General features: G+C 38.4%; 3 protein-coding genes across 20 annotated transcripts; 1 reads left to right on the plus strand and 2 right to left on the minus strand.

Annotated features, from left to right (window-relative positions):
• The first annotated feature begins 7,681 nt into the window (after positions 1 to 7,681).
• Positions 7,682 to 9,662, plus strand: LOC145163931 (uncharacterized). The gene is made up of 3 exons (XM_079082670.1): positions 7,682 to 7,836; positions 8,559 to 8,843; positions 9,439 to 9,662. The coding sequence occupies exons 1-3, from the start codon at positions 7,706 to 7,708 to the stop codon at positions 9,524 to 9,526; spliced, it is 504 nt and encodes a 167-aa protein (XP_078938796.1). The 5' UTR covers positions 7,682 to 7,705; the 3' UTR covers positions 9,527 to 9,662.
• A 514-nt stretch (positions 9,663 to 10,176) lies between these two features.
• LOC145163935 (uncharacterized) lies at positions 10,177 to 15,037 on the minus strand. 18 transcript variants are annotated; one of them, XR_013739770.1, is made up of 11 exons: positions 14,718 to 15,037; positions 14,331 to 14,578; positions 14,187 to 14,237; positions 13,903 to 14,118; positions 13,742 to 13,799; positions 13,447 to 13,512; positions 12,879 to 13,233; positions 11,661 to 11,881; positions 11,130 to 11,179; positions 10,786 to 11,025; positions 10,522 to 10,693 (listed from the first exon to the last, which is right to left on the minus strand). XR_013739770.1 is itself a non-coding variant. In XM_079082693.1 (8 exons), the coding sequence occupies exons 4-8, from the start codon at positions 12,942 to 12,944 to the stop codon at positions 10,593 to 10,595; spliced, it is 354 nt and encodes a 117-aa protein (XP_078938819.1). In that variant the 5' UTR covers positions 12,945 to 13,512; positions 13,716 to 13,857; positions 14,208 to 14,237; positions 14,331 to 15,037; the 3' UTR covers positions 10,522 to 10,592. The 18 variants fall into 18 exon arrangements, 4 of the variants coding, with proteins under 4 accessions (XP_078938830.1, XP_078938826.1, XP_078938819.1 ...); XR_013739767.1 differs by having other exon boundaries at positions 12,879 to 13,512; XR_013739769.1 differs by having other exon boundaries at positions 12,879 to 13,512; positions 13,716 to 13,799.
• Positions 15,038 to 15,826: 789 nt separating this feature from the next.
• Positions 15,827 to 23,375, minus strand: LOC145163973 (putative calcium-transporting ATPase 11, plasma membrane-type). Its single transcript, XM_079082708.1, has 6 exons — positions 23,048 to 23,375; positions 21,457 to 21,511; positions 17,468 to 19,557; positions 17,098 to 17,269; positions 16,640 to 16,938; positions 15,827 to 16,350 (listed from the first exon to the last, which is right to left on the minus strand). The coding sequence occupies exons 1-6, from the start codon at positions 23,219 to 23,221 to the stop codon at positions 16,039 to 16,041; spliced, it is 3,102 nt and encodes a 1,033-aa protein (XP_078938834.1). The 5' UTR covers positions 23,222 to 23,375; the 3' UTR covers positions 15,827 to 16,038.
• Positions 23,376 to 72,089: the final 48,714 nt, after the last annotated feature.

Genomic DNA, 72,089 nt, shown 5'->3' on the forward strand with positions numbered 1-72,089 from the left:
GCTGTTGTCCCTTGGTGTTTCAGCCACCATTTCACCCATCTACACCTTCCTTTCGCTTGATATTTTTACCACCAAATACCCATGGAAGTTAGTTGTTATGCTACTCAAAATTAGAGATTTAAAACAATGAGTAAACTACCTTTTTCTTACCCTTTTACTATGAAGTTTTCGTGACATCAACATAGCCAAAACAGTGACTATTTTGGAGCATCAAACAAACACCCAAAAGTTCTTCACCTTCCTGCCCATTTTCTAGATTTAAAGTATACCATATGTATCTACTTTAAAACACTTAAAACCCCTGAGAAAGTTACCATTTACCTCTAAAAAATCTTGTGTTATTCCACCACCTTTTGGCAATATACTTAGATCCAAGTTAAAGCTAGGTATATTCTTGATTTATACTCTTTCTTTTTATCATCAATTCTACTGATTTTAAATGATTTAAGACATGATAAAAGTATAACATACATGTAAATATATGTCTTTATGTGTTAAGACATCCAAAAGAATACTCAAATCGCAAACGTGAGTGGAACCAGAAACCGCACAAATCATTCTCAAACCGAATAACTCTACGCGACAAATGTGAGTTTTCTACGGCCCCTATTTTATGTTTTACAAGTTTTGGGGGAGAATACACACTAAAAAAATTATAGTTCAAAGATTTAAAGGCTTTGCTAACTAAAAATGCAAGTTATGTCACTAAACCTATCTAAGCTTAAATTTCAGCTTTTCACAGTAAAGTTATGGTCTGTTCACGGACTGTTTTGCCCCTCTTAAACTTAATGGATTTCAAAACTGTACAATATGGAAATAGTTCAGGTTTATAACTTTTCAAGGACTACTCGCACGCATTCATACGATTTTTCTACAATTTATAATGATTTTTACAAAACTGCCTATCATTTCAGAATATTTTCGGACCAGTATGTAAAAAGGAACATTTTCACTCTAGTTAGGAACCACTTAAGGTCAGGGTAAAAATTATGGACAAAGTAGACTCATTTTCTAAACTTTGAGAGTTTACGGATCCAAATTTCGACTTACGATGATTTTTCTATGATTTTATAAAAACATGGATATAATTGCCCTTTTGATAAACCTTGTTGTTTGGTTTTTCATATAAATATAAAGTTTTGTGGTAAATGAGAAATACACAAATTATGACATTGTTTAATTCATACATACTTTAAGAGTTACAAAAGTGTAAATTATAACAAGTATTACTAATATAATCATGTTGACAACCTTATAACATAAGATGATTTGAACTATGTCGATGTCACTCACAGCCGGGGTGCTGTATAAACTTTGTTGGTCACTTACAGTCGGAGTACCGTCTAAACAATTGATATGGTCACTTACAGTCGGAGTACTGTCTAAACATGTATATGGTCACTTACAGTCGACGTACTGTTTAAACTCGTATTGGGACACATACGACCGTTGTCCCGATCGTATAGGGACACATACGACCGTTGTCCCAATAGAATTTTCGTAGCTTTACATTATTAAGCATTACAACCAAAAGTCTTTAAAATCAAACAATTGGGAATTATAACAACATCCCGGATACAAATATACTAATAAAAACTATGATGAGTTTGTATGTAGTATAAATATTGTTTGTAGATTATTAAACCGAATGTTAGTGTCTATTTATACAAACACTAAATATTTTTCTTCACAAAAATATGTTAATATTTACTTTTATCATAAGTATTTTAACATGGATACTCGTATTGGATTTCAAGTATTGGGTCTTACACGAAGCATATCGGAAACATTGTTGACCATGTTTTGTCCAACTTATTTTGTTAAACATTCCATGTTTTATAAAGAGAGTATGTAGTATAAATATTGTTTGTAGATTGTTAAACATATTGTTAGTGTCTATTTATATAAACACTAAATATTTTGCTTCACAAAAATATGTTAATATTTACTTTTATCATAAGTATTTTAACATGGATACTTGTATTGGATTTCAAGTATCGGTTCTCACACCATGCATATCGGTAACATTGTTGACCATGTTTTGCACACCTTATCTTGTTAAATATTCCACGTTTTATAAAGATTTCTTTTTATAAAACTCACGAAGTCAAAATCTGTGGAACTCACCAACAATTTTCGTTGACGTATTTTAAAAATGTGTATTCGCAGGTAACTAAGAAGCCGGAGGTAGGACATCGATTCTAAGGATATTATAGTTCCTTTCTTTTGGGAATAGACTTAACTTGTTTACCGTTGTGTGTTTAATATGAAGATGTAATTTCAATTCTAAAACTTAAAGGTTTGTAAAATATTGATTCAAATATATTAAGTATTCGATATATGTGGTTGACTTATGATCCAATTGTATAACGTCGCAACCCCGACGATTTCAGTCGTCGGTCCGGGTGTGACAATTCTCCAAAAGAATCTTGTGTCTTGATCCCTTTCAAGATATTGCCAATATATGTATAAGGACATGAAACTTTTAACATTCTTTTTAACTATCCCTTATAGATTTTACATTCCAAGAATGTATCTTCTTCTTCCTAAGTCTTTCATTTTATAAACACTTTCCGAGTCAAGATGAAAACGACCTTGCTTAGTCAGAATGTGATTTCAAATGATTAAGTATGTCTCAATCATACAAGATTAGGAAATTTCACTATGCTCCCACTAGTTCTTAGTAAACACACATGTTCTATTCATTTTGATATAAAAACACACCTTGTGGTTTTACATAAAATGATGATTATAACATTTAGATGTTTGCTTTATATCCATAAGTGGATCTCAAGCTCTACACATTTTGTTAGGATAACTTGAATTAAGAAAACCTCCAGGCTAATCTATATAGATATCTTCCAGTAGATTTCTATTAAGAAAAACGGTCTTTCTTGAAATCTATTTACTATATCTCATACTAAGAATATGAATTTATAGCAAATAATATCCTTGTTGATCTAATCATAGCTACCTGTGAAAAAGGTTTGATCACAGTCAATGTCATGAGTATGATGAGGACCATAGTCAATGACATGAGTATGAGAAAATCATTTTACTACAAGTCTTGCTTTAAATGTGTACGGTTATCCATGTAATTTATTTTTTCTAGAAGAATCATTTACTCCTTCTAGCCTTGCTATTAGGATAAATTTTAATCAAGCTCATTCTTGATTATCATACATGGATTGCATCTCATGTTCATGACTGTAAGTCATTTATCAGATTCGAGATCTGACATAGCATCTTGGTATTTGATGGATTTTCCAGAAACCATCAATAAAATCACATCAATGAGAGATTCCACATTTCTCAAGTCATAGATGAATTCTACCATTAATGCAAACAATTTTTGTTTGTGAATAACTATTATTCAATTTTAACAACCCTTGTTAAAACTAGTGCCAACTATTACTACATAAGGTTATGGTTCTTGAGCTGCTTCAAGTTCCATGTACCTCCTACTTGCTTTATCATTAGAAGCTTGCTTTCTACTAACTTAGCTTTCACAAGAATAAAAGAATTTATTCTTGGTAGGTTTGCATATGATAATCTAAGCCACATTTAGAGTATTACATACATATGTATTTTTTAGATTTTGGGTTTAGAAGCTTTACTCTAACATCGGCTTCAAATCCATAAAACATTAAGTAAGATGAGGATGGAGTCCTTCCATACTAAATCTTATAAAGTGTTTAATCTACTTATTAGTTGGTATTTGTATTCAAGATACAATTAATAGTGATTGAAGTATTATCCCAAAAAGATTAAATGAGGATATCTCTACTGATTAGAAAGTAAATCATACCAAGTAAAATTTAATTCATCCTTTATTATCATTAACGCCTTAGATGGTTCTTACCGGTTTGTATTTCAACTTTTGAAATCTTCAACAAAGATTTCATAATTATGCTTTACTACGTAAAATATAATTACAACTACTATAGTTGTTAATAAAGTTGATTTGATATCTTGTGCTTAATCTCAGACATTCATTAGAAAGGAAGTTATACACCAAAGTGTATAGTTCCTTAATTATTTTTCTCTACACCTTAGTGAAAATATCATTAGGAATCCTTTACATATAAATAAGGTTCACATATGTCAAATAAACTACATTATTTTCCTTCAAAGATCCCTTTTTTCTTATAAACCTTTTTGGAAAACTTATTTTCTTTTAAAAGATTTTATTAACTCCCTAGTTTGAGTTCAAACACACCCGAGAGTGTGCGTGAATCCCTCAAAATAAGGCTCTGGTACCAACTTGTAACGTCCCAAAAATTTCAAGTAAAATTTTTCATTTTAATTAAGTCAAAACCATTCATTCATTATACCAAAAGAAGATCAGAGTAAAAGTAATCTCAAAACATTAGAGTAAATCATTGCGAAATAAATCTTCATGAGATGTAGTGCGATCAAGCAGGGCCCTTCCTTTTGAAACTGGAAGTACTTGAAAATGTTTAAACCACAAAACCATAAGCACAAAGCTTAGTAAGTTCCCCAAAATACTACATACAACATATATGTGTATAACAACACGTAGCTATGTCGGGTCCGTAACAACCCCCAGGTCCATATCAACCATGAGTCCATAATGACTCTAAATAACAACACGTAGCTGTGTCGGGTCCGTATTAACCCCCATGGCCATATCAACCCCGAGTCCATAATGAATCTATATAACAACACGTAGCTGTGACGGGTCCATATCAACCCTACATATATAAAACATACAGTCATATTAGAAAGAGTTATAAAGACAACAAGAGCATACAGACATATCAACAAGTATAACAAAGGAAAATATCATCCTACAAACATAATCCAATGGGCCGACATTAGTGCCTTTAACCCACGAGTACAGTGAAAAGACTCACTTGAACTACTCAACAAAAGCCAAATAGCTACCTCAACATCAGAAAAGCCAACCTAAGCTTCCTAAAGCCAAACCGAAACTAATCCCTTAGTCAAATACTCAATTCTACCCAAGTTTGACCAAAAGTCAAACTGGTCAAAGAAGTCAAACGGTCAAAGCTAAGGTCAAAATTGCCAATAGCATCCCTCCACGTCGTAACATTCCTTGGCCACGTCGTGGGCACTAAATGCCAAAATAGTCGCTGATTCCCCAGTCGTCACACCATGGCAGCCAAAGGCCATGCTGTGGGAACTGGTCTGAACAACTCAAACGAGCTTAATCCATTTTCTTTCGATTTCTAGAGCTCCAAAGCTCAGATATGATTCTTTCCAAGGTCTTAATGGATAAAGTTTCTAACTTTATCCATTAGGAAGGTCCAAACCACCAAGATCTAGACTTTAAGTCTCAAAGGGGCATAAAAATGCATCTTTCTCTACTTAATCCATTAGTCTAAGTCTCCAACTTCCAGATCTGAATCAACAAGATGTCTAAATAGATAAAGTTCCCAACTTTATCTATAATAATGCCACAATCTTTCAAGATTTAAAATTTAATACACCAAAATAGCCTAAAGGACCAAGATAACTTACATGGCTAAAAAAGAACGAAAAATATCATAACTTTCCTAGTCCATGGGGTCCAAGAAACATTACAAACTTATCAAAATATGTTGGAGTCCACTCAACTCCAAGATCACTTACAAAATGGACCAAAATTGCCAAAACCCCCCCAAATGATAAGATCTAATGAACTAGATAGCAAGACTGGAACTTTATACTTACAATAGTCCAGAAATGTGGTGCCTTCTGTGGATCCCAACTTGAAGTATCATTACTTGCAACCAAAAGAACCTTCTTGATCTTTAAGCTCCATCAAAATAACATAAAAAACATCCAAAAGAGGAGGGAGGAGAGAGAAGAAACTCAAATTTTGAAGGTGGATGCTAGGGTTTCTCCCAAAGGGTTTTAGAGGTGATGGAGGCTGATAAAGTACCAAAAAAAATGTGGAACATTAAGCTTAAATACGTTGAAAACCCTAAAAATTATGGACTTGGGCCTGACTGATCACCACGCCGTGGGCTATGACCCTCACGCCGTGGCCACAACTTTTCACCCAATTCCATTCCAGCTTCAAACCACCATAACTTGTTCGTTTCAACTCCGTGAATGTCCTTCCCCAAACTAGGTCAACATATGAGAAAAATGGACCTAAAGCTCATACATGATTATCAAAACTACAACGAATCCTAGATCTCGAAGATATATTGTCCAACGGAGTATGTAAATCCATAAAGTTGTAAGATTTATCTCTTCTAACAATTCAAAATCCACTTATGAGGATAATCATGACACTAAACCTTGATCTAAGAAGAGAACCTCAAAAAGTTGAAAGCTTCAGGACTACAATGAGTCTAAAAGATGCACAATGATGAAGATGGATTATTTGATGGATCAATGGACCAAACTCTTTTCTTCTTCTTCCTTCAAGAACACCAAAACTAGCAAAATGAGCTCCAAAAGATTCAAGGAGGCTAGGATTTGCTCAATGGTATATTTAGGAGGTGATGAAGGCTCAGGGTGGAGGAAACCCTATCCATCACTTCCTTTAAATAGGACCTAAGCTCAGAAAATTAGGGTTTGCCTATGCTTAGATGCCACGTCATGACCAATATAGTGTCACGTCGTGACATCTAAATGAGATGCGCGACTCATGCGGGCCATGCCACGTCGTGGCCACCAAAAACTCAAAGATTACTTTTAAAAAATTCATAACTCAAAGATTCAGATGTTACACATATGTGGGTCAGTTTCTCGGTTATGATGGGTCGATTTTTAAGTAAAAATCAAAACCGAAACAAATGTTTTGGTTTTTAAAAATTTCAAACCCTAACCGTCAATTTTGGTTCGGTTTTGATTTTTTCGGTTTCGGTTTCATTGGTTGTGGTCGGTTTCTTGGTTTGATTTTGCTCATCCCTAATTTTTATATCCATGTGTTTGTATTTGAGTCTACTACAACTTTCGTTGATATTACTCCCATTAAAAAGCAATATATTTTTACTTATGGTCTTTATATACATACGTTCTTTATAAATGTATGTATAAACATTTTTTTTTTATAAAATTGTAAGTAAAAATATATTACTTTTTAACGGAAGTAATCTAAACGAAAATTTTAGTACTCAAATACGAACGTGTAGATATAAAGATTGTTAAAATTCGAGATCATATGAAGAAGTTATGACGTTCAGAACACAAGACCTAAGCAAATCCACAAGACCTAAGCAACCAAACAGCCAAGACCACAGTGACCATAAACATCAACAGCCCTGAACACATCATTAATGATTGTCTCACATAGGATAACGTGAGAAAAACTTAAAAAACTGGTCAATAGTACTGAATATGTACTTGACTAAATGTATAAAAAGTGAAAAATATATATTACCCTATTAAGTAATTTTTTCGGCTTATCTGGGGTAGCAGGTAATAAGAACTGAATATGTACAATTAAAAAAGTTGAAGGACCAAATATATACAAATCAAAAAATATATTATTATTTTAAATCATTATTCATTTATAGTATTTACAGAAAGTGTATATTTTTTGTTATTATCTTTTAAAATAACGGTCTAACCATATAATTTAAAGATTTCCGTTGGTAAATTGACAAACTCCACAAGTATCGACTATGTATTACGAACATCTAGAAGTTTAAGGACTAAAACTAAAGTTTATCAAAACATATATTATATATACAAGCGGGAGAGAAATTTTCTTTTCGAGGGAGAGATGTCGCTGGTGGATTACGCTTCTTCGGATGAAGAAGATGAAGCAGTTGGTAGAGAAGAAGGGCGCAACAATGATAATCTTGTAATTTCACACGCCAACCCGTCCCATGAGAAAAGTCATCCTCCCAATGAGTAAGTTCTTTATTCTCTTTCCAATTTGATCGAAAAAGGGTATAAATTTAGGGTTCTAAGTTTCGCGATGGTGAATTAAGTTCTTTATTTTGATTTGAAAAAATCTTTTATGAATTTAACTTTATGAATAATGAAACCCCCTGTTCAGTTTAAGTATCATTGTTTTTTCTTGTAAAGTCTCCCAATGTATTGCCAGCTGATTTCAGTTTATTGAGATATCATAGTTAGTTATCGTCTGAAATTTGCTACTTGTCCGATAAATAGTAGATATACATGTTTTCTTTTTCTTAGTCACCAATAGCATCTTTCCATTTATATGTCATTGTGTTCATTTTCATTAGACCTATAAGGAAACTCAAAAAATTCTCAATCCACAAACAAAAGTTCTAGGGTTTCAAAATAACCCCTTTTCACAATCGAGGTGTAGGCTCTTATTTGGGGCAGATGTATATTTTCTTGATTTAATCCTCACTCTTTAGTGCTAGTGATGCATCTTCAGGTTGTGTTCACGAAGATTATTGCTATAATTCGTGTCAGGATTTAAAATTTTTTTGTTTGTTTTGACTGAAGAGGATGTATTTGTTAGAAATTGCAGAATTCGTTGTGTTTTTGTGTGCATTAAGTATGTTTTTGAACAAATAAGTTAAGAACTCAATAAAATTAAATAGAACATTTGTAAAATGTATTTAATAAAAGTACGTTGCTATTTTTGACATGTGTAGGAAATCTACAAAGTTACCTGTTCAACAACAACCAGAGCCTTTTAAACTACCTGATGCATCATTTCTTTTGAATTCGCCTTCATTGCCTTCAAATATGAGTGGAAATTATGATCATAGTTCACGAGTTGCAGCTGCCATTGCTCAAAATGCATCACGAAAAAGGGATACTCAAGAACCCACAACTTCTAATCCTCGTGGAAAAATTCCAAGAGGGAATTTGCCACATTCCAAAAATGTCCCTGAGACAGCACGTGGTCTTCTTCATCCACCTCAGCTTAGCGGAAGGTGAGTTTCTATGCTTTTTTATTTATTTAAAATAGATATTTCTTGTTAAATATTGTTTATTAGATTGTATTTGTTTACATTCTGTGTTTGGCATGCATTGGACTGTGATTGATGTCAATAGGACAAAAATTGCAACCTTTTGTCCCGCCCAAAAAGGTGGAACCAGGTGGGGCATTGACTCACTCTTGATCTCTCGTCTGTTCAAAAAGACGAAAATGCCCTCCTCATCATTGTCATCGAAAATAGCCCTAAAAAGCTTGTTCAGTCCAGTCCAGTCCCGTGTAAAGAACGCAGCCTTAAGGCTGCGTTTACTACACGAGACGGGAATGGACTGGACAAGCTTTTTAGGACTATTTTCGATGACGACGATGAGGAGGGCATTTTCGTCTTTTTGAACAGACGAGAGATCAAGAGCGAGTCCCTGCCTCACCCAGTTCCACTTTTTCGGGCGGTACAAAAAGTTGCAATTTTTGTCCTATTGACATCTGTATCAGTCTAATGCATATGACAAAAGCAGTTGTTTTCTCTTTCATCTTTTATTTTTTACTTTTAAGCTACATATTTTGGTTTGATGATTAAAATGGGGATTTTGTAGGAGCAATGTGGTCACAGAAGATATAAACAAGTTATTTACAAGAAGAAATGGTTCCGAACCCTCGTCTAGCACACCTACAACTGAATGATGGCTATTTATTTTCTTGTAACTTGTAAAATATGCAAGGATTTTATAAAATGTTGGTAGAGATTTCAAGTAGACAGTTGTATTTTGCAATTTGGAATGCTTAGAAATTAGCAAATGATTTTTTTACGATTATGATAGAGATTGGCAGAAGGTTTTATGAATTATACTTTGTGTTCATAAAAATATAACCTGACAAATTAACAAACACAAACATAGACTTTTGTGTCCGTGTTAGATTCTTATGCAAATAAGTTTATTCATGAACAAGTACACGAGCAATGTTTGTGATCGGATAAGTGAGTCATGAAGAGAAGTAATGAGCTGAGTATTAGGTCAATCAAAACATTTTTAATTACCATTCATAGTCACAAATTTCAATTTTAAACAAGTTCAATGATATGATAAAAATAAATAATTCAACAACTAATGTTACATCATTTTTTATCTTGACATTTTATTCTGGGGTTTGCCACTATCCTCAATTTGGTGATTTTGGAACCTTTTTACATCTCGTCTAATTATTTGTTAGATTAGTGCCATTTTGTTTGTTTGGATTGTTTTAGACATTGTTATGTTCGTATTTCCATATTCTATTTACTATTTACACCGTTTAAGTGGTTGTGTTAACCCTAAATATGGACCAAGGGTGTGGGCCAAAACCAAACCATTAAAAGTTGTGGAAAAACATCTAAAATACGTAACATTATTTAAATCATTGTTTTAATATAGATATAGATAATCTCTATACGAACTAGAAAAGTGTCCCCTGCAAAGTCGGAAGCCTTCAATGTCGTTTTTCCGGGATCAATGTTTACAATTTGTTATAAAGTACCTAAAGAAAAAGTATGACAACAGCCCATCAGTGTTGCTGGATTATGTAATTTCATGAAACAATCAGTAAAAATCAGAAGACTTCCTAATGTCTATGTTCTCTCCTTTCAAGAAAACTCATAATATGACATTTTTGTGCCAACTTTTGAAGCTCCTGCATCCAAATTAAGGCCAACTCAAATGTGTTTAATCGTGTTAGAATGAAATATCAAATTTTCAAGTGAAATGTTTACTATTTAACCGAGTGAGACATTATTTACAGATAATCCCAAAATGTTAATTGATTTTTTAATCATATCAACTCCAAGCCAAATCTCCAAGATTACTCTAAAAGTACCTATAAATACAAAGCGGAAACATAGAAGATCGTTAATCACAAAACCAAATGAAAACTCAAAAACCTGATGTACTAAAAACATTGGAACACACCTCTAAGATTTTGAGCTTCCTTGATTACATTAAGAGCAAGTGTTCTCTTGCTTGATCCCTGTTGCCCATAAACCTCAGGAATTTTTCCTTGTAATGTAGACTTTGGTTGTTATCTAGGGTCCATAATGATTAAGTATATGTGTAATTTGCTAATACCATATAAGAAGGTAGTAATTTCGTTTGGTAATACCTTGTACATGAGTTCCAAGAAACATCTTCTCTCCTCTCCCCCAAACCCATCTTCATGATCAAACTTTGTAAATTTAGAACAAACTTCCGACCACCATATAATCAAAGAATCAAGAAACACGAACATACAGAATAATTGTGATTGAATTTAATACCTTTTGTTCAATGATGGTGTTCTTGTTCCTGATGTAGATGCTTCATTTTTCTGTGTAAAAAAATAAATAAAAGATAATAATGTCATTTAGGAAAATAATGAAAATCCTTGCTTTTTTTTTTTTTGTGTCAAGCATATTTAGTTGGGTTTCTTTTTTACCTCTGACCTACAAAAAAAAAATTCATTTTCTACAAAAAAAGTGTTCATTATCACTTTGTAAAAAAAAGGTGGGTCCGAATTTGTAAAAAAAAAAAAACTTGGGCCAAAACTGTAAAAATGAAAACTTGGGTAATAACGTGTTTAAAATTTTGTATGAACTGAAATTTGTTTGTTGGCCATAAGTAATGGTAACCCTAAACATAAAAGCAGAAGAAGTGCTTTTAACATTTTACAGATTTAGCCATTGACTAGTTATTTCTTTATAATTATTATAAGAATAGTGTAGTGGCTAAATCAATTAAAAATAATAGTTTTAGAGCTAAAATCGGTATAATAGCAAAACCACATTAAATTTGGAGATCATAATATATACCTTGGAGCTAAAGAGGGTTTCATAAGATATAAATATGCAGATTAAGTATGCTTCAAGACATAGTACTTTCCATTATATTCGGATGATCTTGATAAGTACATAACAGCCATAACCAAAGGAATAATAATGCAAATCCCAACAATTCCAAGTAAATTCACCGCCCCTGATGTCCCATCAATATTCAATAGAAACTTAAGTGTTGTTTGGTTCGCAGAATGTTGCTGAAAGAATTTGAATTGGAATTGGAAAAAAAATATGTCAGAAATTTGAATCCAATTCCATATGCTGTTTGGTTGGCAGGAAATTGAATTGGAATTAATTCTAGATTCCGTTTGGTTTAGAGGAAATGGAATTGGAATTTAGTTAAAATGACAAAATTGTCCTTTTTTATTACCCTGTTAAAAATTATGTTTTTTTTGTGTTTATACTTTTTTTTGTCATTACTTGCCAATTAACATTTCATATATACATATCTAGATATCTAAAAATCCTTGTTCTTTTACACATGTAAGTCTAGTTTCGAGACTTCACAAATTTTTTTTGTCTTTAGCATAAAACAATCAAGCAGCTTCAACGAATTAATCCATGAAATTGCAATCCAAATAGCATTAAACAAACCATCATGAGTATTATGTCTCCAATAACATTAAAGTAACACAATTTTCCATTTTAACATCTATCTTTCTATCATTATATCTAATCTCCATGAAAATATTATGAAGTAATTGTCTTTCAATTTAATACAAATAAACCATTGAACTCCCATCCTTTGAATGTTCATAACAACCCATAACACCAATGTTTTCTTCCACAATGTTGAAATATTGATGATACATAGGATCTAGGCAATACTTAAGCTATAACTGCAAATCATAAATGATGATGAGGATCGACATATTGACTTACCAGAAGATATAAAATAGATTCAATCAAAAAACATATATGTCAAAAAAAAAAAGTTCAAAAGAAAAAACATGTTGTGTGTGTTATGGTACGTCTCTTTCCAGCAAGTAAATCTAAAACATCACAATCAATTTTGACAGATGTTGCTGTGAATACAAAATAAATAAGTTCCATCAGGTACAAACCATCATGTTTTCTGTTTTACATGATCCAAATCGAGATTTCTCAAGAAATTAAGAGGGGTATAAAGAAAAGAGAATGAGAATGAGAGACAGCGAGATCGAGATTAAGAAAGAGATCGATAGCAAGACTTACCTGGCAGAAGACGAGATGGAGAAGACGAGTGTTGTGTTGATGTCGGCTGCAATATGATTTTGACATAGAGACAGAGAATATGTGAGATAGGGTTAGAATGGTTTTGTGAAATTAAAAGGGTATAATTGTACTCTTTCACTTCCTAGATGGTATGGAATTAATTCCCTCCTTTCTTTGAAGGAAAGTATTTTCCTCCTTTTGATGGAATGTTTGCTCATTTAGGAATCCTTTTCCTTTCCTTAATGTTGAACCAAACGCCGGAATCCAAAGGAATTGGATTCCTTTTCCCCCAAATTCCATTCAATTCCGACGAACCAAAAACACTCTTAGGGAAAACAATTCCCATTTGTAGCCCCTGTTTTTTCACAAATTTACTCAAATCAATTCAAGAAATTAATGGACTTTGATTTGTGTAATCAACGTATTCGAAGAAATGGATAATGTGATCTCAAGGAACCGTAAAAATTTAATAACTTTTAGCTTTTCACTTATAAGTTACAAGGGTAATTTGGTCTTTTAAGAACAAATGGTATGCCATCAGGATGACCATATTTTTCAAAATTCTCACGTGATATTGGATCGGTTAGAGCTTGATAAGCCTTGGATATATATTCCAGAAAATAATTATGTGCCTCTGAAAAAGAAAATAAAAAATTATCACTAATAGACTTAAAGGGTTAGAAATTTAGAACCTAAACAGCTTGATAAAATAATTTATCCACCCTCTCAAGTCTCAGGGAATGGTGAAATCCACCACAGTAGCATGTCAATGGAGCACTTTTTTTTCTTTGTAAATCATAATCTTCATGACAGAAAATTGAAACAAATGCAACTCACCGTAAGACAAACACACTCTTCAATACCTTTTAAGCTTTGAAGCTTGTTCTGCTTAACTGATAACCACTTCAGGTTCACACATTGCTTCAGACCCATAGTTTATCAATCACATGAAAAACACATTACTTGATGTTTATCATTCCTATATAAACAAAAGGCAATACAAAAATCAAAAAGAATTAAATACCATAGGTATGATATTTGAACATGATCAAGTTTAAATATCATAACTTCTGCTCTCTTCAACCAACGTCTTCTTAAGAGATGTTGATGACCAATGGAACACATAGATGACATACAGAGGGAGGTGGAACTGTCCATAAGCCATCATTGTTACATCTGGTTTTGGTATCATATCTTAGATCGATTTTTTATAGGAAAGTTTTGTGAGACGATAAGGCCCCTGAATACAAAACTTTTATCAAACACCTGGTGGGCAAATGTTTGAACATGTAATCAAAGTTACCATACCATTCCAAATTGTTCCAATACCTGGTATCCCTCCATGAACAAACTCCAATCCTAAAATTTGTGAGATTCAAATGAGAACTACCAATGTTTACAAACATATCCTCATGGAAAGGTAGAGAAAGGTGAAAAAAACGGGGATGATACCTTAATCGTTACAGCTGAAGCTAATTGGAATTGAACACGTGGGTGGGTAATGCTTGTACTTCCGATGGAGATTACACACATATAGTTAAACACACAAACAGATGAGGAAGAACTTCGATTCAACGATTCAATCGATCGATGGCTTGAAAAAATAGAGCAATAATTGGAAGGGAAAGAAGTTAATCGAGTAGAGTAGTCGCACCCAACAATCAGGACGGAAGTAGAGCGGGTACCTGGTTCTTCTCCACCTGTGTCAACATCACAGGTTTGAACCGGGATCAGAACAAATAGAAAGAGAAAAAAATCGGTGGGAACAGCAAGTGGAAATGGAATAATGGTTGTGGGGGATTGAGATACTGAAGGGGTATACGTGTGCCTTCAGCTTACCAAATCGGTGTTCCACACCGGTTTCGTCTGTTTTTTTATTCGAAGCCGGCATCACTAATTTCCGATCACCCTATATTGGAGCAATCCGGAGGGAAAGCATTGGGAAAACGGAGTAGATAGAAAAACGATCAGATGAAAATCGGAATAAGAAGGGAGGAGGTGGAATATTGGAAGATAAATAGGCAACGTTTGATTGGAAGATGAGGCGGTGAGTCGATGGGAGGAGCACAGCGTGTCCAAAATGGGAAAATCCATAGCAGAGGAAACGAACACGTGGGCACGCATTGAGTTGGGAAGAGACCAAGGACTAACATGAAAGACGACCCACATACACACAATTGGAAGGGTAATAGTTTCAAGGAACGGAAAATATAGTCAATGCCAAAAATATAACAGTATGGAAGCAAATAGACCGAATTGTCAATTTGGAATAAACCAAGGACGATTTTTGCCAAAAAAAAAACCATTAAATTCACTGTAGCTAAGGTAGGAGAAATTTAATATATACTAGAAAAGATTCCCCAGCGTTGCCGGGTCGGAAGGTATTGCTTTGTAAAGTAAAGTAGCATGTTGGTTGCTTTTTGTCCGTTAATGTAAGGGTAATTTGGTCTTTTCAGGTAGTAGGGACTGAATTTGTCATCATGGGTAAACCATATGGACCATTTATGTAATTTTGGCGGTGGTGGTGGTGGTGGCAGATGGTGGGTGGGTTTATGGTATTGAGTGGATATTTTCTAATAAATAAAACATTAATTTAAAACCAAAAAGAGAATGTTAAATCTGGTAAACCATAGGGACCAATCGTGTAATTTTGTCTAACAATAATAATATTAATGATGAGGGACCATTTCTGCCAAAAGACTAAATACTAATAATATGTAATAAAATGCGAGGGTTATGAAAAATTCAAACCAAAGTGAAAGGGTTGTTTGTGAACAAAAACATAAAAATGAAGGGTCAATGTTGTAAAGTTGCCACCGTTAAAATCTTTCATAATTTTAATATATATATAATAATATATAATCTCTTCCTCTAAAAAACATAACATCATTTAAATAATTACTTTTTTGAGAAATCATGTACTAAAAGTGTCATGATTTTCCAACCCGTTATATAAATGTAAAAAAACAAAATACTCATAAAATACCACAAAAAATAAGTAACAAACAAATATAGTTTTGTTTATCTCAAATTCAAAATTCGAAACCGCACCATCTATTCTACCCTCCCTCAAAAAACAATAGTTCCAAGGTTTTAAAAATCAAACCTCACAAAGAATATAAATAAATAAACAAATAAATAAATAAATAAAACATCAATCTCAAGCCATATCCGGACCCCTGGCAAGCGGCTCATAGCCATCATGTTGCTTGACACCATGGCTCGTAGATGAGTCAACCGGGATGCACTTCAAGATGGCTCCAACTGGCATACTAAGTGAACCCAAAAGAACACTAGCAAACCATAAGTCCCAAGATAATGGAACTGTGGATGCAAATGTACCTAATAATTCAACTATTATGATTTGGAATGTCACAGTGCATATCATCACTAACATGAACACCCAACTATCAAACATTCCACGTAACACGTTTATTTTCTCCATGTCACGGCTGTTTATTTCGTTAAATACCTGTAAAATGATAGAAATTTATCATTAGGTGTTTGGTTAGCAGAATGTTTTTGGAAGGAATGAAATCTGTCAAAAGAATTCGAATGGCTGTTAAACGTTTGGTTTGAAGGAAACATATTCGAATGGTAAAAATTGTGATTTTTTAGTATCGAATCATTTTTCCACTCCTACTATATGGTAAAAACATCATATCAAAGAACATATCTTCGATATGTTACATAAGGCTTTCTCATTTCATTTCTTCTTATAGGATTGTACTTTATAGTCATAGAACACAATTACAAATTACCTGGCAGAAAACGAAGGTATTAAAGATCAATGTATTGAGAATAGCAGTAGAATCCGGACCATTGATTTTAAGAACACGTTTTCCATCAAATTGAAGAAGGCCAAGAATCACAAGTTGATAAACACTTTGACCAACGATATTCCGCCACATAACCTTTGTTATAAAGTTGACTTCACGCCCAATTGGAGGTCTTTGCATTAACCCATCATGAGGAGGTTCTGTTGCCAAAGCTAAAGCACCTAATGTGTCCATTATCATGTTCACCCAAAGCAATTGGACAGCAGTAAGAGGAGCAGATCCTGAAATTTTACTTCAACATTAGTTAAAAATTAAAATCCTGAAATTTTACTATAGGTGAAACAAATTAGAAGATAAGGGACCTAAAGTGAAAAATCAGAATAGTTGGTTTAAGTTTATGACATTAACCCTAAATAAAATGTTGAAAAGAGGGAAGGAACCTGATGTGCATGCAGAAACAAAATTGGTCATGAGTGCAACCACATTAACTGTCAACTGAAATTGCACAAACTTTTGGATATTTATATAAACCGAACGACCCCATCTAGCAACATACACGATTGTCTTGAAATTGTCATCCATAATCACAACATCTGCGTTTTCTTTCGCAACCTATGAAAACACAAAAAACATCATTCGCATCTTATACTGTTTCTACAAAATTATTATTCTTCCGGGGCAAAACGGCTGACACAAAAACAATAAAATATCAGCAACTTCTTGCGCTGACTTGTTTTTGTGTCAGCCATTTCTTGAGCTGGCCCATTGTGGGCCAGCTCAAGAAAAAAAGTTACGAATATAGTAACGAACCTCGGTTCCGGCTATACCCATGGCCAGACCGATATCGGCTTCATGTAAAGCTGGGGCATCATTAGTCCCGTCACCCGTAACCGCCACAACTTCCTTAAATTCATTTCTCAAAAGGGTAACCAACTTATGTTTATCCAAAGGTAAAGATCTTGCCATCACTTGAAGCCTAGGAATTATATCTTTCAATTGGTCAACGCTTTTTTCCCTAAAAACCGGTCCTTCAATAGCCAAACCATCCGCAGTCAAAATCCCACATTCTCTAGCAATCGCTTTTGCAGTATTGATATTATCTCCGGTCACCATCCTCACAATTATTCCGGCGTCCAAACATGTCTTCACCGCCTCTTTCACCCCTGGCCTCACCGGATCTTTAATTCCGACCACTGCAATTATCGTGTAATTAGTCTCCGGAATGTTATCGGAGCTTGACCCAGTGTCTAAATCCCTAAAAGCTAAACAAATCGTTCTTAGGGCGTCACATGCGAAACCATTTATCACATCTGTAATCGCTTTTCGTTGTTTGTCGGATATCTCCATGATTTCTCCATCGTCGGTGATGATTTTATCGCATAAACTTAATATAATCTCCGACGCGCCTTTGCAGAAAGCTCGTAACTTACCTCCGGGAAGAGCGACGAGCACCGACATCTTTTTCTTGACGGAATTAAACGGTTCGACTTTGATGATCTTCACGTTTTTCGATTCGGCGGTGTAATTACTCTGAAAAAGTAGTCCGAATTCCAATAAAGCAGTTTCCGTCGGAGAACCGATGATGTTCGTCTTCCCCGATTCGTCTTTTACGATCTCTGAGTTCGTGTTCAAGAAGACGGATTGTAAAAGAACAGTTAAAACTTTCTCTGAGATCGACGATTTGAGTTTTTCTTTACTTCTGATGTCTTTATTTTCTCCGGCAGCCCATAGACGGGTGACAACCATATGATTTGTGGTTAAAGTTCCGGTTTTGTCCGTACAGATACAGGTGGCGGATCCCATTGTTTCGCAAGCAGAAAGATGCCTCACGAGTGCTCGATCGTTCATCAGTTTCTTCATCGCGAAAGCTAAACTTAACGTCACCGCTAATGGCAGCCCTTCCGGGACGGCGACCACCAGTATGGTGACGGCGATGGCGAAATAGTTCAGAAGCTCCAAACCGTCGCTCATGTACCATATCCCCATTTCGTCATTGAGGAATTTCATGATTACAAACCTCGCTGTGAGGACGAGAAAAGTTAAAATTGCAAACGCTAACCCGATTTTTCCGATGATGGTGGCGACGCCGTTGAGTTTCACCTGTAATGGGGTTTCATCGTCGCCACCTTCGCTTAATGTCACCATTAATCTTCCCCATTCGGTTTTCATTCCGACGGAAGTCACCAGCATTTTGCCGGAGCCATCTTGAACTTTAGTTCCCGATAGCAGAAACGGTCGTTTCTTGTCGATGTTCACCGGTTCACTTTCGCCGGATAAACTCGATTCATCAATCGATAAGCTGTACCCATCGATGAAAATCCCATCCGCCGGAACTTGATCGCCGATTGACAAATGAACAATATCTCCGACCACCAAATCGTAAATCGAAACCTTTTTCCTACTCCCATCTCTCGTCACTTGAATAATTATATTCTTCTTTTCCTTATCCAGATCTTTGAATTGCAATGACTGTTTGTAATCACTCACTGCTGTAACCACAACCACCAACGCTATACACAGAATAATCCCTAACCCGTCGTACATCCCCTTCGGCCACCCTTCTGTAGCAATTCCGACGCCGACGGAAATCACAGCACACACCATGAGGATGATTAACGTCAAATCCTGTAACGCGTCCCATACGAACATCCATAAAGCTCTAGGGGGCTTTTCGACGAAGCGATTAAACCCGAAAATTTGTTGGCGTTTGGAGATATCGGATGAAAGGACGCCATCACGAAGTGAGACTTTGATTTTTCTTGCGAGACCTTGAAGTCCGCCATGGAAATCGTAAGTTTTGTTGTTGTGGGAGCGGACGATGTAGGCAAGATCGTCGGGTTCGATGTCGTAACCGGCTTGAGCGACTTCTTCAGAGACCTTATGTTCGGTTCTGTTAGCAGCTGTACTAATCAAAGAAGAAACTTGAGAATTAGAGAAATAGCGTGGAATGAAATTGAAAAATATATGGAATTGTATTTAGTAATAGAGATTATACTTCGACAATTTTATGGATTATAGGAACAACAAGAGAGCTTATCTATATAGAATTGATAAAATTAAAATGATAAGAATGTTGTATATATCTATAGAGTTCGTAAATTAACAAGCATAACCATAAAGAAAAAAAAAAAAAAACTAAAAAATCCTCCACTCTAATAAATGAAATTTTTTTTAATTTTTTTTTTTTTTTTTTTTTTTTTTTTTGCCACTTGTTAAGTTTTGCTAATTTTATGGTTTTTTTTAATAAATTAATTCCACATGTTATTTTGTGGTCGCTTTGTATTAAATGAGATTAATTAATTAATTAATGTATTTTTTCAATTGATTGTGTCATCCCAAATTTTAAGCTAATTGTATATACTTTCCAAAATAATATTACCATGTTTCTTATATGGTATTAGAACTTACCATATAATTACAAAACTTACACAAATTTCTTAAAATTGATTGGATGTTTCAAAGTCAAACTTTAACTTAAATCAAGTTAATTTATATGGATCAAAAGTCATTTGAAGTTTAAGTACAACCTCTTAAATAGTTTTAATAACAAAAAAATAAATTACAATCCGAAACAAAACGAAAGTGACTCTATAATTGATAAATTCAATGTAATTTATTATAATCAATTTTGATTTAATACCATTTTTAGCAATTAAATTTTCATTTTAATCAACCCGTATATTACACGGGTTTCACACCTAGTCTCTAATAAACTACAAATTAATAAAAAATATGTTGTTATTTTTTAGACTTAACCCAAGTTTTTAAGTGCTAAATAGAAGAAATAGAAACTTACTTTTGATTTGTTTTGAAATAATCTAATTTATTTATTTCATATTAAAAGGATTATTCTAAAAAATCTAGTAGAAAACAATATTCATAATTATAAATAGATATAATATTTTTTCAAAATATAATGTTTTAAAACCAAAAAATTGAAAAATATAATGCTATTTATAGATAGATTTTTTTAAAATATATTGTCTGAAGAAGAAAAAAAAAAAGAATTGAAAGTAGGATCTGTTAAACTTGAAATGTATATGAATTTGAATTTTGTATTATAATGTCTTAAACGAAAAGAAATAACAATATACTTTAAGTAAGAGTAAATTACACGAATAGTCCCTATGGTTTAGGATAATTTGTGCGTTTGGTCCCTAACTTATTTTTTTAACTCGGAAGGTTCCTATTGTTTGTTTTTGTTACGCGCTTGGTCCCTGTCTTGCCTAAAAAAGATTACTTTTGCCCTTGATTTTTTGATTTATTTAAATAAACACACCCCCTCACCTTACCTTACCTACCCCACCATTGTTTTTCTATTTAAATAATAGTTTTTTTAGGTAAGATAGAGACCAAACATGTAACAAAAACAAACAGTAGGGACCAAACACTTAACAAAAACAAATAGTAGGGACCTTCCGAGTTAAAAAAATAAGAGGGACCAAACGCACAAATTACCTCAAACCATAGGGACCATTCGTGTAATTGTACTTTATAGCACCATGCTTCCATTTTCTTACAATTTAAACATTTTACCATAATAATCCACCTAATTATAACCGTATGATTGGATCTTCTAAAATACAATTTCTAATAAAAATATTGAAACTATAATGCTATATATTGCTTGATTTCTAAAACAAAATGTTTTTTTTTAAGAAAAAGAATATATAAGTACAAAACTATAAATAGAAACAAATGAAAGTAGAAAGCTATAATAATACACATATAAAAGAAAGTTTGTTAGATATTTCTTTCAATTTACCCTACTTACTATATCAATAACTTTTTAGACATACCATCAATGAACTGCAATGCTGCTTTCTGCACATACAAAGCTATCCGGATCTTCTCCTGATGTAAAGAATTAACAAACTCCATTAGAGTATAGAAATGAAGAATATATGAGATATATTCAATGGATTGCAAATTTCTAAATATTGAAAAGCCTCCATATGCATATATTTCAACCCGATGGCTTGTAGAACCATTTACTTAGTCAACATACATAAAGAATCAATGAATGCCAATAAAGACAGTCTAACCTCACAGTGACATTTTATTTATCACTTGGCATGTGATATAGTAATTCAAACATACAAAAACACACCTCACTTTCAACACCAAGAAATCATTGCACATGGAAATTCCCATGAAAATATATCACTTGGATTTCAAGAAAACACAAAGAGTGTATGCGTATCAGCGTATGGTTTTGGTAAGACTTTGTTGTCTGAATTAAAATATATCACTCTTGTAGTTTGTGAGAATTTTCAAAGAAGTTCCTTAAATATGCGTGTGTTTTTGGTTTCAACTTTCCCGTAATGTCAAAGAGAATTATTAAAAACCATGAATACTTTTCAAACATATATAATTTTATATTAATATTAATTTATTAATTTTTTGTTCTATACATCGAATATATGATGAGAAAAATAAAGTCGTTATTATTATTATTTTTTTTTGTTATGTACATTGAATATAAGATGAGAAAAATAAAGTCATACAACATATCCACTCAAATAAATAAAAGTTTTTTTTGTCACATGATATCTTCTCATTCAGTTTGACAAATGTCATTTTGAATTAATTTTTTTTCCACGTGTCATTTTATGAGTTTTTTCAATTTTATTAAATTCAACATAATATTTTAATGTAATAATTACAATAAATTTAGTAATAAATGGATATCAGTTTCATTAATAAACATATATTTTAATTTCAAAATTTCCAAATTAATCTCATTAGTTTCTTTTGTGTATTTATTTAAATTATTTGTTTAAATTTAAAAGATAAAAAACGTTTCAATTATAATAATTTTTTTTTTGTTTCTTATAAATTCAAAGTTGTCAAATATTTTGATCTTTATATTTAATTTTTTTTTTAAAATTAATGTAATACACGTTTTCACAATTAGTTTTTAGAATAAATTACAGAAATGGTCTCTAGTTTACTGAATTTTGCACTTGGAGTCCAACCATTAAAAATCAGTCACGAACTGCCCCTATGGTTTATTTTCCTGCAATTTTCGTCCCAGTTAAATCTTACAATTCAGCACATAGTTTTTTAAATATGACCATTTACCTTGGATGAAACTAACCAAAAAATAGATTTGACATTTGTGGTTAGCATGTACAAACATGTGATCTACGACATTCCGTCATATCCGAATCTAGATATAGTACGATGATTCATAATTTTCAAAAAAACAACTCATGCCAAAAAAAAAAATTTGATTAATCATATGATAAATCTCAATGCCTTTCAAAATGTTTTACGTTCACTGATTGCAAACAAACATTATCAGGATAGGTATAAATTTAAAAAGATATATAACCATTACACATAACGTCGAGACTGAAGAGAAAGAGAAAGATGAAAAGATCAAACCTGGATCTTCCGGCGTTTCTTCTCGGCTGCAGCCCGTTTGGCAAGATCAGCCACCATACGAAACCGCCGGCGAGGGTTCTTCACCAGCCACACGGCTGACCTCCATTTCTTCAACGCTTCTTCTGTCGGGTTCTTGGGCTCGACATCGAAGTTCTCCTTCAGATAACTCTCCATTTTTCTTATCTTTTCGTAATGATTCCAATCAACATGAGAATTGGTGTTTTGTGAATATGGGCATAGGTTGATTTGATTTGAGAAATTTGTGTTTGTGTGTGTAATGTGTTTTGTGTGAGTTTAAACTTCTGAAGAAATCTTCAAACCGATGCGCAAAAGTCGAAGTGGTAGGCTACTAAGTTCCTAGAATTGCTTGACCGTTTCATAATTAGATTAATGAGTGGCGAAATTTACTAAAATCTGTCCCAAACTTTCTTAATATTACTATTGGTAACCCTTGACTAAGGGTATGGTTAAATAAACAGATGGGACTGAAACACCAACATATGACCCAAATCAGTATGTGAATATGTCGTTTTGAAACTTATTTTCTTTTGAAATGAATGTGTTTTTGACATTAAGTACAAACTTATTCAAATATGGTATCCATGTAATATGGTAGGGGTGAATAGTTTTGTTTAATATACTTAGTTGTGAGACTTATGTATTATATGAGTTAATTTAAAAAAAAAGTTAAATATAAAAGTCTAAATATTTGACAACTTTCAATTTTTTTAAAAAGACAAAACTGCAAGAATGGTCCCTGTGGTATGTCAAAAATTGCCACTATGGTCCAAAAAAGTTTGGACTAGCACCAGAGGTCCAAACTTTTCATTTTGTTGCGAGTTTGGTCCAATTTGCTTTGAACTTTTTTATAATGACGATTTTGACCTTAGCTTTTGCTTTTTTAGTTTTTATTTATTTATTTAAATAGTTTTATAATTAAAAGAAATTAAAAAAGAAAAATAAAATACTCTCTCATACACACACACACACTCTCTCTCTCTCTCTCATCGTCTTCTTCATCCTATCTTTTTCCTTTAACTCAAAGCACAAACACTTTTCACATATAGATACACACTGGGGATCGATACATATAATCAAACATACATACTCTCTAAAAAAAATAAAAATAAAGAATCAATCAGAAGTACAAAAATTTAGAACCACAAACTTTGTTAACCCCTTTCTTCTCTTATATCATCTGTGTGTTTGCTTTCCCTCCTTCCATCTTCCATCTGGTCAATCGCAGTTAACCCTTTTCCTATCTTAGATCGATCATATCTCTCAAGGATCCTCGTATTTCCTTTAATTAAGGTGTAGATGTGTAAATTATAGCCAGAATGTGTCGGTGGTTCCAATTCACGTCAAAAATCAGAAATCAAACAAGCACTCGTTCATGATGAAATCAGAGACATATCCATACCTGATTAAATCAATGGAGGAAATTGCTTAGCCTTCTTCTCCACCACGACACCACCAGAAACCGCAACTGGGAGCACCCGATTAAATCCCCCCCCCCCCCCCCCAAAATGGAAGCATCATTACATATGGTAATTAGGTTTCTAGTGACGACTTAGGTACACACACACATAGAGAGAGAGAGAGAGAGAGAGAGAGAGAAATACAGCACCATCGGAGTTCACCAGATCTAGGGCTATTGGAGTTCACCGGATCTAGGGTTCGTCACCGGAGCTAGGGTTTGCTAGAGTTTGTATAGGCGGTGGCGGCTTCGTCTATCTCCAACAACGATATCCAGAACCATCGGACTTCGTATCATCCTAATTGAGACGACGATGAAGTTTGTGGCCCGATCTCCGTTTGTGACGGGTACCAATATCGGAGGAGAGGGATAATCGATTTTTCAAGATCTGATCGTCTCCATAGATCTAGTAGTCGATTTTTTCTTGAAGCAGTATGTGCAAATGATGGTTGAAGGAAGAGGTTTCTTGAATAAATGGTGGCCGAAGGAAGAAGCGGCTCAAGGAGGAGGCGACGATTTGTTCGAGGCAAAAGGATGTTTCTTGAAACCCTACGTATAGAGAGAGAGAGAGGGAGGGGGAGGGGGGGTTAGGGTATTTTATTTTTGTATTATTTTTAATTGTTTTTAATTAATGTAATAAAAGAAAATTAAAAAATAAAATAATAAGGGGCAAATCCGTCATTATAAAATGTTTCAAAATTTTTGGACTAAACTGGCAACAAAATGAAAAGTTTGGACCACTGGTGCTAGTCCAAACTTTTTTGGACGAAAGTGACAATTTTCAGCTAACCACAGGGACCATTTGTGCAGTTTAGTCTTTTAAAAAATAAGAAATAATAAATTATTAAAATTGAAATGTTTCTTTATCTTTTAAATTGAAACAAATATTTAAATAAATAAACAAAAGAAGCTAATGAGCTTTAATTTGAGAATTTTGAAATTAGAATGCAAGTCCATTAATGAAATTGATATCAATTTATTGTAATTATTACATTAATATTATCTGGAATTTAATAAAATAAGAAAACCCATAAAATTACATGTGGAAAAAAATTAATTCAAAATAACCACAAAATAACATTTGGCAAATTGAATGAGAGTGTGACATGTGACAAATTTTTTTTTTCATTTATTAGAGTAGATTAACGAAATATATATTTTTTTATTATTTTTATTATTTTTTTATTTTATGGAAAATGACAAAGAACATGCAATTCATCAAAACAATATCATTTTCTGTCCATGATTAGTTTTCTTTCCAAGGCCCGCAGGCATCGAATAATTTTCTATGAACGGATAGTTTTCTTTCCATGATTAGCTTCATTTTAGTAGGCAATGTTGACCTTGGTCAGTAAAGCATAGATACACGATATGGACATTATTGATATATTGAAACACATGTGCGACTATGAATTGTCAGAAAAGAAAACTACTTGGTAATGAGATCAAGCATAGATCGCCATATATGGCCACTGCATTTTATAGTTCAAAACATTTTTTCTCTTATTCATAGGAACTCACTTCCGTTACAACTTACAATATATGGCTCACATCATGACATCACAAAGTCGCCATCAATTCTAGATTTTGTTTACATTTTGGTTGTTCAAAAATGTAATGAAATTAATTGCAATTCTACGTTTTGTTTACTATTTAACTTAAACCACTATGACACCATTTCCTATCTCTCTCTTTGGAACTTTGCTTAAGGCAAAGGGATTTTGTTCTACTCGAAGGAAGTAGGAAAATTTAAAGGCCTTTATAAGGATTTGTCTCTACATCATATTAAATGAATCAAGTGAGACAAAAATATGGGGTTGGGCTTACAATTTAGTTAAATACTAAGCTTGTCATTAAATATAATTAATAATAAAAAATAAGGACTTGGGACTTGGAGCTATATAGATTATTATTTGACAAAAGGCCTTAGTAGAGAACAAGTTCTCTTTACATCGAGCGAAATAGACTTAAAGCCAACACAATGAATCACCACCTAGCCAAAATTGAGGAAAGCTCAAAATAGTACTAACACAAATGTATGCTCACTCATATGATACTTATTCTTAATAATGTTGATAAATTTTATAGTGGAATAGTACAGATTGTTCCAGATTAGCATTACCTATGTGAGATGGATGTAAGGTCGCATCTTTCAGAACTAATATGGCTAAGTTCTCTAAAAGTATCATGAAGAAAAGATTGTTCACGACTGAAATGAACATAACAGTAAGAAATGACCTATATCCAGATATGATGTGTGTGCACATCTTGTCTAGTTTACTATACAACATGGTTAGTTCAATAGTTTAGTTCACTAAACACAAAGTAGATCTAGTTAGTACTTACTATGAAAGGTTCAAGTTCTCAACACATATTCAGAAACATGTCATATCTTGCCTTCCTGATTTCAATATCAAAGTCCTCTTATTTTCATTTAGGGATGCACTTATATATTGATCTTATATGAGGTATTCTTTAATAGTTCGTCATGGGATTACAACAAATTGTCCCTTGTGTAGTGGTGTTGATTATGATGGCATGTGCGGAATTAAGAATGATTTAGCGAATCATTAAGTAAAATCAAGAACATGAACACAAGATCTAAATAATTCTTTTAAGCTCTCATTAGTTTCATAGAAAGAGTACAAAATAGGTTTTGCAAATTCTCTCTCTAAACTAATCTCTCAAAATGTTCATTAGATAAAATGAGTGTCACTCACTTCCTTATAAAGGAAAGACAACTCATTATGCACAATCAAAGGAGTAAGCCCTCATAACATCCAAGAGTGACTTTGCACCCTTACATTCTCCCCCTCAAAGTTAGAATTGGATGCCCGACTTCAATCTCCAACGAGCACGCGCGATCAAGACCAAACTCCCCCTCGAAGGAAAACCGGTCTTCAAATCCGCAAATGAAAGATCTGCTTCGAATATCCATCATTCTCCCCCTTTATATAATCAAAAAATGATTATAAAACCCATTAAGGGTGAGAAGCGCTCGAGGAATGAACTTTACAAAACTCCCCCTTGATGTGTGCCAAAAATGAAACACCAAAAATCTTGCACAGAAAAACAATCACGAAAAAGCCACAAAAAATTTCAAATTTATGAAAATTTTTGACTTTTTGGGTGAAAGTTGCAAGATTTTTCAAAAACCGGGTAAAAACCGTCAATAACATAATTCTGCAGGAACCCGTTGCGCCAAAAACAGCCAAAAATGCGAAACTCTCCCCCTTTTTCAAAGCTGGGTAGAAAGCGTCAATTCGCATAAACTGTAGGGACTGAACATGAAACTTCAGCATTCTTCACAATTTTTGCTCAATATTCGAAACTGGACTATTTCTGCCACTTCTTAGAAATGTCAGGGACCCAAATCGTAAATAGTTTCGAAGCTACATCATCAACAGCGACTCACTAATCCCAAATCAACAATCATAATGCTTCATCTATTCGTTATCAAGCCATCTGCTAACCAACATCGATTTCTTGACTCCATTCATTCACTTGATAAAGCAAAATTGAACATCAAAGTTAATATCAACATCTCAAACATTGCATTTTTTTGCTTTGACTTTTTCCTTTGACTCTTAATTTAACATCAAGAACAATGTCGATTTCCATTAACAAATCCAGCCTCCATGCTTTTGCTTTTCAAAAATCAAACATTCCCTTTTGTTCCAGTCGACCTTCGAAATCAGACTACTTCAAACCAATGATTTTCGATCAAAATCAACTTCACAAAGCTGATTTTAGTTGCAATCGACTCCAAAACAACTTCTAAACTGATAACGAAACTCGTTTGACCTCCAATTCATTTTCCAGTTCATCAGAATCCCAAGTTTGACTTTCGTTAGTTTGACTTTTCGTTCATTTGATGACAAACAACAAATCGACAACTTTTCAGAGCAATTTTAGATCAAACATACTATTCGCACTGTTCTTCATCACTGTTCATCATGTTCTTGACTTTTCGATTCCAGATGTGAAATCGACTTAAACTTCACAACAATCAACTCCAAAACAAACATACGAGATCGTTCAGTTTCATTCTCGAATCTATCATATCCAAAAAATCCCTATCGATTTCGAACAATCAATAATCAAAAATCGATATTCAAATATCGATTTCCATCCACTCATGTTGACTTCCAAATCCAGTCGATTATCCAAAAGCAAATCGATTCGACGTCAATACTCAAACAATCGACACTTTCGTTTTCAAATCAACCTCAATCGAATCCAAAATCGTGAATAATCAACCTCAAATGTTCCGATTTCAAAGCATCGACTAACAAAATCAATCAAAAATCTTCATCAGCGATAATACTCTAAACAATTTCACTGCCTTCGTTACTCATTATCAGACTTCAATCTTTCCTAATGCCAAGTCGATGTCGATCATATCAAACGAATACACTTGTCGATGTCCAGTTGTAATCGATCTTAATCTCCATACTTTCGATTCCAATTTGTTCGAGTACAGACTCCTTTTTAGTGTGATCGAGAATATTGACTCAAAAAGTCAATAACAAATGAAATGTTCGATCATTAATTTGGGCTAGAAATCCAACTTGAGTGAACAGTGAGAAAATTGGATTGGGCTTATGGAATTGATCAATGAACCGTAGTGGATTGGAATTGTTTTGGGCTTCAAAAACAATTTATTTTGATGAACAGTGACACTTCGAATTTTAATAAAAAATGTGAATATGATTTTGATTTTGAGTTGATCTAAACAAAAAATAATTGGATCAATCAATGGGGTTTGAAACGGATTTGATCCAATGAGGCAAATCGATAAAAAATGAAAAACGAAAAACATGAATCGAAATCATGGACGTTTTGGAATCCATTTGAGAATTTGAGATACTTTTTTGACGAATCGAGTTCCATTTTCAACGAACGAATCGAATTTAGAAGATCTTGATTCTTTTGTTGGAACGAGAAAATCTCCAATTTGAACATTATACCACCCACTATGCGTGATGTACGACTCGTTCTTCGTGTTCTTCGTGTTCTTCATCAAACCAAGAACATCTTCAAAAGAACCACCAACACATTTGGGTTTTGACATCAAATTCAATGCAACACTTGGAGATTGTTTCTTTGGAACCCAAATTTGCTTCATGGATTTCGGCTTCACAACATTTGATGATTTTTGTGAGTAAACCCGCTTGTTTTTCCGATTAATCTTCTTCTTCTTTTTCTTTCTCATCTTTTTGCATCTTGAAGACTTGATTTCATGAACAAACCCACTTTCCACAACTTCAATTTTGTGAGTTTCAATCAAATCTTTTGGAGTTTGATACTTGTGAATTTCTTGGATCACCGGCTTCCGATAAGGAATCATTCCTTCAAACGAATCACAAGAAAACAAAATATCATCGGTTTGAACTCCAATCGAGCAAAAAACTTTTTCATCATGAGAATCAACTTGAACTCCTTTTTCTTGAACATCAAGAACATCAAGAACATGATGATCATCAAGAACATCTTCAACAAACATAAGAGCTTGAAGATCACTTGGGTTTTCAACAAGAGAAATGTATCTTTTGTTATACAAATATCTTTCTTCTCCTTCTTTTCTTTTCGGTTATCGCTTGCAACTAACTTCATAATAAAAAGATCATACAAACATTCAATCTTCAAAAGTGGTTGAAATATCAATCTTCCATGATCATCCTTCAAACCTCCATAAGAAATCAAAGTTTCTTGCGAAATCAACCCACTTAACACCAATCCATAGAATTGATATTCGTTGACTTTGTATTTCATATCTTTAACAATCACAACCCAAGAATCATACTCCAAACGCACCATGATCACAAAAACTTGAAGATTTCTAGAGAGAGAAAGTGAATATGAACCAAATTCTAGTGAGAAAAAGTGGTACAAACGAGTATTCTAGAGAGAGAAAGTCGAATTATGGATCAAATCAAAGAAAAATTCGACTTCTAGAACACCAAACACTCTCTAAACACGAAGATCAATAAGAACATGAAGAATCACCAAATCAAAATAGCCATCAATGATCAATTCTTGATCCAATCAAGAACACCTGCTCTGATACCAATTGTAGTGGTGTTGATTATGATGACATGTGCGGAATTAAGAATGATTTAGTGAATCATCAAGTAAAATCAAGAACATGAACACAAGATCTAAATAATTCTTCTAAGCTCTCATTAGTTTCATAGAAAGAGTACAAAATGGGTTTTGCAAATTCTCTCTCTCAACTAATCTCTCAAAATGTTCATTAGATAAAATGAGTGTCACTCACTTCCTTATAAAGGAAAGACAACTCATTATGCACAATCAAAGGAGTAAGCCCTCATAACATCCAAGAGTGACTTTGCACCCTTACACCTTGGTGGGAAGGTGTATTAACCAGTTTTGTGATAAATGAATAGAGATTTTGGTATAGCCAAGTCAGGATTATCAAACGAAATTCTAAAATCATTTTCAAGTTGAGACTATATGGAGACCTTGGTTGCACAAGTTGGAGCTACCGAAAGGGGATGTGAAAATGCTCAAGTCGGAACAGACTAAGATGCTCAAGTTCGAGTCGTCTAAGGATGCATTGATAATGATTATTAGATCTTTGACACAGTTAGATGGTTCTCAAGTTGAAGACCATAAGAGTAATTATTACTATTAAAGGCTGGAGTCGTTGGAATGTTTCTCAAAATGGAGAATATCATTACAGGTTTTATATAAGACGAAAAGCTAAAAATAAGAATTTTAGTGAGTTTCAGGATAAACATAGTAGTGCATTATGCCTGAGGAGGATACAGAGAACCCATGGTGGTGATAGCCTCATAGGTATATTTACCTTAAACTTACCATCGACATGTGTGATGTTTAATTCGGGTGCAATGTTTTATTTCGTGTCTACATCAATTTATGCTCAACGACTGCTCTTTTAACCCTAGTAGACGAGGGTAGTACGATAGAGTTTATTAATAAAAGTGAAATTATTGTTGACGATCAAATGCATAGGTGTTAGTTAGAAATCAATGGGACCATTTACTCTATCGATTTGAAGCTAGTTACCACCAAGGAGTTAGATGTAATAATGAGTAAAAATTGACTTGTTATAGAAAATGGTCAAATAAATTGCAATAAAAATATTTCTATAATCGTAACGCCAAATAATTTCAGTTAGTTGTGTGAGGAGAATGACATTATAAAGAAATTTTCATGGTGCTTATGGCCGAAATGCTAGGCACTACTAGTTAATGAGGTATGTTGTGTATGTAGCACAACCACAACCGAAAGGGAAACTATGGGATATATAGAGATATCAAAAAATAATATATATATGATGTACTTTTTGATGAACTCTCATATTTACTACCCTACAAAATTAGATTTTAAGACTTTAATTCGAAAACAAATATGCTTAATATTTTTTTTTCAAAACATAGATTCTGTAAATCATGTTATGGTCTACATTTTTGAGAAAAATATGTTACTATTGATTTATCCTTACATTATTGTAACATCTATTATTCAGGTATTCATTTTAACCCTTGAGTTGTACTTTATTTGCAAGGTTAGTCCCCAGTGGCAATTTTGTAATTTCGGAGTCAGCTTGGGTACGTGGGGTGTAGAACTTCGTATACAGGGCGTACCTGGGTTCACATTAGTGCTCTACGCGTATGCTGGTATGCAAGGTGTATGTAACCAGGGTGCAAACCCTAAATTTTAGGGTTTGGACCCTATTTAAACACATTTATGACCACATGCACCTTCTTATCTTTAGCATCCTTCCTCATTTCGAAACCTTAAAGAGTGTTAGTGCATTGTGAAGCTTGTAGAGCCATTTTTGGTGTCATTTGGAGCTTTTGGAGTAGAAGGAAAAGCATTGGGGTTGTGGTGTTTCACTCAAGTCTTTGGATCCAACATCTTGTTCCCCTTGTGCACCTTTATGGAGGTAAAAAGCTTCAACATTGGTGTAGAAATCTTACAGATATAGTTTTAGCTCAAAGTTGTTCCCTTTTTTGATCCTAAACTTGGTCCTTGTGAGTAGAAGGTAATCCAAGGCATTTGAGTTGTCCTTTCAGAGGTTTTGAGAGGTGTTAAGTCATAAAGTTGGGTTTTTGGTCATTAGTTTCTCTCCATGCAAGTACTAGATTGTCTTAATGGGTTAACAAACTAGGGTTTTTGGAGTTAAGGTCTTAATAGCCATGATCAACCATAAAGTTGGAAACTTTATGGTTAAGAATATCTTTTGTTTCCTAGATCTGAAACTTGTACGCGAGTGCTTAAGGGATTAAAAACTTAATAAGAGGGGTGGTGAGCAGCCACGTATGTTGTGCGTACCGAGGGGTACGCTACGCGTACAAGGTCAACTCCCCGTTCCTCAGTCAACTGTAAAGTACACACCACGTACACAAGGAGTATGCCCCGCGTACTGACAGAGTCAACCTGGTTGAGTCAGTTGACTTTGACCTGGATTTTGACTAGGGTTTGACCTAGGTGTATTTTAGGTATTTGTGTGGCAGCCTGAGTTTTGGTTACTATTATTCGTTAAGGTGACCAGTAGCGTGGGTTTCAGAGTAGCATGTCATTTCAGCTTTTCATCTGTCTGTGAGGTGAGTTTTCTTACCACCTTAAGTGAGTCGAAGGCACCAAGGCTGACCCATTGTATTGTATGAGTAAAATTGTATGATGTCGTATGATTTTGTATGATGTGATTGTATGACTTATGTATTGAGCTAGTCTGGGCTCGGAGTCATTATGAACTCGGGGTTGATACGGACCCAGGGGTTGATTCGGACCCGACACAACTACTTGTTGTTATTTTGGGTTGATACAGACCTGGGGGTTGTTACGGACCTGACACAACCACACGTTGTTATATTATATGTATATTGTATGTGGTATTTTGGGAAGCTCACTAAGCTTTATGCTTACATTTTATGTTTATGGTTTCAGGTACTTCTAGTTTAAAAGGGAAGGGCCCAACGTGATGACACAACATCCTCGCCATATGAATTCCACACTTCATATATTTGTACTATGATGTTTTGGAATAATGGAATGATTGATGGTTTTTGGTACAATCAATGAATGGAATTAATAGTTTTAAATGAAAAGTTTTAGTACTATTTTTGGGTCGTTACAAGTTGGTATCAGAGCCTTGGTTTGAGGGATTCGGGCATAATCTCGAGTGTGTCAGAACTCAAGCTGAGGAAATGATAGTTTTTCTTAATAAAAAAAGAATTTAAACTTTTAAAACATGATTTTATTTAAGAAGAAGGGGTGCGATGCGTGAGTTCATCCGAGCTCAAGTAAGTGGTTCCTAAATTACCCATACTTATGTATTATTTGTAGTATGCTTGATATGATAATTGTATGCTAGATTAGGGCTAAGGATACCTTTAGGGATCATATGATAGAATTGCCTGATTTTTGTGATGCCTTATATCCTAGTGGATCTTGATGCTATGTATTACTTGGAATTAATATCGTCTCAGTTATTTGCTAAATGTATGCTTTCAAAGTTGTAACACCCTGTTCTTAAAGTATCCGTTTATGGATTTCAGAGGCCAAGGCTAGGGGCGTTTTGGTATTTTATGGGTTTTGAGTTTTTATTCGAGAGGTTTTGGGCCGGGGTGTGTTGCTAGAAGCGTAGGGCTTCTCGTCACCTTTCCGTGGATATAAAGTTCGTCGGAAATGGACTTGGAATGAAGGAGTTATGACACTTTGAAGTTATTGACGTTATTGGCCCTTAATGGAAATAGATGACAAAGAAGGACCATGCATGCAAGGTGGTAAGCGCGCGAGTACTCCCAACGTAAGGCTGGGTTACGTCTAGCGTATACGGTCATAAGGTCGCGGGTGTTTTTGGCGTACGCCCAGCGTACGTCCAATGTCCAGAAACTGTAACTTTTAGGGTGAGCCACTATATAAAGAACATAATGGCTCAAACCCTAGCCTCCTTATCTGTCCCCCAACCTCAGAGAAACCCTAGAATGCCTCATCTCTTCATCCTTGGGTGATTTTGACTTCAAGAAGCTCATTTTGGTGGTGTAAGCTTGGAAGAAGAAAAGAGGAAGTTGGAGCTCATAGATCTGGAATAACATCATCATTTGGAACTCCTTTGAGGTATAAAGTTCATGACTTTACTTAAGAATGCTTAGATCTAGTGTAGTGTGGTTTTGGAGTCATTTTGGTCCCAAGAATGGACCTTTATGATGAAATCTCGTTTGTGAGCTTAGGGTTGCCACCCTCAGAGCTAAAAGGGTCCCATAAGCAGTAAAGGCTCCATCTTGAATGTCTTAATGGGTTCATGCATGAGATCTAGCCCTCTTTATGGAAGTGGAATATTATTTTTTTTGGGAGTTTGGGCTTGTTTGGGCCAAGTAAAGTCACCAAGTCAGTGACTTTATGGATTAAGACATGGAAAAGAACTTGGATCTGTGTTTGTAGCTTCTGGAGTAGAGTATTAAGCACTTAATGGGAAAGTGACTTAACAGGGGGAGTACGCTGAGCGTACATGCCGGTACGCCCATCGTACACACCATTGGCTAGTACGCTTAGCTTACGTGAATGTACACCCCGCATACTCTGTCAGTTTGGGATTTGCATTTTTGGGCCTCGGTTTGGGCCATGCTTTGGGTTCTTGGGCCTTAGTGGGCCATCAGAAGTCAGATAATATGGGCCAAGGAAATGTTTGGGCTTAGGGTAAGGCTCATTAAAGGGATTGGACCAATTTAGCAAATTGGGCCATTAGTGGGCCACTAGTGGGCTTGGGAAGCTCACCTAGTGTTAGGCCTTTTTCATTATGGTTTGGGCCTTAGTTATGGACCAATTTGGCCTAGGGGTAGAATGGTCATTTTACCCTAAGAAGGATTATTGTATTGGACTAAGTGATGTTTGGTATTGGTAGTTCGGGAAGCCGAAGGGTCAGCAGTTTGGGAATTGCCGCTCAGCAGCCAGAGGGGTATCATCAAGGTTCAGCAGTGCGAAGTGAGTCTCCTCACTGTGTGCATGAGTCTACTGCCACAATGCCGACCCATTATGTTTGTGTATAGTAGGAAGACCCGGAGGTTAGCCCTAGGAATTATTATGATATACATTCCGGATTACGATCCGATGCCGGGCGAGGCCCGAGGTATGTTAGTATGCTAGTTATACTTGTTATCTGTGTGATACTTGTATGTGCCTGGTAAGAAGTTTTTAGCCTGGGATGTTTACTCTGATAAAATAAATATGTTTGAAATGATACTTGAATTCATATAAGGATTTATGTATGACTTGATTATCGTTGATTAATGATTTTAAAACAAAATTTTTGGTCATGATTTTTGGGATGTTACAAATTGGTATCAGAGCCTTGGTTTGAGGGATTCAGATACACTCTCGGGTGTGTCTGAACTCAAACTGAGGACTTGGTATGAAAATTTTCAAAGAAAATCATTTTTATAAAAAGGAACTTTGAGATAAAGATAATAATTTTGGAAAAAAAAGATAAGAAAAAGGAACTTTGAGAAAAGATAAGAATTTTGGGAAAAAGAGAAAAGGGTGTGGTGCATGCAATCAGCCGAGCTCAAGTAAGTTCTCCCAAATTACCCATACAAGTTTATCTTATGATATGTTTATGTGATCAGCATGCTAGTTTAGGGCTAAAGATCTAGGAAGGATGCCTTGTATGCCTGTTATATGCATTTATTGAGCTGGATGCTAATATTGATTAGTCAGTGGTAGGATAGCCTGTTTAGGGTATGCCTGATTATATAAGCTTTATGAATTGCATGCTAGTATAGATTCCTGAGTAGGGGATAGAACAGTTTGATTGGATTATGTGGTTAGTTTTTTTATTCCCTTTGTCTGAATGCTACTTGCTTTGTGCTTGTGGGACTTTTAGTAATGCGAGCTAGCTATTAAGTGAATATGCTAAGTCACATGTGGCACAGGTTGGATAATCTCAGAGTGACAAGATTTGACCCTATTGCGCAACTCTTGTTTGAGTCCAACCGTTCTAGGGATGAGTCTTTTACTCGAAGGATTATCTGATCTCTGTTGTATGTGGCTATATTCACGAGGTAGCTAGTTGACATTACTGGGAAGTCCTTTAGCAGCTGAGGACCATATGAGTTAGAGGATACCATAGGGCAAGCCTAGAATAAGAGTAGTGCTGGGAGCAGTGTTAGTAGCAGTGAAAGGGACTTGGTGTAGTCGAGACAATTCTTGAGGAAAGTACGGATAGATGTGGAAGGTAGTAGGGGTCCATACTACTGAAAGCAGAGGATCTGTACTCGATTCAAGAACGGACGAGATAAAACCAGGGAACTGGTAGTGCGTGTGTGATCCCTCGGTAGTGATGTGTATTCTGATGGTTGTTATGTCATGTTTTCAGCATGGTGACGTTGCGTGAGAGACCGGTGGGCGGATCAGGCGCCGGAGAGGGATCAGGCTCGGGTTCAGGAACCGAGCAGCTCGAGGAGTGGATGAGGGAGTTTGTATCAGCTGAGATTACGCGCATCATTCTAGACCAGACTCCTGTGATCTTTGGTACGGTCAAGGAGGGCATACTGGAGATTTTGGATGCGAGGCTGGGAGCCTTCCGCACTGAGATGATGACCCTGATGGGAGCGCATTCACTGACATTTTGAGAGTTCAGAGCTTGTGGAGCTCCGGATTATCATGGGGCTGGGGAACCCATCGCTAGCAGAAGGCGGTTGGCTGATGTTGCCAATGCTTTCCGTACGAGCCGGTGCCCCGAGGGGGACAAGGTCCGACTTGCCTCCTGTCTTTTGAAGGACAGAGCACGAGATTGGTGGGAGGAGGTTGGTCATGTCATTGGGGATGATGCCGCGTTGAACACGATGACGTGGAGTGATTTCTCGACCAGGTTTAGGGCCGAATTTGCACCAGTGATTGAGGTGCAACAGTTAGCACGAGAGTTTCAGGATTTGCGGCAGACTACAGAGACAGTGGCGGAGATTACTGCCAAGTTCCGGTAGAGGGCCCTTCTTGTTCCACAGTATGTCGCGGACGAGGAGATGAAAAAGGCCTGATATCACGAGATATTGAGGAGTGACATCAGGGAGTTTGTGAGCAGGTCCAACTGCAAGACGCTGGAGGATATGATTGCCCGGGCCAGGGAGAGGGAGATCGATCTGGAGCACCTCAGGAAGAGGAACCTGGAGGAGGTTCAGGTAGCCACAGGTTCAGGCAAGAGACCCAAAGGGTCGGACGTGAGATCGAGGGATTATCAGGGCCGCAGTCGTTGTGGCAAGTGTGGCAGGACGCACGAGGGTACGTGCAGGAGTGGTAGTGGTGGTGATTCTGGCTGCTTCAAGTGCGGCGGGACTGGTCATTTTAGCAGGGATTGTACTACTACCACCACTCAGGGATCAAACCTGATTTGTTTCCATTGCAGTCAGAGGGACCACAAGAAGGCCCAGTGTCCGAGTTTGCTTCCAGCAGGACAGGTGATGGCACTAGCCCCTGCGACTTTGAGGATCACCGACGACCATCAGGGCCGAGCAGAGGCTCCTGCGGTGGGGAGCAGGGCTTTTCAGTTGTCTACAGTGGAGACGCGAGCAGCACCGGACGTTGCAGGTGTGTATCTTTTGCTTTCTTGTCAACTTTTATTCATGATCATATTGTTATGGTACTGCATCTATGTTAATGAATGTATATTAGTGTAACGCCCCGATTCTCAGGTATTGTTTAAATAAGAATTTAATTGGTTTCAAGGCCTACTCGACGAGTTGGTTGCCCTACTCGTCGAGTAGAAACGGGCTTGGTACGCGTTTTTAGTGACCTACTCGCCGAGTCCATGAATGGACTCGACGAGTAGGAAGTGGCAGAGGAAACCCTAAATCCCGGGGTTTTGGCACCCTATTTAAGGAAGCATAAGCCTCATTTGGCCTCTTTGCAGTTCTAGAGAGCTCTTAAGAAACCCTAATTCTTGTCGTGCTCTATTGTGTGTGTATTAAGCTTGGGAGGAAGATCTTTAGAGAAAAGGAACTTGGAAGGCAAGGGAATTGGAGCAAGGAAAGTGTGGGAATCAGAATCTACCTCAGTTAGCATCTTCCAGAGGTATCAAGTCGCCACCTTTACTTCTTTTCCATTCTAGATCTCTTTTTGGTTGAGTTTGGGGCTTTTATGGATCTTTGAGTTGATAAGGTGGACTATGGGCTAGATCTGAAGTTGTAACTTCAGATCTGGACCCTTCTTAAGTCCTAGAGTCATAAAGTTTCTGGTTTGGGCGTGAATGAAACCTCTTTGAGTATGAAACCCCCATTGTAAGCTTGGATTTGACATTAAGAGCCTTTGTAGCTATGCATGCACGTAAAGTTTGCAACTTTACGTGAAAAGCATGCCTTAGAAGCTTGGATCTGTAGTTTGGAGCCGCTGTATGGCTCAAATGAGTCTGTATGGCAAAAAGGACTGAAGGGACTCGGCGAGTCGCATGGTCGACTCGACGAGTCATATGAAGATAGGCATGAACTCGGTGAGTTGGAAGAAAAACTCGGCGAGTCCAATAAAGATTGCCGTAGACTCGACGAGTGGATGAACAACTCGGCGAGTCGGATGAGGTTGCCCCAAATTTTGTATGCGCGGGTAACTGTCAAGTTGCAAGAAGGAAGCTCGACGAGTGGCCTTAGGGTCTCGATCGTAGACCAAAGGAACTCGACGAGTCACTCAGGTGACTCGGCGAGTGGGTTAGTACTTCAAGGAACTCGGCGAGTAGCCGGGGGTACTCGGTGAGTCAAGGTCAACATGGACTGTTGACCTTGACTGATGACTTTGACTTTGACTAGGGTTTGATTAGTTGGCTTATGTGTATGATTATACTATGGTAATAGGTGGTGGAGTTTGTGGCAGTGATCCGAAGGTTGAAGTTTATCTACCGAGTCGATATCTGCAAGGTGAGTTATCCTCACTATATCGATAGGCTCTAAGGCACCAAGGCCGGCCCTTTAGTTGTTATGGTTATGGTATGCTACATGTGGATATGATCTGTTAGATCAGAATCAGGATAGACAGTATGTTATGCTCTTATGATCCGTAGGGATTGATATGTTAGTGACCTGCTAGGTCAGTGCTCTAGTTATGAGAGATTGCTATGTTGGGTAATCAGTGAGATAGATATGTTCGATGTTTGTATATGCCAATAAATGTTAGTTATGCGCACATGGTTATTTGCTTGTTGCTTGGGTTGAGGCGGTCCTGCTTTGTGCTGAAGGCCAACACACCCTATGAGCGGTCCGGGAAGACTGTAGGCCCACGTGGCGGTCCAGTCATGCCGAAGGCTCGGTATAGATTCAGTTGGACTGTAGGCCCTGTAGGGCGGTCCAGTCAGGCCGATGGCCCAATATGCATGTTGGTTGGTTGATTATTACGGATATGGTATTATCAGTGTGGTATTGGTATTTTGGGGGTAGCTCACTAAGCCTTCGGGCTTACAGTTTTCAGTTTATTGTTTCAGGTACTTCAGGAGTTCATGGCAAGGCGAAGGCGTGACCGTACCGCTCCTCATCCTTATGATCCGACTTTCGGGACACTTTGATTGAATAATGAATTGAAATTTTTTTTTAAACAATACTATTAGGTTTTATTTATGCTTGAAAAGTTTAAATTTGGCATAAATTTTTGGATGTTACAAGTTGGTATCAGAACCTTGGTTTGAGTGAATTGGGGGAAACATACATGTGAACCCAGTCTCAAATCAAGGAAATTTTCGAAATAAATTCTAAAATGGTTTTCAAAATAAAGGATGGAGGATGCAGAGGGTACGATCAGCCGGAGCCTGTAAGTAAACCCCAAAATACCATACAATTATTATGATATGTTAGAACAACATGTTAGTGCTAGGCTAGGGATCTTCAGGAATCGCATGATAGACTTGCCTGATTATATGATGCCTACTAGCCTAGGGTTTCTTGTGTATGGAATTGACATCATTACTGTAGTCGTTAGTGTAGGCGCCACGGCTGTGCGTAATCAATATCTTATAGCTTGAGAATGTTTGATCCAGTCTTCGGATAGGATTGGGTATTCGAAAGTCTATTGGGTCCAGTGTTATATGTGACTAGCCTGCACTAGCACTGCAGGGGTTGATGAAAGTTTCATGGATGTGTGGGTTGTGAGGAGCTGTGAGATCAGTTGTGGGATAGGCGATGTTTCCCTAGGAGTAAGGGTTGAGCACATATTATGTTGATGATAGTGTTAGGGTGTTGTGGTGATACTTGAGACAAATATGGGTAGGTGTGGAAGGTAGTATGGGCCCGTACTACTGAAAGCACAGGACCCATACGCGTAGCAAGGAAGTCACAACCCCTAGGGTTTGTGGGTTTTGGTCTCCCGATATTATGTTATTTATCTGATGACTTGAATATATATTTCAGTATGGTGGTGACGAGACGTGTTGCTACTGGATCCGGATCAGGATCAGGATCAGGATCAGGATCGGGAGACGGAGGGTCAGAGGTGCCGATAGCACCCGAGCCCGTGGTACAGATAGGGACCGAGGAGTTGGATGCCAGGATCCGGGAGATTATGCACGACGAGATTGCCGCAGTGTTCCGAGCACAGCTGCCAGAGATGTTTGGGTCGATTAAGACCGCGATGGTTGAGTACTTTGATGAGCGTTATGCAGCTCTAGCAGAGACAGCTGCCGCTGCAGCCACTTCGGCTGTAACTGCGGCAGGGGTTGGAGGAGGAGCCAGCAGGGCTTTCCAGTACCGGGACTTCGATAATACGAAGCCCCCGACGTTTGATGGTACACAGGATGCGATCAGGGCTATGAGGTGGTTATCTGACGTGGAGGGATGTTTCTTCACGTGTTCATGTCCTGCTGACCAGAAGGTCAGGTGTGCCCTGAACTTGCTGAGGCTTGGGGCAAAGGAATGGTGGAGATTGACGACAGGGTCGTACACGGATGATCAGCGAGCTGCTGTTACTTGGGAGCAGTTCCGGGATATGTTCCGCACCCGCTACGTTCCACGTGTTGAGCAGGAGCGGCTTGCTCAGGAGTTTTTGACATTGAGACAGGATGGGGAGTCAGTGATGGAGATCACTCGTATGTTCACGGAGAGGGCTATGTTCTGCCCGGAGTTTGCTTCAGAGCAATCTCAGATGACCCGTTATTTGAGTATGCTCAAGACTGATATTCGACAGTTTGTTGCTACGCAACGTTGTGAGACTCTTTTGGATCTTCGGGAAGCCGCGAGGCGGCACGAGTTGGAGATAGAGCTGCAGTTGAAGGAGCAGCGTCAGGTTCTGGCACAGTCTCAGCCGACACCTAAGCGGTCCAAGACCGCTGATACTCGGACCGGGGGTCAGCAGAGCCGCACTTGTGGAAAGTGTGGCAGGGGTCATTCAGGGATTTGTCGAGCAGGAGGTGGTTGCCACAAATGTGGCAAGGAGGGGCACTATGCCAGGGACTGTCGCCAGTCCGCCCCTCCAGCAGATATGAGGATTTGTTATCATTGTCATCAGGTTGGTCACGTGAAGACCAACTGCCCGCAGCTCGCCGCCAAGCCGACGCAGGGATCCGCACCGGCTACTTTGAGGATTGGGGATGGGAGGCCAGTCAAGGCGGAGCCTCCGAAGGCTCAGGGGTGCGCCTTCCAGCTCACGGCCGAGGAGGCCAAGGCAGCACCAGATGTGGTTGCTGGTATGTTTCTATTTTCTGTTTCAGTCATTTTATCTATGTTGTGCTTATCGTTGGTGCCTGTGTTCAGGTACGTTTTTAGTAAACTCTTTGCCTGCATTGGTTTTATTTGACTCGGGGGCGAGTATGTCGTTTGTATCTCAGACTTTCAGTAGAGAGTTCAGTGTGTCGGTAGATGAGCTTAAGTGTCCGTTGCGAGTATCGATCGCCAACGAGCACGCGATTTCTGCTTCTTCAGTTTACCGGGGATGCGAGCTGGAGATTTTCGGGGTATCATTCCCGATAGATTTGATTGTTATTCCCATGGGGGAAGTATGTGTGATCGTAGGGATGGATTGGCTCATTCGGTTTGGCGCCATGATCGACTGTGAGGGACATCGAGTAGTAGTTCGAACCCCAAGTGGGGGAGAACTGGTGGTATATGGTGAGGGCACCAGAGTAGGATCAAGGTTTTGTTCGGCCGCCAGGGCCCGGTAGTATATTCAGCACAGATGTGTCGGTTATTTAGCGTGTGTGGTGGACACGCGGGTCAGGGATCAGACTTCAGTTTCAGAGGTCCCGGTGGTTAGAGAGTTTGCTGACGTGTTTCCAGAGGAGTTACTTGGAGTGCCTCCGGAGAGGCAGGTGGAGTTCAGGATTGATCTGGTGCCGGGGCGGCCCCTATCGCTAAGGCGCCATACCGACTGGTACCGCCAGAGATGCAGGAGTTGTCATCTCAGTTGCAGGAGCTGCTGGGTAAGCAGTTTATTCGTCCGAGTAGTTCCCCATGGGGAGCACCGATCCTCTTCGTCAGGAAGAAGGACGGTTCGCACAGGATGTGCATCGACTACAGGGAGTTGAACAAGCTAACGGTGAAGAACCGTTATCCACTCCCAAGGATAGATGATCTTTTCGATCAGCTGCAGGGTGCATCTTGGTTTTCCAAGATCGACTTGAGATCCGGGTATCACCAGGTCAGGGTGAGGGAGGAAGACGTGGAGAAGACCGCGTTTCGGACTCGTTATGGTCATTACGAGTTCGTGGTGATGCCGTTTGGGCTCACCAACGCACCGGCAGTATTCATGGATTTGATGAATCGGGTCTGCAGACTGATGCTCGATCGCTCGGTCATTGTGTTCATAGATGATATCTTGGTGTATTCCAAGACCCGAGAGCAGCACGAGGAGCACCTCAGGGAGCTGCTGGAGGTTCTGCGACGAGAACGGCTGTATGCCAAGTTCTAGAAGTGTGAGTTTTGGTTACGAGAGGTCCAGTTCCTCGGACATCTCGTTAACCGGGAGGGGATTTTGGTCGACCTGGCCAAAGTCGAGGCGGTTATGCAGTGAGAGATTCCGAAATCTCCCTCCGACATCAGGAGTTTCTTGGGATTAGCAGGGTACTATCGGAGATTTATTCGATATTTTTACAAGGTTGCAGTACCGCTCACTCGTCTAACGAGGAAGGGGGTGGATTTCCGGTGGGGCCCTGAGCAGCAGAGGGCGTTTGAGACCCTCCGACGATGTTTGTGTGAGGCGCCAGTATTGACGCTCTCCGAGGGAGTCGAGGATTTCGTAGTATTTTGTGATGCGTCCATCACAGGTCTGGGGGCGGTCCTCATGCAGAGGGGACGAGTGATAGCCTATGCTTCGCGGCAGCTGAAGCCGCATGAGACGAGATACCCTACGCACGATCTTGAGTTGGGAGCGGTGGTCTTCGCTCTCAAGATTTGGAGGCATTATCTGTACGGGGTCTGATGTACTATATACACGGATCATAAGAGCTTGAGGCACATCATGGATCAGCCGAACCTGAATATGAGGCAGCGCAGGTGGCTGGATGTAGTCAAGGACTATGATTGTGAGATCCTTTACCATCCTGGTAAAGCGAATGTGGTTGCGGACGCTTTGAGCCGCAAGTCAGCTGGGTCTTCTACTCCGGCAAGGTGTATGAGGATAGCGGTGGATTCCTCGCTTGTGAGCTTGATTAGGGATGCTCAGGTCGAGGGCATGAGACCAGAGAACTGGAAGATGGAGCGGATTAAGGGCGAGAACGCCCGGTTTGTTAAGGATAGCCGCAGATTATTGACCCGACACGGTCGGGTTTAGGTTCCGATGTCCGGAGGGGTCCGACAGACAGTGATGGAGGAGGCTCATAAGTCTCACTTTTCGATACACCCGGGGGCCACCAAGATGTACCGGGATTTGAGTTTGAGCTACTGGTGGCCGTGCATGAAGCGAGAAATCGCTTGGTACGTCGAGAGGTGCTTGACTTGTAGGATGGTCAAGGCCGAGCATCAGAGGCCGCATGGTAAACTGCAGCCCCTGGAGATTCCCATGTGGAAATGGGAACAGATCACGATGGACTTTATTACCAAGTTGCCGAGAACGGCGAAGGGGCTTGATGCTATATGGGTCATCGTGGATCGATTGACCAAGAGTGCCCATTTCTTGGCCATACGGGAGAGTTCGTCGGCCGAGAGATTGGCCGATATGTACGTCAGTGAGATTGTCTCTCGCCATGGGGATTCCAGTCTCCATTGTCTCCGATCGGGATGTCAGGTTTACTTCCCGTTTTTGGCAGAAGTTCCACGAGGAACTGGGTACGCGGCTGCACTTTAGTACAGCATTCCATCCGCAGACCGACGGTCAGAGCGAGCGGACCATTCAGACCCTCGAGGATATGTTGAGGGCGTGTGTTATTGATTTCAGTGGGAGCTGGGATTCTCACCTACCGCTGGCAGAGTTCGCCTACAACAACAGCTATCATTCCAGTATTGGCGCCGTGCCTTTTGAGCTGTTGTATGGTCGGAGATGTAGAACCCCGGTCTGTTGGGGTGAAGTTGGACACATAGTGATGGGTCGAACAGAGGTAGTCTTGCAGACTACCGAAAAGATCCAGCAGATCAGACAGCGGCTGCAGACTGCTCAGAGTCGGCAAAAGAGTTATGCTGATAGACCCCGATCGGATTTAGAGTTTCAGGTTGGTGACATGGTACTTCTGAAGGTCTCGCCCTGGAAGGGTGTGATCCGCTTCAGGAAGAGGGGAAATTTGGGTCGCCGTTATATTGGGCCATTTAGGATTATTGCCAGGGTTGGCAAGGTGGCTTATAGGCTTGAGCTACCGGAGGAGCTCAGCCGAATTCATAGCACGTTCCATGTTTCGTAATTGCAGAAGTGTATTATGGATCAGGAGGCAGTAGTATCGATGGATGATATTCAGGTCGATGAGCGCCTGAATTACATGGAGAGGCCTGTAGCCATCTTGGAAAGGAAGAAGAAGATTTTGCGGAATAAAGAGATACCTTTGGTAAAAGTGCAGTGGGAGCATCGGAGAGGATCCGAGTGGACGTGGGAGCCGGAGGCGGAAACGCGGGAGCATTACCCGACATTGTTTATTCCAGCAGACTTCGAGGGCGAAGTCTAGTTCAAGTGGGGGAGAATTGTAACACCCCGATTCTCAGCTATTGTTTAAATAAGAATTCAATTGGTTTCAAGGCCTACTCGACCAGTTGGTTGCCCTACTCGTCGAGTAGCAACGGGCTTGGTACGCGTGTTTAGTGACCAACTTGCCGAGTCCATGAAAGGACTCGATGAGTAGGAGCTAGCAGAGGAAACCCTAAATCCCGGGGTTTTGCACCCTATTTAAGGAAGCATAAGCCTCCTTTGGCCTCTTTGTAGTTCTAGAGAGCTCTTAAGAAACCCTAATTCTTGTCGTGCTCTATTGTGTGTGTATTAAGCTTGGGAGGAAGATCTTTGGAGAAAAGGAACTTGGAAGGTAAGGGAATTGGAGCAAGGAAAGTGTGGGAATCAGAATCTACCTCAGTTAGCATCTTCCAGAGGTATCAAGTCGCCACCTTTACTTCTTTTCCATTCTAGATCTCTTTTTGGTTGAGTTTGGGGCTTTTATGGATCTTTGAGTTGATAAGGTGGACTATGGGCTAGATCTGAAGTTGTAACTTCAGATCTGGACCCTTCTTAAGTCCTAGAGTCATAAAGTTTCTGGTTTGGGCGTGAATGAAACCTCTTTGAGTATGAAACCCCCATTGTAAGCTTGGATTTGACATTAAGATCCTTTGTAGCTATGCATGCACGTAAAGTTTGCAACTTTACGTGAAAAGCGTGCCTTAGAAGCTTGGATCTGTAGTTTGGAGCCGCTGCATGGATCAAATGAGTCTGTATGGCAAAAAGGACTGAAGGGACTCGGCGAGTCGCATGGTCGACTCGGCAAGTCATATGAAGATACGCATGAACTCGACGAGTTGGAAGAACAACTCGGCGAGTCCAATGAAGATTGCCGTAGACTCGACGAGTGGATGAACAACTCGGCGAGTCGGATGAGGTTGCCCCAAATTTTGTATGCGCGGGTAACTGTCGAGTTGCAAGAAGGAAGCTCGACGAGTGGCCTTAGGGTCTCGATCGTAAACCAAAGGAACTCGCCGAGTCACTCAGGTGACTCGACGAGTGGGTTAGTACTTCAAGGAACTCGGCGAGTAGCCGGGGGTACTCGGCGAGTCAAGGTCAACATGGACTGTTGACCTTGACTGATGACTTTGACTTTGACCAGGGTTTGATTAGTTGGCTTATGGGTATGATTATACTATGGTAATAATGGTGGAGTTTGTGGCAGTGATCTGAAGGTTGAAGTTTATCTACCGAGTCGACATCTGCAAGGTGAGTTATCCTCACTATATCGGTAGGGTCTAAGGCACCAAGGCCGACCCTTTATTTGTTATCGTTATGGTATGCTACATGTGGATATGATCTGTTAGATCAGAATCAGGATAGACAGTATGTTATGCTCTTATGATCCGTAGGGATTGATATGTTAGTGACCTGCTAGGTCAGTGATCTAGTTATGAGAGATTGCTATGTTGGGTAATCAGTGAGATAGATATGTTCGATGTTTGTATATGCCAATAAATGTTAGTTATGCGCACATGGTTATTTGCTTGTTGCTTGGGTTGAGGCGGTCCTGCTTTGTGCTGAAGGCCAACACACCCTATGAGCGGTCCAGTCATGCCGAAGGCTCGGTATAGATTCAGTTGGACTGTAGGCCCTGTAGGGCGGTGCAGTCAGGCCGATGGCCCAATATGCATGTTGGTTGGTTGATTATTAAGGATATGGTATTATCAATGTGGTATTGGTATTTTGGGGGTAGCTCACTAAGCCCTCGGGCTTACAGTTTTCAGTTTATTGTTTCAGGTACTTCAGGAGTTCATGGCAAGGCGAAGGCGTGACCGTACCGCTCCTCATCCTTATGATCCGACTTTTGGGACACTCTGATTGAATAATGAATTGAAAACATTTTTGTAAACAATACTATTGGGTTTTATTTATGCTTGAAAAGTTTAAATTTGGCGTAAATTTTTGGATGTTACAACTAGAATTTTACTTCTGTTCGTGTTCGGATCATATGCCATCTACATACCATGGATTTTCGGGCGGTAGTTCATAGTAGTACCCCCTTTTTGAGCCGGTTCTCAGGATGCAGTCACTGTAGCAGGTGTGAGTGGGGTTCAGGAAGTGTTCTATTAAGTCTTCAAGAGTGGTTCAGATTTAGTATTGGTTGGTTGGAGCGTTAGCAGTGGTAAGTGTTGGATGTCAGCAGACCAACCCTTTAGATGGAGAGAAGGATTGGGAATCCTTCCCAAGCTGGGAGCTGTAGGGATCTAGTCGAATCGAAGTGGGGGAGAACCATTCCAGAGGTAAGGAGCAGGAGTAAGTGCAATTTGGGATGAGTTCGCAAATTTGTTGGAAAGGAAAGCAATGGCTGTTGGGTTAGAGGAGCGCGCGAGTTGGGAGTTTGGGAAACTTCCCAACATTGAGTTCTTGTATTCGCGATAGATGATGCCTGGGTGGGAACCAGGTGGGATATTTTCTCAGCAGGATGCGAGTTTAGTCAGGATGTAAGACTACGGGGTCGCCGTAGCAATCTCCAGCAGCTAGACGGAGCGGGAAGAGTAGTAAGGCTGTGGGATAGCCGTAGCATTTCGTTAGCAGCTAGTTAGAGGAGTGTGGGCGAGGGCCAATATCTCCTAGTTAGTGGAGTGTGGGCGAGGCCCGTATCTCCTAGTTAGCATGATGAAGATCGATAGAGAGAGTAGTTCGTTGAGTTTTTGGATGGAGTGGGGCCTGCATAGCCCCGGATAGGTGAGACCTGTGGGAGAGGCCACTCCGAGATGTAGTTGGGTGAGACCCGTGGGTGAGGCCCGTATGATTATAGCAGCGCATGTGGGACTTGGTTGAGACCGTAGGGCCAAGTTAGGGGATTGAGGATCCCAGGACTTAGGAAGCCAGAATGGCAAGGTAGATAGAGCAGTTTTAGCTAGCCGAAGTTTCTTCGGAGGTCGCTGGGAGCGACTGAGAGTTTGAGCTTGGGTTCAGTAACCGGAGGGAATTTGGTATTCCGGATGGTGGACAGAAAGGTTCGGACCTGGGAGGTCCCCGTTCTTTTCGAAAGAAGGTGAGAGGCAGCATGGTGTTCGGACATAAGTGTCTATCATGAGGGTTCCTGTGTGCGAAGGAGCTTGGGGTTTGCGGAAGTTTAAAGTTCGTCTTCTTCAGAATGGAAGACCGAGTTGGCTTTCAGTGTCTTGGGAATGTTGTTTCGTGCGTAGAATCATCGGTTGCGTTCCGCAGATCAGTTGTTAGGGAGATGGGTGTTAGTAAGGAGAGACTTCGAGGACGAAGTCTAGTTTAAGTGGGGGAGAGTTGTAACACCCTGTTCTGAAAGTATCCGTTTATGGATTTCAGAGGCCAAGGCTAGGGGAGTTTTGGTCTTTTATGGGTTTTTAGTTTTTATTCGAGTGGTTTTGGGTCGGGGTGTGTCGCTAGAAGCGTAGGGCTTCTCGCCACCTTTCCGTAGATATAAAGTTCGTCGGAATTGGACTTGGAATGAAGGAGTTATGACACTTTGAAGTTATTGACGTTATTGGCCCTTAATAGAAATAGATGACAAAGAAGGACCATGCATACAAGGTGGTAAGCGCGCGAGTACGTCGAGCGTAAGGTTGGGTTACGCCCAACGTATAAGGTCATAAGGTAGCGGGTGGTTTTGGTGTACGCCCAGCGTACAGGATGTACGCCCAACGTACGTCCAGTGTCCAGAAACCATAACTTTTACGGTGAGCCACTATATAAAGAACATAATGGCTCAAACCCTAGCCTCCTTATCTGTCCCCCAACCTCAGAGAAACCCTAGAATGCCTCATCTCTTCATCCTTGGGTGATTTTGACTTCAAGAAGCTCATTTTGGTGGTGTAAGCTTGGAAGAAGAAAAGAGGAAGTTGGAGCTCATAGATCTGGAATAACATCATCATTTGGAACTCCTTTGAGGTATAAAGTTCATGACTTTACTTAAGAATGCTTAGATCTAGTGTAGTGTGGTTTTGGAGTCATTTTGGTCCCAAGAATGGACCTTTATGATGAAATCTCGTTTGTGAGCTTAGGGTTGCCACCCTCAGAGCTAAAAGGGTCCCATAAGCAGTAAAGTCTCCATCTTGAATGTCTTAATGGGTTCATGAATGAGATCTAGCCCTCTTTATGGAAGTGAAATATCATTTTTTTTGGGAGTTTGGGCTTGTTTGGGCCAAGTAAAGTCACCAAGTCAGTGACTTTATGGATTAAGACATGGAAAAGGACTTGGATCTGTGTTTGTAGCTTCTGGAGTAGAGTATTAAGCACTTAATGGGAAAGTGACTTAACAGGGGGAGTACGCTGAGCGTACATGCAGGTACGCCCAACGTACACACCATTGGCTAGTACGCTTAACATACGTGAATGTACGCCCCGCGTACTCTGTCAGTTTGGGCTTTTCATTTTTGGGCCTCGGTTTGGGCCATGCTTTGGGTTCTTGGGCTTTAGTGGGCCATCAGAAGTCAGATAATATGGGCCAAGGAAATGTTTGGGCTTAGGGTAAGGCCCATTAAAGGGATTGGGCCAATTTTGCAAATTGGGCCATTAGTGGGCCACTAGTGGGCTTGGGAAGCTCACCTAGTGTTGGGCCTTTTTCATTATGGTTTGGGACTTAGTTATGGACCAAGTTGGCCTAGGGGTAGAATGGTCATTTTACCCGAAGGGTCAGCTGCTTGGGAATTGTCGGTCAGCAGCCAGAGGGGTATCAGCAGGGTTCAGCAGTGCGAAGTGAGTCTCCTGACTGTGTGCATGAGTCTACGGCCACAATGTCGGCCCATTATGTTTGTGTATAGTAGGAAGACCGGGGGGTTAGCCCTAGGCATTATTATGATATACGTTCCGGATTACGATCCGATGACGGGTGAGGCCCGAGGTATGTTAATATGCTAGTTATACTTGTTGTCTGTGTGATACTTGTATCTGCCTGGTAGGGAGGTGAGTGTGGGCGAGGTCCCACATCTCATCACTAGCTGAGTATGGACGGGGTTCCGTATCTCATTATTAGCAGAGCAGGGGCGAGTCCCGAGTTAGGAGGGAGGTGAGTGTGGGTGTGGGCCCGTATTTCACTACCAGCAGGGCTGTGGACGGGGTTCCATGACTCATCAGTAGCAGGACAAGGGCGAGGCCCAAGTTAGGCGAGGCCTTAGATCAAGAGTATAGTAGAGTATGTTTAGATATTTGTTATGTGTTATGTTATATGTTTGTATGTGTTTAGCGGGCGAGGCCCAGAGACAGGCGGCGCCTAAGAGAAATAAATCTTTATACCGAGCAGGGCTCGATGCCAGGTGGGGCCTGATGCCAGGCGGGGCCCGATGCCGGGCAAGTCCCGATGCAGCGGGCGGGAGCCCAGTATGTGGTTATGTATGTGGTATGTGGTAGGTTGGGGAACTCACTAAGCTTCGTGCTTACGGTTTTCAGGTTTGGTTTCAGGTACTTCCGGTAGCGGAGGGAAGAGCTTGGGATGATCACATGGCACACACCAAGAAGTTTTTAGCCTGGGATGTTTACTCTGATAAAATAAATATGTTTGAAATGATACTTGAATTCATATGAGGATTTATGTATGACTTGATTATGGTTGTTTAATGATTTTAAAACGAAATTTTTGGTCATGATTTTTGGGATGTTACAAAAGTTGTATACGATTAGGATTGTATAGCCCTAGAATGATCGATTTGGACTCATTTCTTGTTCCTTGTTTGGTTGTGGACTTAGGGTAGAATCATCATTTGACAGTCTGTGTGATCCTATTTTGTGTATAACTTGCATGCATAGGGAAACCAACGGTTTTGATTGAGGTTCTTGGTATTGCGAGTGGTGGGAGTTGAGGATTCCTAGGAAAGTATAGGATATGTATGTTGTATGGCATGCGATTAGCTTATGGTTTTAGTGTGGTGACTTAGAAGAACTAGGATTGACCTTGATGAAGGTACATGTAGGTGTGAAAGGTAGTATTGGGCCCGTACTACTAGAAGCACAGGACATGTACGTGAGACGAGTGTAGATCTGGAAACTCTAAGGAGGCCAGTGTAGAGGAGTCCCCTCGAGTCCTTTACTGATTGTTTTTATGTTGTGTTTCAGTGTAGAGGATGGTGATGATTACTCGAGGAGGTTCCGGTCTTGGTTCTAGCTCAGGCACATAACCGATTGATGAGCATCTGTGCGAGTTCATTTCGGCTGAGATTACTCGCGGTATCCGGAATGCTACCCCGTTGTTGTTAGGTATCATCAAAGAGGGGATTTTGGAGTTGTTGGATGAGAGGCTCAAGACTTTTTGAGCCGAGGTTGCTACATGTTAGATTGGAGCTCAAACTCCCTCATTTCGGGAGTTCTAGGCTTCTAGGGCTTCTGAGTTCTTCGGGGTTAAGGACCCCATTGCTAGCCTACGTTGGATTGCTGACATGGAGAATGCTCAGCGGATGAGATTTCGACCTGAGGGGGCAAAGATGGGGTTTACATCAGGGTTAAGGACCCCATCGCTAGCCTACGCTGGATTGTTTGATCTTGTATAGGGACCTTTTTGGTCAATGGTTTGACCTCTCATGTTCTATTTGATTTGGGGGCTACCTGATCCTTTGTATCTCTTGCACCCATCAAGAAGTTTTGCAATGCTCCCGGGACTTTGGATTCCCCACTAGAGGTTGAGATTGTGGATGACCGTACTGTGAGTGCTTCGAGGGTTTTCCGTGGGTGTGTCCTGAATCTGTTTAGTGAGAGATTCTCTATTTATTTGGTGTCATTTCCCTTTATAGGATTGAAGGTTATCATCGGGATGGATATGAGGATGGGCCCCAATGGGGCCATGATTGATGGAAAGCGGTAGCTGGTAAGAGTTTGAACCCCAAGTGGGGGAGAACTGGTTATTCTTAGTGAGAGAGCTTCACACGGGCCAACTCTCTGTTCAGTTGCGAGGGCCAGGAGATATCTGCAGCAATGTTGTTCTAGGTTCATAGCTTATGTTGCAGCCAATCGAGTTGAGGACACAACATAATTGAGTGGGGTGCCCATTGTTTAAGATTTCCCCAATGTGTTTCCTGAGGATTAACCAGGAGTGCCTCTCGAGAGGCAGGTTGAGTTTCAGATTGATCTAGTACCTGGTGCGGCCCCGATAGCCAAGGCACCATATCGCCTGGCGCCACCTGAGATGCAGGAGTTGTCTACGCAGCTGCAAGAGCTGCTAGACAAGGGTTTTATTCGTCCGAGCAATTCTCAGTGGGGAGAACTGATTCTTTTTCTGAAAAAGGACGGTTCACACATAATGTGCATTGATTACCGGGAGTTGAATAAAATAACTGTGAAGAACCGTTACCCACTCCCGAGGATTGACGATTTGTTTGATCAACTTCCAGGTGCATCTTGGTGTTCCAAGATCGATTTGCGATCGGGGTACCATCATATGAGGGTCAAGGATGATGATGTACAGAAGACAACCTTCAGGACTTGGTATGGCCATTACGAGTTCGTGGTGATGCAATTTGGGCTCACCAATGCACCAACAACGTTCATAGATCTTATGAACCGAGTTTGCAGGATGATGCTGGATAGATCTGTGATTTTATTCATCGATGATATTCTGGTCTACTCCAAGACAAAGGAGCAACATGAGGATCATTTGCGATAGGTACCGGAGACCATGTGGAGGAAGAGGCTTTATGCCAAGTTCTCCAAATGTGAGTTCTGGCTGCACGAGGTGTAATTTTTGGGGCACATCGTCAACCAGAAATGTATATTGGTCGACGCAACCAAGATCAAGGCTGTGATGTGGTGGGAGGTTCCGAGGACTACATCTGAGATTCGGAGTTTCTTAGGTCTCGCAGGGTATTATCACAGATTCATCCAGGATTTATCCAAGATTGCAGTGCCTTTGACTCGTTTGACAAAGAAGAATGTGACCTTTTGGTGGGGGCCTGATCAATAGTTGGCTTTTGAGACTCTGAGGCAGAGATTGTGTGAGGCCCTGATTCTCGTGCTCCCTAAGAGTTTGTATATTTTGTGGTTTATTGTGACACCTCTATTTCGGGTTTGGGAGCGGTTCTTATGTAGAGTAGTCACATGATTGCTTACGCTTCGAGGCAGCTGAAGCCTCATGAGGTGAACTACCCTACGCATGATTTGGAGTTGGGGGTCGTGCTTTTTTCCCTCAAGATTTGGAGACACTATTTGTATGGGGTTCGGTGTACTATCTACACTGACCATAAAAGTTTGAGGTATTTGATGGACCAGCTGAATTTGAATATGCGACAACGGAAATGGTTGGATGTGGTAAAGGATTATGATTGCGAGATCCTGTACCACCATGGGAAGGCCAATGTGCTGGCCGATGCTTTGAGCCACATGACCGTGAGTTCATCTATTCGAGATATCTGCTTGAGGATGATTTTCACTTCGCCTTTGATGGAGTTGATCAAGAAGGCTCAGGTGGATTGAAAAAGGAAAATTGGAAGACCGAGAGGATCAGAAGACAGGTTCCCTTATCTGTTATAGACAGTTGGTGGTTGTTGACTTAGTGTGGTAGAGTTTGGGTTACGACATCAAGTGGGGTGAGACAGAAGGTTTTAAAGGAGGTGCATAAGTCAAAGTTTTCTATCCATCCAGGGGCCACGAAGATGTACATGGATCTGAGGTTGAGTTATTGGTGTCCCTATATGAAGAGGGAAATAACTTGGTTTGTGGAGTGGTGCTTGACTTGCAGGAAAGTCAAGGCCGAGCATCAGAGACCCCACGGGAAGATGCAACCCTTACCCATTCCTATGTGGAAGTGGGAAGAGATTACCATGGATTTCATCACAAAAGTACCAAGGACGACATGTGGTATTGACTCTATCTGGGTCATTGTTGATAGATTGACCAAGAGTGCGCATTTCATACCGATTGCCGAGATCATATCTACAGAAAAGTTAGCTGACATCTATGTCCGGGAGGTAGTAGTTTGGCACGGGGTGCCAGTTTTGGTGGTTTCAGACCGGGATGTCTGTTTGACCTCTAGATTTTGGAGGAAGTTTCATGAGGAGCTGGGTAGTTAGTTGAATTTTACTACAACATACCACCCTTAGAACGATGGCCAGAGCGAGCGGACGATTCAGACGCTCGAGGATATACTTCGGGCATGTGTGTTGGATTTTGGAGGGAGTTGGGATACTTACCTTCAACTGTCCGAGTTCTCCTTCAACAGTAGTTACCATGCCATTATTGACCGAACACCATTTGAGATATTGTATGGAAGAAGGTGCAGGACCCTAGTTTGCTAGAGGGAGGTCGGGCATCGAGTCATGGGTAGTAAAGAGGTTATACTCAAGACTATTGCGTTGATTCAACAGGTGCGCGGCAGGTTGCGGGTCGTGCAAAGCCGGCAGAAGAGTTATGCAGATCGGCAACGTTCAGATCTCAAGTTTCAGGTGGGAGACTTGGTGCTTCTAAAGGCGTCACCTTGGATAGGTGTCATCCGATTTCGGAAATAGGGCAAGCTGGGCCCTAGTTTCATTGGACCTTTTAGCATTTCAGCCCGGGTGGGCAAGGTTGCTGTGACATCCCCAATTTCACGGCCAGAAAAGACCGATTTAATTTATGCTTTTAAAATAATTTCAGAGTAATCATTTGATTAAAAGTGTTGCGGAATTTGTTCCCAGATAAACATGATAACTATGTTATCAAATCATTTCCGAAGAAATGAATTTTATTCACTTAAACCATTGGGATGTCATTGTCAATACAAAAACATAAGCATAAACAAAACTTACATTCATTTACACTAGTGATCTACTTCTCTTTTAATCTCTCAGTGTAAAGCAACTTCGTATCAATACCTGTGATACAAATAAACTGAGTGGGTCAGGCTTGGGAGCCTGGTGAGCATATAGGGTTTTCAACCCACAATAAATAATAAACTTATTAAGTTCTCAGTCAATAATAAATTTATTAATTTCATCAACCAAAAATAACCCTAATTACCCATTCCCATTATCCTCACTTTACGTCCCTAAAACAACTATCACAAGGGACCTAGCCTAAGGATTATCACCAAGGGTGACAACATTGCTTTGGGGGTTCCTCAGCAAGTTATGTCAAATAAAACAAACATCGGGGTGACAACATTGCTTTCCCTCAGCAAGTTATGTCAAACAAGACATCCTAACATAAAACAACCAACAAGTTGACAACATTGCTTTCCTTCAGCAATTTATGTCAAATAGGCACGAAGGCACATCATCGCCATGTGCTAGTCCATAGCTCTTATTCATCGACGGTATTTCCCGCGGGAGTTTCCCCCCGCAATACATGTCAATGGGTTTTCCATATACTAAGTCCATAGCTCTTATTTATCGACGGTATTTCCCACGGGAGTTTTCCCCGCAATACATGTCAATGGGTTTTCCATACAGCTGATGAACATACTTAAGGGGTTTCCCCAGCCTTACATGCCCTAAAGGCACTCATGAGGGGAATAGAGTACAGCGAATGAACACTTAAGTCCATTAACACCTACAGGTTACGAGCCTGCTAGTGTTCCACAGACCATCAAAATAGTCCATGGTTGTCATCCATACTCTGCTGAATGACGGGGGTTTTAGAGTACAACGAATGAACACTTAAGTCCATTAACACCTACAGGTTGCGAGCCTGCTAGTGTTCCGCAGACCGTCTAGAACAGTCCATGGTTGTCATCCCTACTCTGCTGAATGACGGGGGTCAACGTTGGGTAAGGGCTTTTCTCATATTGCACCACTCACGCCAACATTTGGGTAAAAGCATTTCCCATATTTCACCACTCACTCTCAACTCATGATCTATATCACTGATCATCTCATCTATCCAACTCACCTTTCATCACACACCCACTATTTAACTCATGATCTATATCATTAACTCATGAAGCTTGTCCAATCACTTCATAAAAGAACAAAGACTCCAAATCTCTTCCAAATAAAAGTTTAGGGAAAATACTGATAAAGTACTCCCGTACGCTCCCGTACCCCAACACGTAATTGTGTCAAAAGGAAGAACTAATGGATGAACACATAGTTCAAAAATACCTAATGAACATATAGTTCAAACATACGTACCGATTACAAGTCTACTAACGTTCCACTGGGCTATCTAAAATAGTCTGTGGCCATTGTCTATACTCTGCTAGATGACTAGATCATCTTAAACATCGATACCTCTCATCACTTTTATTTCATCACACATCATCTAATTCATCTACCCATGTTTTACCCAACATATTTGTAGATAAAAATATATATACAGTTTAAAACTTGTATAAAACATCAATTCAACAGTCACCTCAAATAAACAATTAATATATTTACACATAGCACGTATTTTAAGGTAAATACTTCATATCTATGTGTAAGGTGAAAGTGACTATACACTCACCTGATTTAATGAAAACAGGGCAGCAATTCGTTTCCTAAAACGATCGTTTCTAATAAAACAGAGAGTTTTATTGAGAAACCGGGCTCTGCGAAAGGTCGGACTTCAAAACTGAAAAGATAAATTTTCCGGGCCTTCGGGAACTCCGGGACGTGTTCCGGGCGTTGGAAATGATCTCGGGGCATCGGGGGAGGTCAAAATGCTAAAAATATGAGTTTAGGGGTGAAAAAGGGCAAAATCCAAAAATTACCCGGGAAGTCTCGCAACCCTCTATTTATAGGGGGAAGCTTCTGATCGGACGGCTGAGAAGCCTCCAGGTGGCAAAGATCCGAAGCTCCCAGGACATAGGCTCGCACGTGGCTGCGCATGCGAGGCCCTCGCTGGCATGATGTGATTGGACCGAAGTCCGGTTCCGATGAGGGAAGCTTGTGGCTTCTACGAGGGTTCGGACACAAGGAAAAGAGGGCACGCATCGGATGACTCAGCAACATTCCGGACAGATGGCACATGCGAGGCGAAGACACGTGGCCGAAGTCCACGTGTGCGAAAATTCCCGGTTTTGGCATTATTCCTCGATTTTCGCGCCAAAATATCTAAAATCCATAACTTTCGCATACGAGCTCCGTTTTTTACGTTCTTTATATGCACGCGTAGGTAAAATTACTCTCTACAACTTTCGTTTAGACTTCGTCGGCTAATTTTGACTTTAATTTCTATATTATTATTTTTAACAGACCGGGACAGGAAATCCGTTAAAAATTCATAACTTCTTCATCCGACGTCCGTTTTCGTCAGAATTTTTACCGTTGTGCTACTAATCACGAGACATTCGATTCTTGTTTAGGTCGTGTCGGCTAAAAATCACTCGATCTAAAATTCGAGTTTTTTGCTGTCTACTGCTAAGCTGAAACTTCGAAAAATCATAACTTCCTCATACGAAGTCAGATTTGGGCGTTCTTTTTATACTTACTCTCGGTTTAACGAAATCTACGAGTTTCGTTTAGATCACTAAGGCCAAAAAGTAGTTTATCGAAAACTCACTTTTTACGACATTCGGCCCCGTGCCGGTTTTGTCGCGAAACTTCGACAGGTCATAACTTCTTCGTTATAACTCGGATTTCGACATTCTTTATATATCCGTAATCCTTGTCACGCCCACTACAAGTTTCTTAATAGATATCGGCTTTATCTAATATTTATTTTTGACGCTCATTTTTATTCTTAATTAATTAAACCCTAATAATTAAGCATAAAACACATAATATTCACATAATTCCCTTTCATTTCTTCCAAATGAGTGACAAAGGTTAACCTAGACCATTATGTCAATATTAATGCCTAGCCTAGAAACACGGGCGTTACAGTTGCATACCGGCTGGATTTGCCAAATGAGCTCTGCCAGATCCATAACACCTTCCATGTAACGACCCAAAAGTCAAGGGTAAAAATTTTATTTTTATTATAGTCAAACACAGATATCTTTTAAATCCAAGCTTTCCAAAAACATTGCTAATTAAAAACATTTATCAGAGTTCATCCCAAAATCTCATATTATAGAAAAACACGGGTGTGTGCGGAGACCAAGTCGGGCCCTTCCTTTCAAAACCGATGATACCTGCAACCATAAACAAAACTGTAAGCACGAAGCTTAGTGAGTTCCCCAGAGCATACCCAACATAATCCACATAATCACATAAGCCACACAGATAAACATATAAGGAAGCCATGACAACCCTCAAAGGTCTTACACCGGGTGCCATGGGAACCCCGACATGGTCTTAGCCCACTACCATATAAACCATACATAAAACATATAAGGATGCCATATAAACCATACATACAGACATATAAGGATGCCTTGGAAACCCTCCAGGATCTTACTCCGGGTGCCATGGGAACCCCCACATGGTCTTAGCCCAATGCCTCGGGAACCCCCCGAGGTCTTGACTAAGGATGCCATGGAAACCCTCCAAGGTCTTACACCCTAGTGCCTCGGGAACCCCCCGAGGTCTTTACTTAAGATGCCATGGAAACCCTCCAAGGTCTTACACCCAAGTGCCTCGGGAACCCCCCGAGGTCTTTTATGTAAGTATCACAAAGCAACTAATATACCACATAACATATAACCAACTAATATACCACATATCACTACATCAACTAGTGTACCACATATCACTACATCAACTAGTGTACCACATATCACAAAATGGGTCGGCCTTGGTGCCTTCGACCCATTGGTATGGTGAGGAGACTATATTTTTATGGTACTAATGAACCAAGGGACCTCAGATCTACTCTCCCTAAGCTCTGGAGTTGCTCAAACTCCCAAGAGATGATCCAAGAACCAAAATGGGGACAATATAGAAAACCCTAACTCCATCTAATGACTAAGATGGCAAGATTAAGACTTTATACCTCCAGAATCTCCTCAAGGTGAACTAGATGCAGGTTCTTGAAGCGCAATGCCACACCAAGCTTCCTCACCAACTCCTTCTTCTTGAATAAGCTCAAAAATGGCCACCATCACACTTTTATGCTCCAAAATCACACTCTCAAAGGAAAACTGAGGTAAAGGGGCGAAATGAGGCTCTAGAGGCTGATTAGGGTTTAGTCCCAATGACTTAAGGATGTTTAAATAGGTGTCAAGTCTGAACTTTAGGGTTTTTAGTCTGACCCTCGTACGCCCCGCGTACGAGGATGCACATCCCGATCCAGTCCTCGTAGATACACTACGCGTTCCTAGCTACGCCTTATGTAATTCCTTTCTCTTCGGTACGCCCTACGTACCACCTTAGTACGCCCCACATACTAGTGTTTTTCCTAAAACCCTAATTCTTTCGAAGACCCTAACTCACTTGATACAAATCTGATTCCAACCATTCATGTAACCATAGAAAGGTATCGAGACACTCAACCATATTATCGGTTCCTGCCTGTCATAAAATATCCCGAACTAAAATCCACTTCCCATAAAAACCCGAGCTGGAAAATTACCGAAATACCCTTTTATCTAAAAACTCAAACTGAATACCCGAGAAATCCAAGGTATATTACCCAACTCCAACTGGGTCTAAAAACCAACCCCTTAGGTATCCGTAGCTTGATAGCACTTAATCCTTTGATCACCAATTCAAAATGGGAACAATTCAAAACAGGATGTTACATTCTATGTGTCTCAGCTTCAGAAGTGTGTGGTCGATGAGTCTGCAGTTGTTCCTCTAGATGATATTCAGGTTGATGATCGCCTGAATTACGTGGAGAGACCGATGACAATCTTAGATTGAAAGACAAAGGCTCTGCGCAACAAAGAAGTGTCACTGGTCAATGTCCAGTGGCAACATCAGAAGGGTTCTAAATGGACGTGGGAGCCTGAGGTGGAGATGCGAGAGCACTACCTAGATTTATTCGCTGCAGCAGACTTCGAAGTCGAAGACTACTTTAAGTGGGTGAGAGTTGTAACATCTATTATTCAGGTATTCGTTTTAACCCTTGAGTTGTACTTTATTTGCGAGGTTATTCCCCAATGGCAATTTTGTAATTTCAGAGTCAGCTTGGGTACGCGGGGCATACACCTTCATATGCAGGGCGTACCCGGGTTCACATTAGTGCTCTACGCGTATGCTGGTACGCACGGTGTATGTAACCAGGGTGAAAACCCTAAATTTTAGGGTTTGGACCCTATTTAAACACATTTATGGCCATATGCACCTTCTTATCTTCAGCATCCTTCCTCATTTTGAAACCTTAAATATCGTTAGTGCATTGTGAAGCTTGTAGAGCCATTTTTGTTGCCATTTGGAGCTTTTGGAGTAGAAGTAAGAGCATTGGGTTTATGGTGTTTCACTCAAGCCTTTGGATCCAACATCTTGTTCACCTTGTACGCCTTGTGGATGTAAAAAGCTTCAACATTTGTGTAGAAATATTATAGATCTAGTTTAGCTCAAAGTTGTTCCCCATTTTGGTCCTAACTTGTCCCTTCTGAGTAGAAGGTACTCCAAGGCATTTGAGTTGTCCTTTCATAGGTTTTGAGAGGTGTTAAGTCATAAAGTTGGGTTTTTGGTCATTAATTTCTCTCCATGCAAGTGTTAGATTGTCTTAATGGGTTAAGAGACTAGGGTTTTTGGAGTTAAGGTCTTAATACCCATGATAAACCATAAAGTTGGAAACTTTATGGTTAAGAACATTTTTTGTTGCCTAGATCTGAAATTTGGACGTGAGTGCTTAAGGGATTAAGAACTTAACAAGAGGGGTAGTGAGCAGCCGCATATGCTGCGCGTACCGAGGGGTACGCTGCACGTACGATGTCAACTTCCTGATCCTCAATCAATTGTGAAGTATGCCCCACGTACACAAGGAGTACGCTCCTCGTACTGACTGAGTCTACCCAGTTGACTCAGTTGACTTTGACCTGAATTTTAACTAGTGTTTGACCTAGGTGTATTTTAGGTATTTGAGTGGAACCCTGAGTTTTGGTTACTATTATTCGTTAAGGTGACCAGTAGAATGGGTTTCTGAGTAGCGTGCCATTTTAGCTTTTCGTCTGTCTTTGAGGTGAATCTTCTTACCACCTTAAGTGTACCGAAGGCACCAAGGCTGAGTCACTGTATTGTATGAGTATAATTGTATGTTGTCGTATGATTTTGTATGATGTGACTGTATGATTTATGTATTGAGCTAGTTTGGACCCAGAGTCATTATGGACTCGGGGTTGATACATACCTGGGGGTTGATTCAATCCCGACACAACTTCTTGCTGTTATTTTGGGTTGATACAGACTCGGTGGTTGTTACGGACCTGACACAGCCACATGTTGTTTTATTATATGTATGTTGTATGTGGTATTTTGGGAAGCTCACTAAGCTTTATGCTTACAGTTTATGTTTAATGGTTTCAAATACTTCCAGTTCAAAAGGGACGGACCCAACGTGATGGCACAACATCTTCCTCATATGATTTCCGTACTTGATATATTTGTACTATGATGTTTTGGAATACTGGAATGATTGATGGTTTTTGGTACAATCAATGAATGAAATTAATAGTTTTAAATGAAAATTTTTAGTACTGTTTTTGGGTCGTTACAATTATGTATAATATTAATTATCATAGATTTTATGAACAATACAATTTTTATAATTAAGAGGTTTGCCACAATACTTAGTGGTCATTGTCATTTTTAGTCCCCCTACTTACATTATTTGCCTTCATCTCCCATTAGCCACATGTCACTCTAAAATCCAAAAGGCTTTATAAAATTAAATTAAAAAAAGATAACCCATTCCCTGATTCCGAATTCTCTAATCTGTATCCCTCACCAAAAGTGTCGTCCATCCAATTATTGTTTTGGAATTGAAACTAAAATTATGACAGGAAGAGAAGAGAAGAAAGTAGAAATCGAGAGAGGAGAAAAAATTGAAATTAGAAATTGTGGACATGGTGGCACCGGTATCGCCTCTCACAGTTACGATTTCACGGTCTCAACTCACATGTTGGGACAGATTGGAGCAGGAAGCAAGCAAGAATTAAACATGTAAGGTTAAAAGCAAATTTTTTTATTTTATATTCTGATAAAAATTAAAATCAAATTAGGTTTATTTGTTTATGTTAATAGGTTTAGTTATTGAAAACTTGAAATTACCTAATTAGGTTTAATTATTGATTACGTTTAAATGTTGAAAATTGAAATTAGATGTTGTTGAATTTGGGTTTAGTTGTGTATTTGCTTAACTGTTGGGATGGGCTTTGATTTGTATAGTAGAATTAAAATCTTACTTTCTATTTTTGTAATCTGATTATAGATTATGGGAAAAAATTGTGCCAACCCTGATTTTTTTTGTTGGTCGGCTCAAGACTTGAACATTATCCGACTTCATTTGGTGTATGAATTTACATAATTTTATTTTCGAAAATTGTGATTCGTTTCTTGCGTGGAAGAGCTACAACAGATTAGTCGAAAAAGGAGGCAACTTTTCACTTGCAGTGCTCTGTTGATCACTTGGAATCCAGGGGTTCAGTTGATAATAGATAAGTGACATTATAATATTGGTAAAAAGTAAAGTTCATTGCTATTATTGATAAAACATGTTGCTATTATGGGAAAAATAAAGTCGATTACCCATATTGGTAACAAGAATAAAGTATGTTGCTATTTCCTGCAATAAATCCTCAATATTAACAACATATATTGGATGACATATGAATTTGAAGATATTGAAGATAATGATAATGAACATAAAGCAGAAAGGTTGCATGGGAAACTTCTCAGATTGAACTAGGCCCTCTTTGAATTTCTGACCCGCAGCGAAACATGGGTAACCCCTAGTATAATAATAAATTTCATAGCCCTTAGAAATAGTGTGTTTGTAACGTCCGCGTTTCTCGCTAGGCATAAATTAATAAAATATGTATTTACGTCAGTCAACAATTGTAATCTTTTATGAATCAATGAAAGATAATTATTTAGGTGTATATATATATATATATATATATATATATATATATATATATATATATATATATATATATATATATATATATATATATATATATATATATATCAGTGTGTGTGTGTGTACATGCGTGTGTGTTATGTATATACTGTTTGTATAAAATGTATTTTAAAAGTATACAAATAAGACTAAAATCAACGTCAAAAATAAAAGATTATTTAAGATAATTAATCTAAACAAAAGTTGTAGTAGTCATGATGGTGATTCCGTACATATAAAGAATGTCGAAATCTGACTTCATATGAGGAAGTTATGATTTTTCTAAGTTTTAGGAACAACCCGACACCTCGATGGGTGTCATAAAAAGTGAAATTGAGTTTGGTTGTTTTTTAGCCAAAACAGTCTAGACGAGAGTTGAAGTTCTCATCGATACCAACCTGTCAATATAAAGAACTTCGAGAACGGAGTTCGTATGAAGAAGTTATGATATTTACACGGTTTTTTGTAGCGTAATCTTTGTAGACTGTTAAATCTAAATTGGGCTAAGAATTAACCGACATAGTCTAAATGAAAGTTATAGTACTCAGAAATACCTATGCGTGGATATACAGAACGTCAAAAATCAGAGCTCGTATGAGAGAGATATGAATTTTTGAAGTTTGAACCCGTACCTACCACCTTGCGACACACACTACTAAGATCACACCACATGTCAGCTTTTCAACGGAGAACCCCCTGCCTACCTAGCCACGGTGCGGCGCCCCTCCCCTTAAAATTGGCTATAAATAGAAGACCAAGCTTTCATTTATTCCTCACACCTTTAGAAACCAATCTTATGAAATATCCATTCTTAGGTCCGAATTTTCTCTAGTATTAAGGAGTTTTAGCGGGCACCTGATTCATCGGAGAGCCCGATAATCAGAAGATTTCGGGTCGGAGTTCTGCCTACAAACTTTTCGATCTTTCAGTCAGTAAAATTTGTAAGTTAAGATGCACTTATTTTATTCCAAATGTAACTTATATTTATATTCATAATCGTTATTATGAATCTATAAATAAGATTTATCAGTGATTCCATGTCATAATACTGATTGATCTACTTATAAGAGGTAATCTACTTACAGGAGGTAATGTCTAGGCTAAATTTAGTGATGCGTTTAAACTGAGATTTTCAAACGGTATACTCTTTATACCAAACAGACCCTACCTCCAATATGATCTTACCTGGTGATTCGTTATCAATTATATATTGGGATTATTGAGGAATCTAGACTATCGTCATTACAGTCGCAATAATTTTGAAACAAAGACTAAGACTTAGTGCTAACTATATCTAGGTCTTTACAAAGGAAAAGCTAGGTGTTAAGCGAAGCGCTGCCCAAATCACTAGTCATCCACTTTAGACAAGTGAGTGCATAGTTACTTTCATCTTACACATATATACAAAGTATTAGATAATTAAATGCTATACAAGGGTGGAAACTCTCGACCCAACCCGTAACTCGACACTAACCCAACCTGAAAATAAATGGGTTTGGGTTGAGATTTTTGACCCGCCAACCCACCAACCTGTTTATTTCATGGGTTGGGTTGTGTTACCTGTTTGGGTTCATGGGTCAACTTGCCAACCCGTATATATATATATATATATATATATATATATATATATATATATATATATATATATATATATATCACACCAAATAATTTAATCCTGATTACCCATTCTTTTTATTCTCACTCTTCGATCCTAAAAAGATGATCTCAAGAGACCGATGAGAGAAAATTCAGATACACACAAATTGACCACTCTCGCTCACTCTCTCAATCGCTCCTATGCTCTGCTCTGACCTTGAATCAACCTAACTCCGTCCACCGGTAAGTAACAATGCATTGACTACCATGTATCCACTTTGAGATTTCTTCCTAAATCGGTAAATCTCGACTTTAACCTATGATTTTAAAATGAAATTGAACTTTCTGTTTATTCCAATTAGTTTTTTTTTGAAAATGTGAAGCTTATTTATTAAACAAGTTATGTGGGTTGGGTTCGACCCACTAACCTGTGAACCCAAGAAACCATATACTTAAACGGGTTATATGGGTTGGGTTGGTTTGAGGTTTCCAATCCATCAACCGCCAACCCATATATTAAGTGGGTTGGGTTGAGTTTATGTTTTGTAACACCCGTTCCTCAGGTACATTCCTTATGGTTTTAAGTTTATAAATCTTTGAAAAAAAATTGAATTTATATAGGGCATAAAATGAAAAGTACGCAGGGCGTAATTCATTAAAAATCTTTAGGGACCCCATGCACTACGTTAGGTGTAACACTTGTTATGCAGGGTGTAGTGCTGTGGGGTGTAAACCGTAAAATCTTGGGTTGTGACCCCTATGTAAGGACATTAACCTCTCCTGGACCTTCTTGTGACCAACCTCCATCCCTCTTAGCCCCTATCCCTAATCCTTGTGTGTAAGTTTTGAAGCTTTTGTGTGATATTTGGTGTTTATGGTGGTGAAGGAAGATCATTAGAGAAGTGATGGTGCACTCAAGCTCTTAGATCCATAATCTACACATCATTGTTCATCTAAAGTAGGTATAAAGTTCAAACCTTGAGGCATGTTTTTCTAGATCTTGCTTGGTTATAAGTTTGTGCTCTTTTGTCCTACAACTTTGGTGTTAATGAGTATGGACTACTCCAGACCATTTGAGCTGTCCTTTTAGGCGTTTTTGAGTGTCTGGTGTCATAAAGATGCATGCTTGGTCCTTTGTATTCATCCATACAAGAGTTATGAGGTTTTGGATGATGTTAGAAGTTATGGTTTTGAGTTTGAGCTCCCTTTAGCCATGGAAAGGCATAAAGTAGGAGACTTTATGGATTAGAGTGCCTTTTAAGGTCAGATATGAGGTTGGGATTGTTGGATATATATGCTCAAGAATCATTATTGAGTGACATTGCTAATGACTTTTTGTTTTCTTTTGTTGACCATATGGCCAAAACTTTTAAGCAAGTATGTAGGTTGCTTGTCAACCTCCATGTCTTGCATCCATGCCTTGTCTCCCATACCTTTTTGCATTATGATACTTTAGAGTATTATATTCAAATGGGATTACTTTGCATGGTATATATAAAGAGGGTCTTGTTCATGGAAAGTGGCTAGTTTTTGGTCAAAAACTTCTTCTTTTTCTCTCATAAAACCGTAAGCACTTAAGGGCTTAGAGCTCTCTCCACTTTTGAAGTTATTACTTTCTTTTGGTGGTTTCTTTGTGTCTTCCTTTTAGTGCTTAGTTGTTTAAAAGCTTAAGGCTTAAAGAAAAAAGTCATACAAGAAGAAATCTAGCAATTTGAGTACCTTATTCTTTGTGGCGGATACTTATAGAGAAGATCAAGCTTCTTGTTCTTTCCATCTTCATCAACACCCTAAATCCAATAGGGTCCAAAGGCTTCAAAGGTTGTTATTTCTAAACACCCTATGGTTGTTGTAACATCATTCTAACCTCTTTCAAAGGATCCTTGATGGTTTGGTTTTGTTATTTACTTGAAATTTACTAGAAATTTTTATAGGTTCCGTTGCCGGTTTTTGTGAAACCTAACTATTATATGTATCAAAACTCATCAGTGGTATCAGAGTCATCTATTAAATGTTAGGATGATTTTTCATGTTATGATAATCTTTGGTTTTTCGAAAACAAACATGAATTTCTTTTTGGCTAAAGAAATGTCTATATTTGTTTTCTTTGGCAATTTGTCGTTAAAAGTGTTTATTTTTTTATATAACTATTTTTCTATGCATTTTGGTTATATAAAAGTTTCCTTAGAAAAAACAAAGAGTTGTTTGTCGTGTATAAACAAGCCATCAGGACATTAGTGGTTTCTAATTATTCATATGATGATGTAATAGATAAATATGTATTATTTCATTTGTTTATTTTTATATGTAATAAATTAGTTTTTAGACTAGTTATATTTTATTTTATAAAAGTGTAAGAAGTTGGGGCATGGGGATCTGATGAAGATATTAATACATGGAGCTTTTTGAAGACCTTGAAGTGCCCCATTAAGTCCTTTAGGAAATGACTTAATATTTGTTGTGATGACTCACAATAAATATTACTACCTCCGTCCCAATTTAATTGTCCACATTTGAAATTTCAAGTCTTTATTCTTCAACTTTGACCTTAAATAATTTTTTTTGATAGATAATACTTGATGCAAAATATATGAATTGATTGTATTTTAAATGTTTTTTTCATTGTTATAAGTTTCATAAAATAATATATAACACAAATAAAAATATTTAAGGTCAAAATTGAAGAAAAAATACTTCAAAAAACAAAAGTGGACAATTAATTTGGGACGGTGGGAGTATTAAAAAAATGGCTTTGTTTATACACTTTAAATGAATGCTTGTGATATTTTTTTTGTTGTTATAAAATGTTGTATGTATGAAGAAATGTTTGCCATGCTAAAAACATTTTCACAAAAAATAACATCAAACTTGGGGTTTAGAGTTTTATATAAAAGTTTCCAACATAAGATGTCAAAATCGAGTTTTTGTTAAAAAGAGTTTTAATTTTTTAGAACTCTTAAATATCCAAAATTTTAAAGATATAAAAAGGTTTAAAATATTTTTTAAACTTAATCTAAACTCCATAACTCAATAATAAAAAGTTGTTTTATTAAAAAAGTTAAAAATCCGTTCCAATCGTTATAACATCAAATAAAAATTTTAACCAGTAAAATTGTATATAAAATAAATTCAACTTTATGATTTTTGGAACACTTTAAATGTATCATTGAATATTTTATAATATTCATGATACAAAATATTGTAAAATGCTAGAATAACAAAAAATTGATGAAAAACCATTATTTTCAAAACATCAAATGTATGCAATCCACTTAAAAACCACTTGGAATTTTTGTGAAATTCATGTGGATTTTAGGGTCACCTTATTCATTTGGGTTTTCAGAAATGGTCAATGTGACAACCTGAAATTTCTATTATGTAGAAACCATTCACTGCAATAGAAGTCAGAACTGTTTCTGATGACTTTTAAGCTTTTTGGAGTCAGTTTCAGTGTTCTAAAGCCTAGTACTGCAAGAGATAACTGGAGAGAGGATACTCTAGGGTTTATTGCTCATCAATAAGGTCTAAAAACTCCAAGAGTTTGGAGTTTACGGCCGTAAACTCTAAGGAGTATAAATATGACACTTAGTCATTTTACTCACTTTTTTACCATTTCAAGCCTAGAAACTCACTTCTCTCTCAAGTAGCATCCGATTTTCCTTTTTGATCTTCAACTTTGTAAGTGTTTCTTGCCTTAATTAGTTGATATCCTTCATTATCTAGTGATCTTACATGATTCCATCCATGAAATCATTCCATTTTCATAGATCATCAAGTGTTCTTCATTTCACCAAGAACACCAAGAACACACACTAGTGTTCTTGGACTTTTAATACCCTTACAAGCTTCTATATTGTAAGTACTCTTACTTTAGCTTGTTATAGGATTGATACACTTGTTAAACAACTAGAAAACAAGAAAGAAACACAAGATCAAAGGTGTTTACGGTCAAGACATGTTCTTGAACCGTAAACCATAATGAAAGGGCCATTGTGAGCCCTAGTCCCTTACTAAGCCTTAGATACTAGTCTAGATCACTACCATGAAGTGTTTAGGACCTTAAACATCAAAAAGACCAAGAACCCAAAGAGTTTACGGCCGTAAACTCAGGGAGAAATGGTCCATGGGCCGTAAACTCTATAAAGTGGTGCAATGGTGCCACAATCACTTCCCAAGGCTTGGACTTGACTATAAGATGCTTAACATTGACTTATAAGACCTCAAAACACAAAATGGTAGAAGTTACCATGGGTTTACGGCCGTAAACCCATTGGGACCGTAAACCCAAAACCGTAAACTCATGAAGAGTTTACCCTTGGACCTTAAACTCAAAAGCAAGGCCCTACAACCCTTAGATGCAATCCTTGGTACTACTAGCACTTGAATAAAAGTGTTATCCATGTTTTAGGGTGTCTTTACTTGATTAATTAGTTGTTAAATGACTAATTGGATACATATATGTGTTATTATATGTAAATTAGGATCCGTGTGTGTGTTCAAGTCTTCACTTGACACTTAGCATCCTATACCATCCGTTCATCCAAACCACTCACTACAGGTGAGTTCATACCCCTTAATCAACCTTTTAAATGATTTTTAAATGCTTTTATGGGGGGGGGGGATACACGTTGAACTATTATAGTTATTATATCAATCACATGTGATTAATAACTACCAAACAAGTGGATTTCTTACTTTTCAAACTGTGTTATCAAACAAACTACTTCAAACTGTTTTACAAACTCTTTTACATGTCAAATACTTTTATTAAACTCTTTTAAACTTATATTCTGTTAAATGTGTATCTATATAGATATAGTTATATAAGTAGGATTGAAAGGACTTAGGACTGATAGCTCACCTTATCTCCTGTTCCTTGTTTGGTTGTGGACTTAGGGTATCGGTTGTTTGTCCGAAGGTCGTTTGAATCCTAGTTATATATTATGTATATGTATATAGATATAAAAGTTCCTTCTTTCTATTCAATACCTTTGGGTAGCAAAGGTATACAAACATGTTTATACATACAAACAATGTTACTAGTAAACTATAATAGATGTAGTTTAGGAAGTTACTAATACTATTATTAGAACAATGAAACATACAATGAGTCAGTTCATACATGAGTCAATACATACTAGATAGAGAGAGAACATACAATACAACTAGTACATACTATACATTACAATACAGCTAGTACATACTATACATTACAATACAGCTAGCACATACTATACATTATACAAGAGAACATACTATTATGAGAAACAGAGAGAACATACATACATACTAGACAGAGAGAGAACATACAATACAGCTAGTACATACTATACATTATACAAGAGAACATACTATTATGAGAAACAGAGAGAACATACATACATACTAGACAGAGAGAGAACATACAATACAGCTAGTACACACAATACATATACAAGAACACTACTACAGTTATGTGAGCCACGTAACGGGGCATGACATCACCTGTCATGGCTCGTTTTGTATCCAGAACCCCCTTAAGTGGAGAGCGTTGAGTTTGTGTATAGATCTATACTGGATTGACTATCCTACACCTTGCTGCTAGCTACAATAGGACTTGCAAGTCTACGGGTGCCAAACGTTATTCCTTCCGACGTCTTACATCGTTGTGTTTCTAGTCGGTAGTATGGTACAGGCCGATCACATGGTACTTTAAATAACAATTGGTTTAAGGTAGTTAGTAAAGCAGTAGTTACTTAATACAACACTACAATACTATTTTATTTCCCCATTGCATTCACTTTGTGATCTTCACACAATGAACGGTAATGTAAAAGCTATATTTTTGGTTAATGATAGTCATATTTGGGAAAATACACACTTTTACAAGAAACAAACATACATTTCGTTTGATGCCTTGGTAGAAGGTTACGTTTAGTAGAAAATATAGGATTTTCTAGGAGATACAAACATATACAAACATTTACAAACTTATACATCAAGTACATACAAACACTTTCATACAAACAATGACACTAAAATAATTATGAACTCACCAGCTTTAATGCTGATAAACTCTTTCAAAATAACTTGTATTCTCAGGTCATCAGTAGACAGGTACCGATGCCCGGCTTTTGAGAAGATGGAGTTCGTTCAAGACTCATCTCATATTTTGATTTACGTTTTGGTGTCTATTAAACTTTACAGAACACACTTGTATTAAATTATATTATTAATGCAATGGATGATGTTGTTGCTTGTTTACTACTATGCATTGTTGTGATACTATAAATGACGTCCTCTACCCCCGAACGTTTCCGCCGTTTCGGTTTTCGGGTGTGATAGATTGGTATCAGAGCATTGTTTATAGTGAATCGAGTATATCAACCCATAAAAGATATATAAACTATAAACACAACGGGATTAAAATACTCTGACCAAGAGTTTATACTTTTAAATAATAGAATATTTAACCAATTATACATACCTGCATTCATACTAAAATCAGTGTCACTAGGACATAACAAAAGTATTACGATTGTTGGGCAACACAATTAGACGTAGAGACATATAGTCAACCCTGGGAAGATATAGCCTGATCAACTATATTATCCGAGGAGTGACTAGCATGTGCCTAAGGGTGGTTGTGAGGTTGCAACAAGTCTAAAAACTTACCAATACCACTACAATGAAAACAATAGAACAGAACATAAACTTAAAATACTATAGGAGTATTTTGTGTTACTATAAACTACTTATGTGCTTATTTCTTATATCCCTTTTCTCGCATAGATATCATGGCTGGATTCCATATCCCCGGAGACCCGTACTATCCCAACAACGACAATGCAGGATGGCTGGGAGAAGAGCCAGAAGATGATCACCCAATCCCTTTGGATGATCACCAAGCTGAAGGCTTTTCTGATGGCTTTGACTCAGAGCCGGAAGTCAACAACCTACCCCTAGTAGCTCCAAACCCAAACCCTCGTCCAGCATTTCAAGGCCTCACACCTCTGTGGGCAATAAACTTGAACAGATGGAGTCACGAGCAAGGTCAGCCGTTACCTTGCAATGGAGACCGAAGCTTCTATGACTTAAGCG

This window comes from Lactuca virosa, chromosome 1 (genome assembly GCF_052849685.1).
Source record: "Lactuca virosa cultivar CGN04683 chromosome 1, Lactuca_virosa_CGN04683_v6, whole genome shotgun sequence".
In the NCBI taxonomy this organism is placed as follows: Eukaryota; Viridiplantae; Streptophyta; class Magnoliopsida; order Asterales; family Asteraceae; genus Lactuca; species Lactuca virosa.

Excerpts from the sequence above, each read along its gene's own strand:
- LOC145163931 (XM_079082670.1), top strand. The coding sequence starts at position 7,706 with ATGTCGCTGGTGGATTACGCTTCTTCGGATGAAGAAGATGAAGCAGTT. Across the intron at positions 7,837-8,558 it reads AAAAGTCATCCTCCCAATGA|GAAATCTACAAAGTTACCTG; the intron begins GTAAGTTCTTTA and ends TGACATGTGTAG. Across the intron at positions 8,844-9,438 it reads CCACCTCAGCTTAGCGGAAG|GAGCAATGTGGTCACAGAAG; the intron begins GTGAGTTTCTAT and ends GGGATTTTGTAG.
- LOC145163935 (XM_079082693.1), bottom strand. The coding sequence starts at position 12,944 with ATGTCAAAATCATATTGCAGCCGACATCAACACAACACTCGTCTTCTC. Across the intron at positions 11,180-12,878 it reads TCCATCTCGTCTTCTGCCAG|AAAAATGAAGCATCTACATC; the intron begins GTAAGTCTTGCT and ends TTTTTTACACAG. Across the intron at positions 11,026-11,129 it reads ACACCATCATTGAACAAAAG|ATGGGTTTGGGGGAGAGGAG; the intron begins GTATTAAATTCA and ends TTGATCATGAAG.
- LOC145163973 (XM_079082708.1), bottom strand. The coding sequence starts at position 23,221 with ATGGAGAGTTATCTGAAGGAGAACTTCGATGTCGAGCCCAAGAACCCG. Across the intron at positions 17,270-17,467 it reads TGGGTATAGCCGGAACCGAG|GTTGCGAAAGAAAACGCAGA; the intron begins GTTCGTTACTAT and ends GTGTTTTCATAG. Across the intron at positions 16,939-17,097 it reads TGTTTCTGCATGCACATCAG|GATCTGCTCCTCTTACTGCT; the intron begins GTTCCTTCCCTC and ends GTAAAATTTCAG.